This window comes from Rhinatrema bivittatum, chromosome 9 (genome assembly GCF_901001135.1).
Source record: "Rhinatrema bivittatum chromosome 9, aRhiBiv1.1, whole genome shotgun sequence".
Taxonomy (NCBI): domain Eukaryota; kingdom Metazoa; phylum Chordata; class Amphibia; order Gymnophiona; family Rhinatrematidae; genus Rhinatrema; species Rhinatrema bivittatum.
Genome location: NC_042623.1, coordinates 30,310,029 through 30,382,117, shown reverse-complemented (window position 1 = coordinate 30,382,117; position 72,089 = coordinate 30,310,029). Strand labels below are relative to the sequence as shown.

Sequence of the window (72,089 nt, the reverse complement as noted above, 5' to 3'; positions counted from 1 at the left end):
GTCCTAAAGTGACTGACTGGGTTAAAAAGCGACAAAGGGTAGTGCTAAATGGAGTTCACTCCAAGGAGAGGGATGTTACTAATAGCGTGCTGCAATGATCGGTCCTTGGGCCGATTCTTTTTAACATTTTCGTAAGCGGCATTGCAAAAGGTCTATTGTGGATGACACCAAAATCTCTATCAGGGTGGACAGCCAGGAAGGTGTGGAAAACATGAAGAGGGATCTAGTGAAGATTGAGGAATGCTCTAAGGTCTGGCAGCTAAGATTTAATGCTAAAAAAAAGCAGAGTCATGCATTTAGGATGCAAAAACCCAAGGGAGTGGTACAGTATGGGACGAAATTGTTCTGTGCATGAAACAAGAGCGGGATCTGGGAGTGATCATATCTGATGATTTCAAGGTGGCCAAATAGGTGGAAGAGGTGATAGCAAAAGTCAAAATCATTGTTGGACTGCGTAGGGAGAGGAATGGTCAACAGAAAAGGGAGGTGATATTGCCCCTGTGTAGGTCCCTGGTGAGACCTCACTTGGAATCCTGCGTACAATTCTGGAGACCGCACCTTCACCAGGATATAAACAGGATGGAGTCGGTCCAGAGGGAGGCTACTAAAATGGTCAGTGGTCTTCGTTCTAAAGCATATGGGGATAGACTTAAAGATCTAAACATGTACACCCTAGAGGAAAGGTGGCAAAGGAGAGATATGTTTGAGACATTTAAATACCTCCAAGGTTTCCATGCACAGGAGATGAGCCTCTTTCAAAGGAAAGGAGGCTCTAGAACGAGGGATCAGGGGACAAGGGTGAAAGCGGGTAGACTCGGGAGTAATCTAAGGAAATATTTCTTTACAGAGAGGGTAGTGGATGTGTGAAGCACTCTCCCGGTGGAGATGGTGAAGACAAGGACAGTCTCTGATTTCAAGAAAGCTTTGGACAAGCACAGGGGTCTCTTAAGCAGTGGTAGGGATTGCAGAGCTGAGCAGCTGGGTGGACGGGCCAGGTGGTCTTTTACTGCTGCCAGGTTTCTATGTTTTCTATATCTCTAAGTTACAGGAGGTAGAAGAGAGGGGCCCAGAATGGCTGCGTGGTCTGCTTCTGCCGTCCTGCTCCTGTACTTCCACATCGATTGATCAGAGCAACGGTCCACAGCAGTGCAGAGCTGTGCCTTACTCTGATCTGTGAGTAAACTGCTCACGGACACAAGTGGCCCATGAACTTTCTTGGGCGGGCTAAATTTGGCTGGGAAATAGCATGCGTGTAATTTGAAAATGCAATGAACGCGGGCTATGACCTAATCCTGCCCACAGCACGCACCCAGGAAAGTCTTCTCTTAACCTGGCTAAACGTGCACGTGCTGTACAACATCACACGTGCCCCTCGCAAGTCTACAGACATCGGTATTTACCCGGGCAAATGGCTTTCAACGATTGTCTTCAGACTGTTTGTGGTCTGGGTCTGGGGAAAGAGACAGGCAGTGACCTCAGGACTGTCCGTCCACTGAATACATTGGCTGCTTGTTACAGCTGGATTTCCAGACACCTAACGATAGCCAAAAGGAAGGAAATGTCTCCACGAAACGTGAAACAGTAAATAGTGCGGGCCCTGCCAACTGTGTGCAATTAGGACTGTGATATAAAAACCCATGAGACTCGCTAAAAGCTGTGGAAAGGTATCACAGCGAGGGGGCAGAAAGGAAACCTGAATGTGCCTTCTAATCCTCGGAGGCAGGTTAAAGTTGGTCAGGGATCGTTCCTCTTGGAGAAACGTGACCTTGGGAATCCCTCGGAGCTGCTCTGTATCTTCATCTTTATTTGAGGTGTATCTCCAACCACTTTGTGTCGTCTTGGCCTCCTGTAATGTTAATTTCAAGGTGTACGCCAATGACATTCAATTATGCTTTCTGGTCAGAGTCGGATTATCTTCTATTCTACGATTGTTTTGTCTTCCAAGCTGCTCAGTTAAAACAGGAGAATTTGGTTCTGAATCTTGCTAAGATTATGTGTAAGCAGATCCACTATCCCTGAATCATTATCTAATGTACAAATTGCTGGCGAGCCGCTGTCCTTTCCTAATACGGTAAGAGAGCTGGGGTTCCTCTTTTTTTTTTCAATTTTATTTTTCACACATTTATTTATTTTATTATTTTTATATACCAACATTTGATCTCAATCGAGATATCACATTAGTTTACATTCAGGTACTGAAGGTATTTCCCTATCCCCAGAAGGCTTACAATCTAAGTTTTGTACCTGAGGCAATGGAGGGTAAAGTGACTTGCTCTAACCATTAGGCTATTCCTCCTCCCTGTGTTTGTTTACAAATAAACACAAAAGTTTCTTGTACCAGAAAATATGACGCATGCAAGACAAAAAGTATGGCACAGATGCAAAAGTGTAAATAAGAAAAGAGATGCATCTATACATTCCTCAAATATAAGAAAAAAGAGGAGACCAAGGAGACAAAGAGCGAATATTACCATGACAATGAGAAAAAGGAGAATAAGAAGCCAAACAGCACATTATATCTAAATGGCCGATTCTGCAAAAGAGCATCTTCTAGGCGTGTGGATCTAGAACGTCCAGAGTTGTGAGGAGAAAAAAAAAAACCAACATTGTTTACATTAAGATGTTGTCCTGGACACTTGCAAGGGTATCGCAAAGTAAATTGAGCCCCTTTAGATAGATAACACCTCAGACCGCATGCGGAGAAATCTTTTCCTGCGAAGCTGGGTCGTTCTAGTGATATCAGGGTAAATCCACAATTTCTGACCATAGAAGAAAAGCAACCCGGCACGAAAGAAAAACCCAAGAATATTATTTCTATCAGACAAAAGGGCAGAAGATGCCAACAAAGCTCCTCTTTTGGAGATCCGAGTCTCTCCTGTGAAGATTCCTGAATGTCGGTTACATCGAGAGGAGGTCCTCGGGCTGGATCCCACCAGCTGCTTCTTCGTTTTGGGGTAGATGGTAAACCTTAGTAATTGCAGGCATTGCTGCTGCTGGGGTTTTGAGAACATGAGAAATATCGTTCTTAAGCAGATCTAAAGGAGAAATCAGTTTTATAAAGGGAACGTTTAGAATCCCGAGACGGAGGCTTCTCGAAGATTTCTCTGTGTTCTCAAGCTTTTTAGAAGGCATCAGGCCAGACTGAGCCAAGCCAGGTTGAACTTTCTCAATCCGTACAACCTGAGTGTCCACTGCTTCCATTTTGGTCCCATAAGAAGAAATCAATTTTTCATTTGCCAGGACACGGTGATCAGTGTCCAAAGTAGCCTTAGTTAAAGAAGAAATGGAGGCTTCTAGGGAGGCCACTGCCTTCCATACGGCATCCAGTATAATCCCAGGAGGTTTAAGAAGCAGCCTCTTCAAAGCCTGATCAATCCTGTGCCACACTTCCTCCGCTCGGTGCAGTGTCATCGCCCCAAATCGCCAAAAGGGGCCAGGAGGCCCCGCCGTGCCAAGTGCCCCAGAAACAGAGCACTCCTCTCCGACGAAGGCTAAAACTACAGTCGTGGCTGATGGAACCACAGGACCCCCGACCTCCTCCACAGCCGCTCCCTCCGAAACTGGAACCCCCTGTCTCACCTCAGAGGAGGCCGGTATAAGATCGGAGCGCTCCGACAATCCACGGAAAGGGGGAGATGGCGTAATTGGCACTCCAGGGACATGAAATCTAATGTGGACAAGTGCAAGGTGTTGCATATAGGGAAAAATATTCCTTGCTGTAGTTGCACAATGTTAGGTTCAATATTAGGAGCTACCACCCAGGAAAAAGATCTAGGCATCATAGTGGATAATACTTTAAAATCGTCGGCTCAGTTTGCTGCAGCAGTCAAAAAAGCAAACAGAATGTTAGGAATTATTAGGAAGGGAATGGTTAATAAAACGTAAAATGTCATAATGCCTCTGTATCGCTCCATGGTGAGACCACACCTTGAATACTGTGTACAATTCTGGTCACCGCATCTCAAAAAAGATATAATTGCGATGGAGAAGGTACAGAGAAGGGCAACCAAAATGATAAAGGGAATGGAACAGCTCCCCTATGAGGAAAGACTAAAGAGGTTAGGGCTGATCAGTTTGGAGAAGAGACAACTGAGGGGGATATGATAGAAGTCTACAAAATCATCAAAGGACTTGAACAGTTTAATGTAAATTGGTTATTTACTCTCTCAGATAATAGAAGGACTAGGGGGCAGCCCATGAAGTTAGCAAGTAGCACATTTAAAACAAATCGAAGAAAATTCTTCGTCACTCAGTGCACAGTTAATCTCTGGAATTTGTTGCCAGAGGATGTGGTTATAGCAATTAGTGTCAGTGGGTTTAAAAAAGGTTTGGATAAGATCCTAGAGGAAAAATCCATAAACTGCAATTAATTAATAAGCAATAGTAGCATGAGATCTATTTAATGTTTGGTTAATTGCCAGGTTCTTATGGCCTGGATTGGCCACTGCTGGAAACAGGATGCTGGGCTTGATGGACCCTTGGTCTGACCTAGTATGGCATCTCTTATGTTCTTATGTACTTGTCTCCAAGCCACTCGTCAACGTGCTTTTACTAAAACTGGGCCCATATTTTGGAATGATGTGCCTGTGGCTCTTCGCAGTGTTTTTCAATTCTTTTCGCAAAATGTTAAAGGCTCGCTTGATTCAGCAAGCATTACCTTGAATAACGTTTTTGTGTACATCTGCTGTAATTTTTTACTTTATACTGCATATGGTTTATTTTTTTCTGGGTTACATTTTAATTTATTGTTCGGTTTATATTGTGGTGCATCCCGTCTGCGCTAGGCCCGTGCTCGGGCCTGCTCACCTTGCTCCTGCGCTGTTGGGCCCCAGGCCGTCATATCCCACTGCCGCTGCCAGTGCCTCCCGTCCGCGGCGCTCCACGGCAGCATCTCCCAGGCCCTCCACTTTGGGCCTAGCTCCACACCGGGGCGCGGCGTCCTCTCCGGCGCCAACCCTGCCCCTAGGCACGCACTCGTGGACCGCCCGGCCCTTTAAAGGTCCAAGGGAGGGAGCCAGCTCCGCGGCGCAGCCCGATGACGTCACGTAGACTTCGTATAAAAGCGAGGCCCTGTCCCCCAGGACTTCGCCTTGGCAATCGGGTCAATACCATAGTTTTCTTAGTTTGCCTACTCCGTGTTCTAGTGTCTCCTTGTTCCAGCGTCTCCTCGTTCCAGCGACTCCCTGTTCCTGAGTCTCCGTGTGTTCCTGCATCCTTCCCAGGTAGTATCCCTACGGACTGATCTCTGGTACTGACCTCTGCCTGCTGACCATCCTCTTGCCTGCCGCATGGAACTGACCTCTGCCTGCCTGCTGCTGGCAGAGGTCAGTTCCATGCGGGTCAGTTCCAAGCAGCAGACAGGCAGACAGACCTCTGCCTGTCTGCTGCTTGGAACTGACCCTCGCTTGCCTTGACTACACTCGGACTGACCTTGGTATTGACCGCTGCTTTGGCTGACCACTTCTGGACTGATACTCTGGCTCTGACCCTTGTGCTTCATTCGGACACTCTCTTCTGGCCTACTGTGACTACCAGACCAACCTGCTGGGAAGCCACTCGCGGCTTCCACCCGACTAGACCCGCAGGCACTGCCTGTCTCGCCCGGAGAACCTTCCTGAAGTGTGACCTCCCCGAGGCCTCCGGAGCTTCCAGTTCGGGTCTAGTCCATCCTATCTGCGTCAGCCGCGCACCCTTGCTCATGGTGGGCACATCCCTCTGCTACCTCTCCGGGAGACCATCTGAGGCCCACCTAAGTCCAGGCAGTCCAGGGTACCCAAGGGCTCCACCTGAGGACTGTTATTGGTGAAGCTCCAGCTAGCCTATGTCTCCTCGTCTGATCCACTTCCTGGTGGCAGGCCCTTTCTGGGTCCGACCAGAGGGCCGTACCAATCCTGCACCAGGCCAAGGGTCCACCTCCAGCGCAACATATATTTATTTATTTATTTATTTATTTATTTTTGGCTTTTATATACCGATCTTCTTGCATTGGATACAAATCAAACCGGTTTACAGTGAAACAAACTGAATACTTGCCCTGGAGCAATTACATAGAACAAAAAAAAACCCAAAACATTCAAAAACAGAAAACTTTGGGTAACAAGGTATAAGAGTTAAATAATATCATAAACAAAACCATAACAAAGCGAAAAAATGAACATAGGCTTAAGATTGCACTAAACCGTTTGGGCCATGTTGCAAAAAGGGTGAACGGAATGATTAAGAGAGAAATTGCACAGAGCATGATAGAAAGAAGGCGACATGAAAAAGGCAGAACCAGAGGGGATCTATGGCCCTTGTCAAGGGATAAAGGGAGAAAAGAGACTATGAGAGCGAGTTAAAACATATATTAGAGAAGGAGAAATTAGAAAGGGAATGTTGAGGCTAAGGTGAATTTGGTTAACAAGTGGGTTCTGGAAATGCTAGGCTGAATAGCCATGTTTTGAGTTTTTTCTTGAAAGAGATTGGACAGGGATCTTGCCGGAGATCTGGTGGTAGAGAGTTCCATTGAGTAGGACCTGCTGTGGAAAGGGCCCTATTTCTTTGAGAAGATCTAGATTGTGGGACGAAAAGGGTGCCTTGGTATGCTCTTCTTCTCGGTCTGGAGAAGATGTTAAGGCGGAACTGGAAGGTGCTTTTCATTTTGTTTGTAACATTGGACTTTTGCGTAAAACATTTGTTTATGTGTATTGCTGTTGTTTATGTTTGTATGTACTCCACTAGCACAGATGTTATAATTTAGGTGGAATACAAATAATTTTAAATAAATAAGATAAATATTGTACAGAGAGGCAGTCTATAGTATATTACTAAAGTCTTTGATGTATTTATTTATATAATAAACAAATATAAGAAGATATAGGGTATATAAATATTGTATGTCAATATTTGTAGTTTCTTATAGGACTGAGGAAAAAACATTTCTAAAAGCTGTTCTATACTTTGCAAAAAAACGAAAGGTGTGCTACCTGGCAACGCCACAGGATGCCACTCTTGCACTACAATAGCAGATCAACAAACCAATGAACTCTTTAAAACAAGGAAAGTAGTCCGATACCAGTGACAGTAACGCAGCCCAGGGAGAATAAAGAAAGAAAAGGGAACTGGGATTACTGCAGCTAAAATTATGATGATTATCTGGCCCCACATCAGAGGTTCCAAACTTTTTTCCTCTTTCATTAATGCTGTGCCTAGTAAGTGATCTGCAGCAAGGCCTGGATCTCATGAGATAGAATGGGCTCTGCTGTAATACCTGGATCTCAGGAGAGAGAATGGGCTCTGCTGTAATACCTGGATCTCAGGAGAGAGAATGGGCTCTGCAGCAATGCCTGGATCTCATGAGATAGAATGGGCTCTGCTGTAATACCTGGATCTCAGGAGAGAGAATGGGCTCTGCTGTAATACCTGGATCTCAGGAGAGAGAATGGGCCCTGCAGTAATACCTGGATCTCAGGTTAGAGAATGGGCTCTGCTGTAATACCTGGATCTCAGGGGAGAGAACGGGCTCTGCAGTAATACCTGGATCTCAGGAGAGAGAACGGGCTCTGCTGTAATACCTGGATCTCAGGAGAGAGAACGGGCTCTGCTGTAATACCTGGATCTCAGGAGAGAGAACGGGCTCTGCTGTAATACCTGGATCTCAGGAGAGAGAATGGGCTCTGCAGTAATACCTGGATCTCAGGGGAGAGAATGGGCTCTGCTGTAATACCTGGATCTCAGGAGAGAGAATGGGCTCTGCAGTAATACCTGGATCTCAGGAGAGAGAATGGGCTCTGCTGTAATACCTGGATCTCAGGGGAGAGAATGGGCTCTGCTGTAATACCTGGATCTCAGGAGAGAGAATGGGCTCTGCAGTAATACCTGGATCTCAGGAGAGAGAATGGGCTCTGCAGTAATAACTGGATCTCAGGAGAGAGAATGGGCTCTGCAGTAATACCTGGATCTCAGGAGAGAGAATGGGCTCTGCTGTAATACCTGGATCTCAGGGGAGAGAATGGGCTCTGCAGTAATACCTGGATCTCAGGGGAGAAAATGGGCCCTGCAGTAATACCTGGATCTCAGGAGAGAGAACGGGCTCTGCAGTAATACCTGGATCTCAGGAGAGAGAATGGGCTCTGCTGTAATACCTGGATCTCAGGGGAGAGAATGGGCTCTGCAGTAATACCTGGATCTCAGGGGAGAGAATGGGCTCTGCTGTAATACCTGGATCTCAGGAGAGAGAACGGGCTCTGCAGTAATACCTGGATCTCAGGAGAGAGAACGGGCTCTGCAGTAATACCTGGATCTCAGGAGAGAGAATGGGCTCTGCAGTAATACCTGGATCTCAGGAGAGAGAATGGGCTCTGCAGTAATACCTGGATCTCAGGGGAGAAAATGGGCTCTGCTGTAATACCTGGATCTCAGGGGAGAGAATGGGCTCTGCAGTAATACCTGGATCTCAGGAGAGAGAATGGGCTCTGCTGTAATACCTGGATCTCGGGAGAGAGAATGGGCTCTGCTGTAATACCTGGATCTCGGGAGAGAGAATGGGCTCTGCAGTAATACCTGGATCTCGGGAGAGAGAATGGGCTCTGCTGTAATACCTGGATCTCGGGAGAGAGAATGGGCTCTGCTGTAATACCTGGATCTCAGGGGAGAGAATGGGCTCTGCAGTAATACCTGGATCTCAGGGGAGAGAACGGGCTCTGCTGTAATACCTGGATCTCAGGAGAGAGAATGGGCTCTGCAGTAATAACTGGATCTCAGGAGAGAGAATGGGCTCTGCAGTAATACCTGGATCTCAGGGGAGAGAACGGGCTCTGCAGTAATACCTGGATCTCAGGGGAGAAAATGGGCCCTGCAGTAATACCTGGATCTCAGGAGAGAGAACGGGCTCTGCAGTAATACCTGGATCTCAGGAGAGAGAATGGGCTCTGCTGTAATACCTGGATCTCAGGAGAGAGAATGGGCTCTGCAGTAATACCTGGATCTCAGGAGAGAGAATGGGCTCTGCAGTAATACCTGGATCTCAGGAGAGAGAATGGGCTCTGCAGTAATACCTGGATCTCAGGAGAGAGAATGGGCTCTGCAGTAATACCTGGATCTCAGGAAGGAGAATGGGCTCTGCTGTAATACCTGGATCTCAGGAGAGAGAATGGGCTCTGCAGTAATACCTGGATCTCAGGAGAGAGAATGGGCTCTGCAGTAATACCTGGATCTCAGGAAGGAGAATGGGCTCTGCTGTAATACCTGGATCTCAGGAGAGAGAATGGGCTCTGCAGTAATTCCTGAATTTCAGGGGAGATGGGACTGGCAGTTTCTTCTTTCAGCTTTGGGTTTCCATCTCAGTTGAAACTAGGGCTGAGATCTAGTGTCCTGAGCCTTTATTTGCAACCACTCAGGGTTTTTCCCCTCAATTTTTATATCCCCTCCTGACTCAGCCCACATCACTGCAACGACAGCCCTCAGCCAGGAGCCATGCACCAGGGCTCCTTCTTCAACCCTTCAGTTATGGGCCGTAAATTCGGCCAATAGATGTCACCATGTCACCAGGATATAAACAGGATGGAGTCGCTCCAGAGGGAGGCTACTAAAATTGTCAGTGGTAAATCATATGGGGATAGACTTAAAGATCTAAACCCGTATACCTTAGGGGAAAGGGGAGATAGGATAGAGACATTCAAATATCTCAAAGGTTTCCATGCACAGGTGGTGAGACTTTTTCACAGGGAAGAAGGCTCTGGAATGAGAGGGTCATGAGGTGAGGTTGAAAGAGGGTAGACTCGGGAGTAATCTTAGGAAATATTTCTTTACAGAGAGGCTGGTGAATGTGTGGAACGACCTCCCCGTGGAGGTGGTGGAGACAAAACCAGTATCTGAATTCAAGAAAGCCTGGGATAAATACAGGGGGTCTCTAGGGAAGTGATGGGAATGATGATGCTTAATTGGACAGATGGGCAGACTGGATGGGCCACATGGTCTTTTTCTGCCATCATGTTTCTATGTTTCTAGCGTTGCTTTGGCAGGAATGCTGGCAGTGTTGAGAGGAGGTTTTTGTCACCCCCTTCTCTCAGTTGGAGACTGAGCAGTGCGCCTGATCTCTGCCAGCAATAGGCCCTTTCCCTCTGGAGGGTCACAAAGAAGTGAGCTGGAGGAGAAAGGAAGGCGAACAGAAACTGGAGACCCACCCCAGGATCTCCCCCCCACAAGGCACAGACACAGGCCTGGAAGAAGTCAGGTAGGGCTGCTTCATGCTGTAAGGGGGATCCCGAGCAGAGCAGGATATTGCCCTGGCAGATGGGCTTTGCTGCGCACTCGGGAGTGTTAGGAAGCGCCCCAGGGACCTGGGTTATCACCCAGCACACACAGGAAGAGGACGCATCCAGTTGTAATCCCAGCTACTGGCAAGTTGGACATTGATTCATTTTTGAAAAGATGAGTGCATTTATCATGTGAACACCCAGGTCTGAGTCCCGCTTCCTCTGGCCCGGTGGGCAGCACGATGTCACGTCAACTGATTTTAAGGGCACACGTCGCCGACGAGCGCACCACTGCCTGGGCCATAAGCTACAGCTTCCGCCCACACCGTGGGGGAGTTACCAGAGGGGAGAGATGACAGTGAAGCTAGCCCCCGAGAATACAGATGGCTTTTGTGTGCCCTGAGGGATAAACCCCTTCATACACGAGGACTACAGTTTGATAGATTATTCCCTCTTCTCCTGGCTTGGGATCAGAATCGGGTGTGTGCAGTGGAGACCCCCCACGTGTGCAGGAGAAACACGTATGGTGAATCAGAAATAAGTCGGAGCTGTTCTCTGGCAGCGAGCAAGAAGTCTTTACTGGGGAAACTGGGATGCAAAACCAATAAATGTTATAAGCACAGTCATGTGATTTTTGTACAGGCAATTGGCAGAATAGGCAAGGAGGAAAATGCAGACCCACTAGTACAGGCTTCATCCCATCCAGGTGTAACCCCTGCTTTAGGAGTAGTAAATCCTTTCAGGGCACACAATTAATTTATATATTCTGGGGCTGCTCCGGCTAGCAAGTTACATCCCACACTGAGGCTGTACTAAATCAGACAGGACCAGGTCTGGGTGTTAAAGTTAAAAGTTTACTGATTGGTAATAAGTCCATTATCCAGAAGTGTGAGTTCACATCTGACTGACGGTGCATTACTTTTTCTCCTCTGTAGCTGGGTGTCCTTAATCCAGACCTATGAGTAGAGCCCATGGTGATTTTAAATGCGCATAACTCTCCCAGCAGCCGTGCAGGAATCCTATTGGAGGGGTCCCCAGCTTTACTGGAAAATCCTCCCTTTAGACCTCTTCTCCTTGGTCGCTCAGCCTGTCCTGATCCTTTGGGTGGAAATCTGGATGGGATCCCTTCATCTTGTTCTTCCTCCCTTTAGTTTGGTTGTTCTTTCATCCTTTATTCTCTGATGTCTCCGAGGGACTTCTCTTAAGGAAAAGTCAGTGGGATCTATGGAGGGGCCTATATCTTCCTGCACTGAGATCCCAATGGGGAGGGGGAATCCAAAAACATCCCCATAAGAACATAAGATATGCCATACTGGGTCACACCAAGGGTCCATCAAGCTCAGTATCCATTCTAACAGTGGCCAATCCAAGTCACAAGTACCTGGCAAGTATCCAAATAATAAATACATCTCAAGCTACTGTTGCTTATTAATTAATAGCAGTTTATGGATTTTTCCTCTAGGAACTTACCCAAACCTTTTTTAAACCCAGTTACATTAACTGCTGTAACCACATCCTCTGGCAATGAATTCCAGACTTTAACTGTGCATGAGTGAAAAAGAATTTTCTTTGATTTGTTTTAAATGAGCTACTTGCTAACTTCATGGAGTGCCCCCCCACCCCTAGTCCTTCTATTATCTGAAAGAGTAAATAACAGATTTACATTAACCTTTCCAAGTCCTTTCATGATCTTAAAGACCTCTATCATATCCCCCCTCAGTCTTCTCTTCTCCAAACTGAACAGCCCTAACTTCCTTAGCCTTACCTCACAGGGCAGCCGTTCCATGCCCCTTATCACTCTGCTAGACTCCAAAAAGATACTTTAAAGCTTATACTGGATATTTCTTTTGCCCTCACTGTCTCTCGCAGCAGGATCCATCACTGGTGCCTGCCTACCTAGGGTTTAGAGAAGGCTCACATGTCTTTGGTCCCCTGTAGAGAGAGCCCCTTCTCCCCAAAGGGACATCAGGCTTATAATCTGTCTCTCTGCTAAATAGGAGAAGGATCCTCAGGCAGGGAGTGCACTGGGAGGTGCCACTTCTAAAAGAAACTCCTTTGGGAGAAGCTGGGAGGCCCCACCAGAGTGTGGAAAAAATACATCTTTACTCTTCTCTTGCTTCCTCAAACTGAAGCCCCCGGACATTAGCATGGCTGGGCTAAATAGCATTGAGCAGGGGCGGATTGTGGGAAAATAGTGGCCAGGGGGATTTTTCTCCATACTGGCCCATGGGTACCCAATTACACATACAATTTGCTGAGTCACCAAATACAGAATAAAGGGACCATAAAATATGCACAGACAAACTGAACTGGAAATCGCGACAAGTTAGACTGTAAGTAATGCAGCAATGGAAAAACAGAAAATACCATCATTCCTCATAAAACATCAAACAATAAAATCAAGAACTATAAAACATCACAATAGGAAAATCATACTAAAAATATATATTTCAAAACTGCTGATGAATAGAACCTCCAGTAATTTAACTCAGGGAAATTTTCAAAAATGTGTATATATCACCAATAAAATATTTCAAAAAGAGCAGACAACAAATAATATTCAATAATTAAAACTAATAATAATTTTAAAAAGCCCCTGCTGTCCCCTTCTGTGGGAGCTCTTGATTTCCAGGCACCCTGATATTGTCGAGGATTAGGAGGTTATCCTCTCTCTCTCACACATACTCACATGTCCATTCTCTCTCACACATACACTGTCACATATATACACATTCATGCTCTTATACCCACCATAACTTCTCGCTCTCACAGACACTGACACACTCTCAGGCTCTAAGACACTCTCTTCCCCTCCACACACAAACTCTTACTCCCTTGGATTTTCTCATACACACTGACTCGTGCTCTCACACTCACTGGCTCCCTCACATACACAAGCACACACACCCAGGCAAGTTCCCAGTCATTCTCACACCACTCCCTCCCCATCCCCCAGGCAGGCACCCATGCATTCACACACATACAGCCCCAGGCAGAGTCCCATTCATACACATGCACACACTAAAGGCAGACCCCCCTCTCTTTTGCCAGCAACCTCAGAGCCTCTTTCATTCCTCTGCTGCCACTGTCACTGATGTCACATGGCTATTGGGGAGGTGCTGATTGCTGCTACTGACACTGAAGCCCATTCTGCTGCCTCCTCTGTGCAGGCCCCGTGGGCTTCCACTTTCTCCATGCTGATCTCGTACATTGTGAGATCCGCATAGAGAAAGTGCTATTTTGCACATTCCCAAAGATTACATGTGCCAATCAGTAAAAAGTAATTAATTTTTTTTTTTACTTTTGCTGTCTGATCTTAATTTTCTAATTGGTTGGTCACAGGCTTTTTTTTTCCACCTTCCCTTTCTTATTTTTTTTTTGCCAATTCCTTTTATATTGTCTTTTTTTCTGTTTCTTTTCTCTTCATCTTCTTCTCTCAAACACATAGTCAGATTCTCATTCTCACATGCATTTCTCTCTCTTACACACACACAGGCTCTCACTGTCACATGCTCTCTCATTTAAAATCATTCATACACACAGTTTCTCACTGGCACATGCTGTCTGACTCTCACACACCCAGGCTCTCTCTCACTCCCACATGCTGTCTTGCTCAAGCACAGGCTCTCACTCTCACATGCTCTCTCTCATACAACCATTCATACACAGTCTCTCACTGGCATGTGCTGTCTGAGTCTCACACACAGGCTCTCTCTCACTCCCACATGCTATCTTGCTCAAGCACAGGCTCTCACTGTCACATGCTCTCTCTCATACAATCATTCATTCACACAGTCTCTCACTGGCACGTGCTGTCTGAGTCTCACACACACAGGCTCTCTCTCACTCCCACATGCTGTCTTGCTCACTCCCACATGCTGTCTTGCTCAAGCACAGGCTCTCACTCTCACATGCTGTCTCTCTCTCACACACACAGGTTCTCACATGCTGTCTCTGCAAACATTCAGGTCTTCACTCTCACACACAATCTCTCAACTCATTTCATACACCCACTCTATGGCCACTTATCCTCTCTCTCACCTCTGGGTCTCCTCTTCGCGGGTCACCACAGGATGGGCTCTGCGGCGGCCCTGCTACCGGGCCTCTTCCTCTTCTCGGGCCGCGCTGCTTCTCTTCTGCACGCGCTGATGCTCCTCCTCCTTCTTGCCCATGTGGCTCCGTGCAACGTTTACTTCCAGGGCCGCACGGGCAGTAAGGAGGAGGAGCATCAGCGCATTTAAACGCGATCTTTTTCTTCGGGCCGTGGTGACATGAGCCTCACCACGGCCCTGCCGATCTGCCTGTCGCAACGCTGCATAAGCCTCCCTGCGCCTGGGGGCATTGGCTCCCCTCGGGATACCACTGCTCGCGGCGGCCCAGGCCTAGTGCTTCCACCGGCCCTGTCCGCAGGTTTCTCTTCGGGCCACATCGCCAGCAGACCCTCTTCTTGTCTTTGGCCAGGAAGTTTAAAAAAAAAAAAAAAAATCACGTGATGGGAGCAACCGGCCCACCGGGGGATGCCCAATTCCCCGATAGGCCAATCCGCTCCTGGCATTGAGGCATCCAGTCCAGAGCCTCCAGGTGGGAGGGACTGAGGGGGATGGATGGCTCCTTACTGTCGGGCCGATACAGTAAAAATCGCGGGAGAGCGGGCAAGTGCCCGCTCTCCTGTGAGCGCAATACAGTAAAGTAATTTATTTAAATTAGGGTCTGTGGCAAAAAGAGGCGCTAGGGACACTAGCGCGTCCCTAGCGCCTCTTTTTGGACAGGAGCGGCGGCTGTCAGCGGGTTTGACAGCCGATGCTGAATTTTGCTGGCGTCGGTTCTCAAACCCGCTGACAGCCATGGGTTCGGAAACCGGACGCCGGCAAAATTGAGCATCCGGTTTTCAACCCGCGAGCCGTGGGCCCATTTAAAAAATTTTTTAAATTATTTTTTACTTTTTTAACTTTTGGGGCCTCCGACTTAATATCGCCATGATATTAAGTCAGAGAGTGCACAGAAAGCAGTTTTTACTACTTTTCTGTGCACTTCCCCGGTACCAGCAGAAACTAATGCCTACCTTGGGTAGGCGCTAATTTCTTAAAATAAAATGTGCGGCTTGGCTGCACATTTTACTTAGGGGCGGATTTTAAAAAGCATTTACATGCGTAAATCTGGGTTTTACGCATGTAAATGCACTTTACTCGAGTAAGTGTGCTTTTGAAAATTGCTACAATATATGCCATTGAATTGTCCATAGGATTTATTTGCATAAGTGCACTTTACATGAGTAAATGGCTTTTGAAAATTGCTACAATAGTAGCTACATTTATGCGCGTAACTCCTTTGAAAATTACCCCCTTACTGAATTGCGCGGGAATACCTAATAGGGCCATCAACATGCATTTGCATGTTGCGGGCGCTATTAGGTTTGGGGGGGGGAGTTTGGACGCATGTTTTCGACGCGCTATTACCCCTTACTGAATAAGGGGTAAAGTTAGCGCATCAAAAACGCGCGTCCAATCACGGATTAGCAGTGCGCTCCGCTGGAGTGCACTGTACTGTATCGGCCTGTGTGTGTGTTCTAATGCAGAGACAGTGACATCTGATGGCCAGACCAGAAGGGTCTGCCACATAGGTAATCCTTACCATCACACCCCTTCCTTCACAGGATCATGTGACATAGCTGGGAAAAGTTAACCCCTTGCTGCCTGGGCTGGAGGATGATATTTTGCTATCAGTCCTCTAACAGGTTTTTAAAAAATTGGTCAACATTTAACCGACTATATTCTATGAATATAGCCAGACAAATTTTGAACCTAACCAACGATACTCAGACACAGCTGGCTAGTTTCAAAGTTATCTGACTACGAATAGCTGGATAACTTTAAGGGTATTCAGCGGGATGTTCATCCAGCTGAATATCAATTATTTTTTACTTTTAATTTTGTAAACCAATATGATGTATTCTCGAATACCGGTATATAAAACCAATTAAATAAATAAATAAATTATAATTTATTCAGCTAGCTTTAGCCAGATAAGTAATCTATTTTACTTTTTTTTTTTTCCCAATATTGACCACTCAGTGATTTACATGTGCAAAGGAAGTAGACGAATGGAGAATATCTGGGTGAGACAGGTTTTTTTTGTACTGTTTTCCTCAGAGACTACATTCTGATTTTTTTTATTTGCACTATTATAATTGCGGCGACACAAGTGTTACTGTGAGTTGGTTAATGTGAAACTTACATAATTTGTGAGTTTCAGGTCTGTGGGTAGATTTGTTACTGTGAAGTTTGATTATGGATGACAATTTAGCATATGTAACCCCCTACTAGGGTAGATGAAATGGGAGTCCTCATCTTTCACTGGTCACTCTGGTTCTTTGAAAATCTTTAAGCAGATGGTGTAGTGCACCTGCCTTTACTGGACACACAAACTTCTCTCTGTGGACGAATCCCCCATGTGTTTGTTTTCTTCTGACGAGTAACAGTTCAAACCCAAACTCTGGAATTAAATTCAGTCCACAACATCCGTTCCAATAATGCCAGATTTATTAAACACGAAAACAGGGTGCCCATAACAAGTTCTGCTTTCCATGGGCTTCCACCGTAAAAACAGGCAGACAGTAGCAAAACCAAATATCGGGGCTCATATAATAAGGTGCGCTCTGCAGAACGCACAGTTTAACCCGCAGTTGTGTGCAGACTTCACTGCCGATGCTGCAAGGAGTTACTACGTGCCCACAACAATGTGCATTCAGGTTAGCACCCTCTCATGCAAATCCTAAGTTAATGATGGCATTAGCAAATGGCAAATGACAATTGTATTTTTTATATGCTGTTTTCTTATATAACATCAAAATGGTGAACAATCAGAAAAAAACTAAATAATAACAATAAAAAAAAATGCAATCATCACAAAATTAAAAGGTTAGGGCCTGATTTTAAAAAGCATTTACTCGAGTAAAAACCAGGTTTACTGGAGTAAATTCACTTTACTTGAGTAAGTAGGTTTTTGAAAATTGCTACAATATATGCCATTGACTTGTCTATAGGATTTACTCACATAAGTGCACTTTACTTGAGTAAATGGCTTTTGAAAATTGCTACAATAGTAGCTACATTTACGCATGTAACTCCTTTTGAAAATTACCCCCTTAGAAATCAAATCAGGATAACTTCAGCACAGTAAATTCAAGCCACCTGAAAAAAAAACAAATTCCTATTACCTCTCCCCAGTGCAGAGAGGTCACACTGGCTCACCTCATGTTTTTCTTGGTGCTGGAAACTTATCTCCTAGTGTGAGGTGGAGTAAAGGTTTCAAATTTAGGGCCTGATTTACTAAGGGCTTTCTGCCGTTCTGTGTCATGCTTAGTAAATGAGGGCCTTAATGTTAGTGTATGGGTGGCAGCTGGAGTCAGGATTTTATGCTCAGAAAACATGGTTTATGCACATTTTCAGGTTTGTGTGGATTTTCTAACTTCCGATGCATTCACGAGCCATTAGCTCACCGAGCTGGACGTTGAAAAAATGTTTAGCGTGTGTGACAGTAAACTGTGTGCTGAATTTCAGGGCACGGTTTTGGTGCTCAGCTTATTACATCAGCCACATCCCTAGCGGCACAACAGAGCTCTCAGCATGGGGAGTTCATTTGAAGCAAAATCCTGCACGGGACCTCATTTTTTTTCAGTTGAGATGAATGATGAGACTTCCAACAACGGGATAGTCTTTCGTATTGTCCCCCATGATTCCTCCCAGAGGAGCTTTAAAAAAAAAAAAAAAAAGCTAGGCTTTAAGCCTAGGAGCAAATTTTGTTATTCCTCCATGGAAAATGATGTTGCCTTCCCTGGTTTCTGCATTAGGAAACAAAACACAGAGCAAAAGGGGTAGAAAATCACTGCAGGTCTCACCATTTATGCTACTAATTGTCACTGCACAACATCTTCAAGGCTTAAAGGTTTAAAAACAGTAAACACCCTCTACCACTTCAATCAATACAAGCTATTGCTTTCTATGGGTAGAGGTTAAGTTTGGGATAAGTAGAGGTTAAGTGGTTGCAATACAGGTGGAGGGACCAGCGAGACACGTATAAACAAAATGAAGACTTGTGGTGTCTCTTTGCAATGTGACAAAATCTTCCAGAGGTTTCCTGTGAAATGTTAATGGGCATGAGGACAATGCATTGTAGTAATTCAGGTCTATATGGAAATCTTGCGAATATTCACCATCATTTAATTTTAAATGTGAACTAATGAGTTTTACCAACAGTCTATTACGGCTTTAACAGAAAATATAGAGATTGCCTATGGGAGTATATATTTGCACTATAAGCAGTGTGGGAATGCATCCACTGACTTAAAAATGATAACGTTAATGGGTTGGATTTACACAGGAAAAGGAGGCAGTTGAAGAATTCTGGAGAGATGCAGTAATTGAGAAATCCTACCACATATGTGAATTTTATTGTAAATATGAGAAGAAATCCCAGCCGCTCTATTTGCATAGTGTAAAGGCTTCCACAGATTGCCTGAGAAATGCAGTGAACATGTGGAGTAGCAACTTATCAGGCAACACATCTCTTGACCATTATTAATGACCAAGACTTCAGAAGGGAATTTGGAGGAGAGGGCTTAAGAATGCAGTATAGGGATGTGCATTTGTTTGGAAAACAAATGGTAATCTGAACCAAAACAGGCATATTTTGTTTTGGTTTGTTTTACCCTGAAACAAATGCACAGTCCCCCAGAAAATCTCCAAATTTTGGGGGTTTATTCATTTCGGAAAAGAGCTCACACTGTTTGCAAATAGCACTTGCTAATTCCCCAGATGAATAAAAGCCCACAGGGCTGAAAACAAAAACTATGAACTGAAATGAAAAAAAAAAAACAAAACCCCAAAGTCAATGCACATCCCTAATGCAGTATTGTAAGAGGGATCATAGATGGGATTTGTGTTCTGCATTATAAGGATTGTAAAATGTACGGGTAGGGGGAATAGCTTTAGGAAGTTTTCAAGTTTAATCTGGGAGATTCTTGGAGATCCCTAATGAAATAGCATGAATGTCACTGGGAGTAAGTTGGATCCAGTAAGTTAGATACTGAAGACATGCCAAAATGGGACCTGAGTGTGGAGTTACAGTCCCAATATGAAGTGTGCAACAGATGTTTACATGTTTGCTGTGAAGAATGGCGCAGAATTTAACTGCACAACCAAACTCAGGCCATGCAAAAGGCTGTGCTGAATCTAACTGACAAATCTCGTGCAGTTAGATTTGGCCTATTACTCGGCAGAAAAACTAGCTGGCTCGTTTCCTCTGATTATCTCACCCAAGGTAGCCAAGTAAATGTACCCATCCGGCAGGGGTTTGAAAGTCAATCCCTATGAGGGGTTGCGGTCCAGGGCCATGCCCCGGTCCCTCCACCTACCTCGGGGATGGTCCGAGCCGCTGCGGCATCTTTTCCCGCCTCTACGGGCCTACCTGGCTCCTGCCCGCGATGCTCCCTCCTCGAGGGAGACGCCGCCGATGCTCCATGGCTGGCCCCGCTGCCTAGGCGCACGCGCGCGCAGGGGCTCTACATTTAAAGGGGCCAGCGCGGGAGAATGAAGCACTGCCCTGAGGCAACGTCAGATGCTCCCAGGGTATTTAAAGCCTGCAACTGGCTCCACTCCTTGCCTTGCAATGAGGTTCACTCTTCTTAGAGCTGCTAGTTGCTGTTCCTGACTTCGGCTTCGTCCACTGGCTTCTGACTTCAGCATTCATCCACAGGCTTCCGACTTCAGCTTCCGTCCTCTGATTCCTGATTTCAGCTTTCGTCCAGGAGGCTTCACCTAAGTCCAAGAGCCTTGGGTCCTCACAATCTCCTCTCGGAGGTCCGCGGGCTTCCAGTGGTGAAGATCGGATTGGCCTCCTGGCTCCAGCTCTCCTCTCCTCCTCCGACATCAGCCCACAGGAGACCGCTCGCAAGTCCAAGCGGCCCAGGTCTTCACGGGCTCCTCCTGGGGGGATCTCGGGTCTCCAGTGGTGAAAATCCTCCTGGTCTCCTGCCTATGCCACCTCACAACTTCAACCTCCACTGGGGGCCATCCCACAGTGCGTCATCATCTGTCTTAGTCGGCTCAAGGGTCCACGAATCCAACAGTTTGCAAGGCCATGGACATGGCGGGCTTAAAGGCCATTCCCGGAATCGCCCAGTGTCTACAGCAACAGCAAGTTTGCCTTGATGCACTGATGGTGACAGTAGAGAGACTGGCCAATCGTATGGATGGAGCACCTGCACTCGTACCGCCTGTGCCAGTTCCTGCGGCCGATTCTGGACTGGCACCAACCACACAAATGCTGGCAGCTTCACAGTATTCAGGGGAAGCGAAACAGTGCTGCGAATTCCTCAACCAGTGCTACATCCGTTTCACTCTGCTACCGTCCCAGTTTTTGACGGATCTGATAAAGACTAGTTTTATTATCTCTTTGCTAGATGGGAAGCCCCTGGCCTGGGCCCCTCCACTATGGGAGCATAAAGACCCCATTCTGGGGAACCTTGAACAGTTTGTCTCAGCCTTCCGACATGTCTTTGACGAACCTTCTCGCAGACCCACTGCTGCTGCCGAGTTACTCCAACTACGCCAAGGCATTTGGTCCCTTGCCGAGTATGCGGTGGAATGCCGTACTTTGGCCTCCGAGCTAGATTGGAGGGACGACAAACTTCACGGCATATTCTTAGAAGGCTTGTCTTCGCGTATCCAAGATGAGTTAGCTGCGAGGGACCTTCCGGATGACCTGAAAGAAAGGGAAGGGAAGGGAAGTCCGGTCGTAGACCCAATAACTCAGGGTCTACATTTCCTTGACCGGTACCCTCCTCCTCTGCCTCTCCCGGAGTCCAAGGGGTTGAGCCCATGCAATTGGGATGGGGGTCCGATCTCGCAGAGAGAAGACGTCGCCGCACTCAAGGCCTGTGCTTATATTGCGGCAACAAAGGGCATTTCCTAGCTCAATGTGGCGAGCAACCTGGAACCTAGGGATGGTAGCTGACCCTAGGTAATACCAACATCGCCTCCTCATGCACCGTACCGGTTACCCTCATCTACCCCGGGGGTACTTTTGATACGCTGGCTTTGGTCGACTCCGGAGCAGGAGGGAATTTCATTCTTGTGGACCTTGTCCGGCAGTTACAGCTTGAGGTCCAACCCCGATGCCCTCCACTCCAAGTATCCTCGATCCACAGCACCCCTCTCCTGGGGAGCATCTCCACCTGTACCAAGCCATTGATTCTACGAACCGGTCTCCTACATGCTGAGGAGATCTCGTTCCTTATTTTGGAGAGATCCATTCACCTTATCATCCTGGGCCTGCCCTGGCTTCAGAAGCGCTCCCCAGTTATCCACTGGGATACTCTTCAGATCGCATCTTGGAGTCCATCCTGCTTTAACTCTTGCCTGGCGACTATTCCTCGATCCAATGTGCCACTTCTGTCCACATCCGTAGCACTCCCGCCGCAATATCTGGATTTCTTGGATGTTTTCTCGAAGGAGAAGGCTGAACTCCTTCCAGAACATCGGCCCTTCGATTGTGCCATAAACTTGATCCCCGGTACCACTCCTCCCAAGGGGCAGGTTTACCCCTTGTTACTGCCTGAGACTTGTGCTATGTCTTCGTATATCCAGGAGAATTTGGACCAGGGCTTCATTCGGCCTTCCAATTCCTGTTGTAGTATATCTTGATGATGTACTAATTTACTCTAAGGACCTGGCTGCACATCAAACACACGTTCGACAAGTCCTGTAAAAGCTTCGAGACAATTGTCTCTTCACCAAGCTAGAGAAGTGTCAGTTCAAACAAGAATCTCTGCCCTTCCTCAGATATATCATCTCCTTCACGGGCTTCCACATGGATCCAGAGAAGGTAACGGCCATCGGGGATTGGCCTCAGCCGATGGGGGTCAAGGCACTGCAATGCTTCCTTGGCTTCACCAACTTTTATCGCCAGTTCATACCCCATTACTCCCGAATGGTGGCTCCTCTGACTGCCCTTACCAGGAAAGTTGCATAGTCTAAGAACTGGTCCTTGGCGGTGATAAGTGCCTTCCGGGAGCTGAAGAAAGCCTTTCTTCAAGAGGTCTGCCTCCACCATCCAGATCCTCAGCGTCAATTTATTGTAGAGGTAGATGCATCCGACCTTGCGGTAGGAGCCGTTCTGACCCAAATATCTCATAAGGGCAAATCCTTGCCATGTTCCTACTTCTCTCAGAAGTTCTCACCCGCTGAGAGAAATTATGGCATAGAGGACAAGGAGTTATTGGCCATAAAACTCGCGTTTGAGGAATGGCGCCAGTGGCCGGAGGGGGGCCCAACATCTGGTGATTGTTTACATGGACCACAAGAACCTGGAGTTCTATGCCAAGCCCACCGCCTTAATCCTCGATAGGCTCGCTGGTCACTATTTTTTAGCAGGTTCAACTTTGTCCTTCGATACAGGCCAGCTTCTAAGAATGTCCGGGTGGACGCCCTCTCTTGCACTGCAGAGACAGGGGATGACCCCAATCCACCTCAATATATCCTCGATCCGGCCAAAGTCCTCCTTATGGCATCAGATGTAGTCCCTATAGGCAAGACGGTTGTACCTGCTCGTCTACGCAAAAAAATCCTGTCGTGGGCCCACGACTCGCTGACCGCAAGTCATTTGGGAGTAGCCTGAACCTTAGGTCTGTTGACCGAATATTATTGGTGGCCTCAGGTCAAGAGGGATGTTCGTATCTATGTCAGTTCCTGTCCCACCTGTGCCCGACAGAAGCCTCTGACTGGCCATCCATGGGGACTCCTCCAACCGTTGCCCATTCCCACCGAGCCATGGACTCACTTGTCCACTGACTTCATAGTGGATTTACCTCCTTCTGAAGGGAAGACTGTGATATGGGTCACGATCGATAGATTTTCGAATATGGCCCATTTTGTGCACCTCACTAAGTTACCAACTGCGCCTGAACTCGCAAATCTCTTCACCCAACACATCTTTCGCCTACACGGGTTCCGTTCCATGTTGCCTCAGACCGAGGTCCGCAGTTCTCGGCTAAATATTGGAGAGCTCTCTGTAGGAAATTCGGGGTCCACCTGGACTTTACGATGGCTTTCCACCCCCAAGGCAATGGCCAAGCAGAGCACACTAATCGGACCTTAAAAGCCTTCCTCCGTGCCTTTGTGGGAGATCTCCAAGATGACTGGGTAGCCTTATTGCCGTGGGCAAAGTTCTCCTACAACCGCCATAGGTATTCTGCTACCAACATGTCTCCCTTCCAGTTGGTCTACGGGAAAAGCCTTAGACCTCCCTTGCCTTTGCCTCTGATGGTTCCGTCCCCTGCAGTGCAACTTATGGCATGTCAGTTACGTGATCTTTGGAGATCCACTCAGGAGAAACTTCGACAGACTGCTGCCACGGCGAAGAGATATGCCGACAGGCTACGACGCCCCGCTCCTGTCTTTCTCCCTGGGGATAAAGTGTGGTTGAGCACCAAGAACATCTGATTGTGGATTCCCTCTATGCGCCTGGCTCCCAAGTATATCGGCCCATTCGCTGTAGCGGAGCGGGTGGATACGGTTTTCTTCCGTCTTCGCCTTCCTTCTACCCTGAGAATCCACAACATCTTCCATGTATCTCTCCTCAAGCCTTTGATCCTGTCGGTGTTCCAGAACAAGCCCCCTGAACCCACCAAATCCGCAACTGAACAGGATGTCATCTATCAGGTGAAAGATGTGTTGGATGTGTGGTTCCACCATCGTAGATGGGAGTAGCTCCTCTCCTGAGGAGAATATGTGGGAGCCGGTGACTAACATCCTAGACAAAACCCTTCTTCGCCAGTTCCATTTGAACCACCCTGCGAAGCCCAAGCCCCCGGGAAGGGGGCATAGGAGAGGGGGTACTGTTGTGGTCCCGGGCCATGCCCCAATCCCTCCACCTATCTTGGGGATGGTCTGGGCCGCTGCAGCATCTTTTCCAGCCTCTACGGGCCTACCTGGCTCCTGCCTGCGACGCTCCCTCCTTGAGGGAGACACCGCCAATGCTCTGTGGCTGGCCCTGCCCCCTTGGCACGCACGCGCGCGTGTGCAGGGGCTCTACATTTAAAGGGGCCAGCGCGGGAGAATGAAGCACTGCCCTGAGGCGACATCAGACGCTTCCAGGGTATTTAAATCCTGCAACTGGCTCCACTCCTTGCCTTGCAATGAGGTTCACTCTTCCTAGAGTTGCTAGTTGCTGTTCCTGATTTCGGCATCATCCACTGGCTTCTGACTTCAGCTTCCGTCCAGGAGGCTTCACTTAAGTCCAAGCGGCTCGGGTCCTCATGAGCTCCTCTCGGGGGGGACTGCGGGCTTCCAGTGGTGAAGATCTGATTGGCCTCCTGGCTCCAGCTCTCCTCTCCTCCTCCGACACTGGCCCACAGGAGACCGCTCGTAAGTCCAAGCGGCCCAGGTCCTCACGGGCTCCTCCTGGGGGGGATCTCGGGTCTCCAGTGGTGAAGATCCTCCTGGTCTCCTGCCTGTGCCACCTCCCGGCTTCGACCTCCACTGGGGGCCATCATCTGTCTGTCTTAGTCGGCTCAAGGGTCCACGAATCCAACATGAGGGACCGCTCACAAGGGAACTGGCAAATACATGCCCAGGCTGCAGCAGTTTTCAGACCACATTTCTTTGCACACAAGTCTGCTTTGAAAAGAATCCCAGCAAAATGACCCATCTATTTGGTGGGCATAGTTTGGCCAACAGAATTTACATGCATACTTTGTAAAATCATAACGTATGTTGGTGAAGCCCCAACCCAACTCCATCCCTCGGGACACCTCTCTCCTGTGCACAGTGCTAAATTTTATGCACATATCAGTCATGCAAATTCCAGGAGCAAAGCACTGCTTTACCTGCAGAAGTCCCATTAAATATTACCCGCCCTATGTTTTCCCATCAGATACAGAGTAGACCAGACTTATGTTTATGTCTTTGGTAGTTCAGGCAGAGATTATAATATTATAATATTGATCATGCTGGGGGGAGGGGGAATAAGTCCTCCCAATCTGCTCAGGCACTTTAACCCTTGGCTCAGGCTTTGATAGATGCAGGTATCAAGGTAAATGTGGAATATTCTTCATTTCACGATTCATGCGAGGCTTTGCCCAATATAAAATGGGACACTCTGAAAGCGACTTTCAAGGGAGTGGCGATCAACTTTAGTGCTGGAAAAGATTAAGCTAAGGAAGCGGGAGCTGCACAATTTGGAAAGAGAAATCTAACCTACAGAGCTCCAATACATGGAAAAAAGAGCAGTTTACTGTTGCAACTCCGGGAGCTGAAAAGCAAATATAAAACCATTTGTAAAAGTGGGTAAATCAATGTACGCACAGAAAGCCTGGGCATTATTCAGAGACTAATAAGAGTGGTCACTTAGCACAATATTTAAAAGCTAGGGAGAGAATTCAGGTTGTACAATCATAACATGACAAGTTAATTTATAAGGCTAATGAGACTGCCCAGCAGTTTCTGGATCCCTGCTCCAACCTGTATTGATCAGAAAAAGTATGTAATATTAAGCATCGTAATGCGTTTCCTAACACATTACAACAGTCCCCGTTAAATCTAGAGGCACGAAAGTAAATTGGTCTCTACAATTAACAAAAAGCAAATTCAGGAAGCCACTAAATCTCAGACTCCTTGTACAGAGCCGAAGGGTTTATGGTGGAATTTTATCAAACCTTTGCAAGCAAGCTGGAGGAGGAGTTGCCTGCTGGCTAGAGCAGCGGGCTGTTTCACTTACAGATGTTCCTCGTGCCTCAGGTACGACTTAGAACAGGGATGGCAAACTCCAGTCCTCGAGGGCCACAAAACAGGCCAGGTTTTCAGGATACCCACCATGAATATGCATGAGCTAGATTTGCAAGCAATGGAGGCAGTGCATAGAAATCTTTCTCATGCATATTCATGGTGGATATCCCGAAAACCTGGCCTGTTTGTGGCAATTGAGGACCGGAGTTCACCATCCCTCAGATTGTAAATCCCTTGTGGGCAGGGAAATAACTGTAGCACTTTAATAGTTTGTGTTTGAGCATGGATTTGGAAAAGATGAGTAATTCAATCTAAAATCCAAACTTAAATGTATGAGATTTTGTTTCTTAGAGGCCAGGATGACAGTAGTGGAGAAGCCTGGTTGACGCCACTTGCTTTACTCAACACTGCAAGCCTATCTCATGAATTAACGTTAGCCCCCAAATTTAGCAAAGTCATGGGAGGATTAATCTGCCTGGGTTGCTGAGGTGTTTGAAAGGGCCATTACGCCACAGGATACTGCAAAGCCCGTCCTGTAGTATCCTGCACGGAGCTAAGCAAGTGTTGCAATTTCATTAGCTACTGAAAAGGCTTTCATTCGGGCAGAACGGGAATAATCCTTTCGGATTGCTTTGGTGTGGGAAAATCTTCTTTATAAGTGACTTGCACCCTTTATGGGGCTCCTGGAATGACATTTATATGTTCCATATTCCTTTGTGTTAAGTAGTGGTACTAGCCAGGGATGTTCTTTATCTCTACGTTTGTTTAATTCAGTAGATAAACTTCGGCAATCGTTCTTGGGCAAACTAAAGAAATTCGTGGGGGTCAGTGTTAACGACAATGAATGTAAATTATCTGCCTATGCGGCTGGATATATTAAACTGAGTTAGATGTTTCCTTTCCTAAACTGTTACACGCTATTGCCATGTTTTCAGATAGATCGGGTTAGAAAATCAATTGGTCCAAATCGGAAGCTCTCCTTCTGAATATTCTTTGTGCAAAGGTTATTTTTAGATCAGTGGCTCCCAAACCTGTCCTGGGGGCATCCCCAGCCAGTCGGGTTTTCAGGATATCCCCCATGAATATGCATGAGAGGAATGTTGCATGCTAGGGAGGCAGTGCATGCAAATTCTATCTCATGCATATTCATGGGGGATATCCTGAAAGCCTGACTGGCTAGGGGGTCCCCCCAGGATAGGTTAGGGAGCCACTGTTTTAGATCCTTACCTGTTTCAGTGAAAACAGGAATGGATAAAATACTCGGGAACGATGTAGCACAATAATCAGGAAAGACGAGTTTGATTACCGTGTGAAAAACTGAAGGTTAACATCACAAAGTTACTTTAAAGTGGTCATTTAGCGTGGGGGGAAATACTTGCAGCTATAAAAATGTTACAGATAAGGGATCTACTAAGTATCTTGCCCCATTCTTTCTCCAGGTACCTTTTGTAAGAAAGTGGACCACATGTGCTCTGATTTCCTCTGGAAAAAGAAGGCGCCACCGTACAATCTTCTGGAACTGAGCAAACAGGCAACGTGAACGTCCCAAACCTTCTTCTGAATCACCCTGCTCGTAGCTTTGCAGTTACGGAATTGGAGGGCCGAGAGTAATCTTCCCAGAGGACGGTGCCTGCAAATATTGTTTTAGGAAATCTGTGTTAATAGCAACCTGCAGAACATTTTAGAAACTGGCTGACTCCTGGAGAACGGCATGGGAAGGCACCACCCAAACGCTCCGAGGCCACAACGGAGCGTTTTTAATGATCAAGTCGTGCATGAATTGGTCTGAATGGCAAAGACACCTTTTTTTTTGTTTTTTTTGCTTTGTTTTGTTACCCATCTGCTCTGCCTTGCGCGCCCCCTCCCCCCCTTTCCACACCACGATTAAAAATGCACCCCGAAATGTCTCAAGAGCCCCTCTCTCCTGGCTTTCCCAGCATCCCTCCCATTCCCACGCCTTAAACTTACTCCATCGCTGCGGGGGTTCAAAGGGGACAGAAGCAAAATCTGCCAGGCCGTACTTCCAAATCCAAGAGCCTTTCCCGTAGGCGAACCTGCAAGAGAGAAGCGAGGGGATCCTGAGAGCAGATTCAGCCCCACGCAAATAGGAAGACCGCGTGATAAAGCTGCGGTTGGAACACCAGCCAGAGTGCTGAGCCTGTTTTATTTTATTTTAATTATTTATTTATAGGCTCTCACTATCTCGCAAAGAAATCGAGAAACCCCGATTTACAACAAAGAGTTGTGATTGCAATACCTGTAAATAAATTAAAGAACTGGAACCAGAAGAAAAAGAAAAAAGGATCATACACTTAAACAAATAAATCAAGTTTACTTCGGGAATAGCCACTGCTATTACTGGCATCAGTAGCATGGGATCTTCTTAGTGTTTGGGTACTTGCCAGGTTCTTATGGCTTGGATTGGCCACTGTTGGAAACAGGATGCTGGGCTTGATGGACCCTTGGTCTGACCCAGCATGGCAATTTCTTATGTTCTTATGTTCTAAAGGGGATGGAGTAAAAGGACAGAAAAATCTAACACTGGGGACAGAATTACAATGCAGCAGATTATAACATAAATTGACTAAAATGAAGTTTTACGTAACCTCGGCTGTCAAAGGGGAGGGATCAGCTAACTGTCCCTGTTAGGAAGGAAGCCCTCTAATTGATCAGGATCAGAGACTGTTTATTATAGCTCTGAAGGTCGCTATTCAAAGGAAGCTGAGCGCCTAAGAAGCCTTAGTTCTAGGCTCCTAAAAATAGATGAGTTTTTCAGCCGAAATTAGGGCAGAAAATTCCCTATAGACCCCTAAAATTGAGGTACCTAAATTTAGGACTGCTCTTTATTTGCTTACTTTTAAGCATCTATGGGGCAGATGCAATATCGGGTGCTGAGCTCAGCGCGCTGCTAAACGCACGGTTGTATGCACGTTTTGGACGCGCTAGACATACGTGCAATGCAATATCGGGATTAGCACGTCCAAAACACGTGTCCATACCGGCACGTAGCTAATAGCGCTCATCACATGCAAGTGCCACGTTGATGAGGCTATTAGCTAGCACCCCCGATGTAAAAAAAAAAAATGTGCGCCCGACGCACACATTTTAACTGTCAAAAATTAACACCAGCCTAGACCCGGCATGAAGTTTTGAGGGACCCCAAGCTATGCTCAGAAAAGCAAAAAATACAGCTTTGCTGCGGCTCCTCCTACTTAATATCATTACGATATTAAGCAGGAGGAACCACAAAAAGCTGCAACATGAAAAAAAAAAAATTCCTGACAGCGGACAGGTTAGGAAAATGGGCGCTCGGAAATTGAGTGTCTGTTTTCCTTAACCTGCACACAGCCACGTCTCCCGGGCGCTCGATGCCATGGATGCGTTAGGGACGTGCAATTAATCCATTTTGTGTCCCTTTCAGCACGCCAGCTCATTTGAGTATAACACTGAGCACCCAAGAGAGGGGATGTGCGTGCGTTCAAAAAATGTGCGTGCAGGTTGGATGCACGCGTTTTGCACACGTGATATTGCATCGGCCCCTAGGTTAAGCAGCTAATGCTGAAACTTGGTGCTAGTTCCCTGATCTGACCCCATCCCTGGTCCCGCACACTTCTTAGATGCCTAAAGTTAGGGATCTAGTAACAACAGGAGGCTAAAGGTAGTCACTCAGCCCTAGTCAGTTTTCAAAGGTGCTAGTTTAGCCACCTAACTACTCAAGTTAGGTGCCTAAACCCTTTGAAAATTGTTCTCCAAGAGTCTGAACTCTAAGGTTCCCGAAGCGTATCATCTCCTCTGCTCAGGAATCGACCTGCACCCCGCACCACTCTGCTCATTATGGTCACGGAGGGATTCAGATTTATTTATCAGCGCAGGAAACTAGGCATCCTGAAATATTTGCGCATTTCATTTTATGTTGTAGTGATTGGTGAGTAGCTCTTGCATAACCTTTTGGTCTAAAATGATCGTTGTGTGTGTGTGTGGGGGGGGGGGGGGGGGTGAGGGGGGAAGGGTTGTTCTCAGACTCTGGTATTTTTACAGTCTCTCTGATTTCCACTTCAGATGTTCCACAAGCAAAGGAGAAGAGGCACTAATCCAGAAGTTGTTTAATGCAGATAAGCTGGTTTATTTTACCCTTGAAACAGATCCTCATTAAGTCAAAACGCAAGGCGGTTTGGGTGAACTTGCAGATGTTTTTCGGGCCTTGTCTAACAAGTGTTTATGGCAAAAAAGGTGCACCTGCAGAAATCTGCAGACAGACTTGGGATTTAAAGTGGGAGTCCCTGGATTCTGGAGTGGGAACCTAAGCCTTTCAGCTTACCTGGGAGCTCTCCAAATTTGGCCTGGGGACTCCGGAATTCTAAAGAAATTGCCTGGGCTGTGCAGGGAAGGAAGGAGGAGGAGGAGGAGCATCAAACTCAGTCCATGTGGCCGAAAGGAAGAGGAGCTTCAGCCCCCATGTGGGGAAGAAGAAACAGGAGTAGCCTGGGCCCCATGGGGGGGGGGGGGGGGGAGGAAAGTGAAGGAGAACCATCGGCCCCCACAAGGTGGAAGATGCTGGAAAAAATCCATCGCAGGAGATCCGCGGGCCTGGAGGAGGAGGAGATCCGCGGGCCTGGGGAGGAGGATGTTGTCCCTGGTGGGTTTGGGTTGAGGAGAGAGCATGAGTGAGCATGTGTGAGAATGAGAGAGAGTAAATGTTTGTGTGTGGAAAAGGGAGAGAAGTGAGTCAGCATGTGTGAGAGGCTGTGTGTGTGTGTGTGTGAGAGAGAGAGAGAGAGAGAATGAGAGTATTGAGAGTGTGCATGTGTGAGAATAAGAGGAGTGAGAATGTGCACGTGGATTGTGTGTGTGTGTGAGGGAGAATGAGAGGATTGAGAGTGTGCATGTGTGAGAATGAGAGGAGTGAGAATGTGCATGTGGATTGTGTGTGTGTGTGAGGGAGAATGAGAGGATTGAGAGTGTGCATGTGTGAGAATGAGAGGAGTGAGAATGTGCATGTGGATTGAGAGTGTGTGTGTGTGAGAATGAGGATTGAGAGTGTGCATGTGTGAGAATGAGAGGAGTGAGAATGTGCATGTGGATTGAGAGTGTGTGTGTGTGAGAATGAGGATTGAGAGTGTGCATGTGTGAGAATGAGAGGAGTGAGAATGTGCATGTGGATTGAGAGTGTGTGTGTGAGAATGAGGATTGAGAGTGTGCATGTGTGAGAATGAGAGGAGTGAGAATGTGCATGTGGATTGAGAGAGAGTGTGTGTGTGAGAATGAGGGGAATGAGAGTATGTATGTGTGTGTGTGTGTGTGTGTGAGAATGAATATGTATGTATGTAAAAGGATAAGAGTGAACATGTGAGTGTGTTAGCGTGTGTATCTATGAGAGAAATTTTTTTTCATGCTGCTGTGGCCCCCGTCCTCTGTGATAATCTCAGGATCAGTGGAAATCAGAAGTCCCCAGTCATGCCCTTGAGCCACTTTGGTAAGGGTTTCCTGCCATGGGAGGTCCCTCGGGGGAGGGATGTCCAAATTAGATTTAGGCAGGGAGTCTTTCTATCAGGGGTGGGCAGCTCCAGTCCTCGAGAGCCACAAACATTCCAGATTTTCAGGATATCCACAATGAATGTGCATTGAGGTTCATTTGTTTTTTTGCTATAGAGAGACACTTTACTAATAGAAGTATCCTGTCATGTCTGTCTGTTGCCACCAGGAGGTGCCCTGAACAGTGGGAGGTGCACCAGGCAGAGACAATAAGCTCTGCCTGCGCAAAGCCCTGCCTCTCAGGCAGGCCCACATAGATACACACATAGACCCAACCACATAGGCTCCCCTACATACACACACACACAGTGTCCTCCTCAGGCACTGCGAGAGCCCCTCTTCAGCCGCCACAGGATGGGGTCCGCGGAAGCCCTCTCCTTCTTTGGCTGCCGCAGGATGGAGCCATGGGCCAGACAACCTGAGCAATGCGAGGCAGATTTTGCTAATTGTCGTTATATGTTCCATTCATTATTTATGATGAATCTTTTGTCCCATTAACCCTAGACACTGATGTTAGGAGCAAGGGCAACTGAGTGGACTATATTTATTCATCCACTGACTTCCGATGTGTCACTGTGTCCTCTTACCTATCCTTGACAGCTACAAGCCAACCATATCCTTCATGGCCAGGTTGCATTGTCGACAGTGGTTTTTTTTAATGATTACTGATTTAAACAGATTAACAATTTGAGTGCTGGTGTGTAGAATTTACTCTTCATGTCTCCTTTGCTGACCATTGCATGGAGAACATTTTGTATTTTGTGAGACACTTTGCCCTTTAATGGGACTTTTTGACATGTACAATATAACATTACATACCACTGGTCTTCTGTATTTATCTATTTTGTTTTCTGATCTGATAGCCCATGTTCCTTCTGTATTATTGGTGATGGGAGATTTAAGTGGGGTTTTTTTTTTAATGATCTGGCAGTTTCCTCCTGCTCCTGTGGCTTTTCATTACATTTGGAGCAAGCTTCTATTGAGCTACGATGCCACGAGCCTTCATTCACAACGACCTGAATATCCATTTGCCTTTTTTTTTTTTTTTGTTATCTACCCATTTAGCCCTGCTGTCCTTGGCCAGGTGCTCTCTCTGGGAATTTGGTGTGCATGCATTCTGAGTCTGGCCAGTAGATGTCACCATTGTGCAGAGCTGAGACTTCCCCCACCTCCCAGCGGGCTGGGAACGCTATCGTTGCAGCATCCCCGACCTTGACCGGCCCAGGTCTGGGGCAGGCGGCTGGCTGAGGGGGCTATTGACTGAGGAGGAGGGGATAGTAGATGATTGTGTGTGTGTGTGTGTGTGTGTGTGTGTTTGGGAAGGGAGAGGGGGCTGTTTTTCTTGTTTTTAGAAGGTGATTGTATTTGGTTGTTAGAGTTTTGTACACTGCTTTGGGCAGCTTTAACTCGGGAAGAGAGTAAATAAATAATAATTGAAATGAACTGAAGTTGGCTCTTCTGCAAGGCACTGCCACTGAGCTGCCGGGCTGAGCCAGACTTTTAATTGTTAAATCTTTCATTGCAGGCGAGCTAGCGGACTTACCTTTCTTCCGCATCACCTTTTCCCTTGAAACAGCGGCAAATGATGTTCCAGAAGCTTAGAGGACGTGTCCTGTTAGTCCTTCTCTCTTCTCTAGGTCCTGTATGTGTCACAGATACAATGCTCACAATCTGGTATTGTTGTGTACCGCTCTTACAATCTAAGGTCGATGTATTTGCCAGAAATTGTGAAAAATCTTTATCTGCGAACAATTACTGTGCTCGCCCTCCCCCCTACCCCTGGTATCCCCTGGTTCATTCATCTCCCTCCAGTAACCTAAACTTTAAAATCTGACATTCCTCTCTACCCAGGTCCTCTCCTCTGGCACCTATGGCTAGTGCAAGGGTGTTGGATGCTCTAGGAGAATTTTAAAGCCCCAGCCCTCTACACACACACACACACACACACACACACACACACACACATACACACACACACACATGTACACACACATACACACACACACACGTACACACACACACACATACACACACACACACATGTACACACACACACACGTACACACACACACACATACACACTTACTTCAAAATTATGCATTTACAATAACAGATTTTACATTCAGAGCACAGACTTCTAAGATAAAATATCCCTCACAGCAATCTGTATATTATGTTTACATGCACTGCTGTGGCACCAAGCAGAAAACTCTGCAAAAATACCCATATGGTATTAGGCCTAGTGTAACACATGTTGGATGTGGGCTTGACCCGCAGAAAGCCATGCGTAAATAATTACAATATAGTAAACCTCCTATACCAAATCAGCACTAACTGCCAGCATTCAAACAATAATAATCTTACCTATGAAAAAGTAATGCTGCGATTTATGGCACCAGGTCCTAAAATGCCAATACATCTCCTGTTAGGAAAACAGAGCAAGCTATAGATCCCTGCCGGGAAACTACTCACTAGCAGACTACCTCACCTTGATCACACCTGCAGAACATAGACAGACCCTCCTCAAATAAAGAATAAAGAGACCATAAGGTATAAACAGAAATGTGCAAAGAAAGAACTGGAAACCACAACAAGCCAGACTGAATACAGTGCAACAATGTAAAAACCATATTAATATTAAAAATAAATATTTCAAGACAGAAGAATAAAAATCCAATAATTAAAAATGCATATAATTGATTTTTTAATTTTCCAAACACCAGTAAAATATTTCAAAACAGCAGACACATCAAATAACACCAAATAATTTAAACTATTAAGGATTTTTAAAAAACCCTCCCACTCTCCTGGGAAATTTACATTTCCAGTCATCCTGAGATTGTTGTGGATTAGTGGGTGTGGGAAGGCACACAAACTTTCTCCTCTCTCTCATAAATTCACACACACTTTCTCTGATATATGTTCATGCTCACACACTCCTACGTCTCTCAGATGCACACAGTCCCTCTCTCCCACATGCATGTGCACAGACACATACATGCTCCTTCTTACACATATGCTCACACACACTGACACACGCTCTCTCTTGCTCCTTCTGTCTCACACACACACACACACACACATGCTCTCGCTCTCTCTCTCTCTCTCACACACACACACATACACACACATGCTCTCGCTCTCTCTCACACACACACACACACACTCACACACACACATGCCCTCTCTCTCACACACGCACACACACACATGCTCTCTCACACACACATGAGCCCCTACTTCTTTTCTTCCACATGCTCCCCCAGCAGCCTTGAGCCCACCTCTTCACTTTGGTCTCCATCGAGTCAGGACCGCAAGATGGTCTCCACTCCACTTTGGTTGCTGGTGGGATGGGGGCACCGGGCAGCCCACAGTCTCACTACCTCAGCTCTTGCTCCCCTTTCCTTCACTATCTTGGCTCTTTCCCCCACTTTCCCCCCTTCTTCCCTCTCTCCCTCTAGATGTTCTCCCTCTTCTCACACGGCCCCAGTTCTTTCCCCATCCCTGTCTCTCTAGAGATTCTTCTCCCTCTTCTCCCCCCCCTTAGGGAGTCACTCTCTCAGCTTTTTCTCCCTTCTCACCCTCTTTCCTCATTACCTTAGCTTTTCCCGCTCTCCCTTCCTCTAGAGGCTCTTCTTGCCCTCTCCTGCTCTTTCCTCCCCTCTTCTCACCCTTTGCTATGCTTTCCCCAATGTCTTATTTTTCCTACTTTCTTCCCCAGTCACTCCCCGCCTCTTCCCCTTCCCAGGCTCTTCTTCCTTGTCAAAATGGAGCGGAGGCCGCGGGGCTGCCTGGCAGAATCCAACCCACCGGCAGGCTTAGTAGAGAAAAAGCTCCAGGCTGCCCACGACACAGAAGAGCCTAAGGGAGGCTTGTCTGCTCAGATGTGGCATCGGATTGGGCAAGGGCAACCTAACTCCTGCCCGATCCAATGTAGCAACATGTGGATCCCCTGTGTGAGCCAGCAGCAGCATCTCCTGCTGCTGTGAGGCCAGGCTTGCTAGAGGAGCAGTGAGATTTTGCAGCTCCCACTGCAAGACCAGTCCCGCAACAGTAGAAGACGGCATCACTGAAATGCTGCTGCCAGCATGCACAGGGATCCACGTGTTGCTACATCAGTTCAGGTGGGGGTTTGGGTTACCCCCGCCCAATTCGATGCCTATATCTGAGCACGCAAGCCTCCTTAGGGTCTCCTGTGCTGTGGGCGGCCCAGAGTCTTTTCACTACTTTGGTTGCCAGCAGGGTGGATTCTGCCAGACAGCCCCACAGCCTCCGCTACATTTTGTATGCTGGTGTCCCCAGGCTGCCGCCCCCGAGGAGCTGCCACCCTGTGCAAGTGCACGGCTTGCACAGTGGGTTACGCCGGTCCTGGGATAGCTACAGGAACTCTCAGCAACAAATTACTGGATAAGAATAGAGGACAACTGACCGTGAAGGATCCAAACCCCAGGATCACTAAACAGGATCGTACAGATACAATACCTTTTATCTTTAAGTCTTCTTTTATAGAAATAAAATATTAAATTGAAATAAAACCATAGCATTGAGCATTTATTATAAGTGAATCTTCTATTTATATATTTACAAAGGGTGAATATTGCTATGGGTATTTGTATGTACATTTGTACATTTCAATATCTGATTCTTCATCCTGGAAAGGTGGGTGATGTTGTACCCCCACTGCTGCACTCTTCCCCATGACACATGGAATTTCTTTCCAAATATCCATAGAGATGCCACAGTGCACTTTGTTTCCTGCAGGACTTCTATCCTGCTTGTTTCTATGCCACCCTTAACATATAGTGCCACCCTTCCACCAGTTCGCTCTGTCCTCTGCCATATTAATATAATTTGTACCCTAGGATCACAGTGTCCCATTGGCTGTCCTCCTTCCATCAGGCAGTTCTTGTGTTTCAATATTCATTCCAACTCTCCAGTCTTAATTTTTAGACATATGGCATTTGTGTGCAGACAATTTAGAGTATGTTTTGTTTTTTTTTTTTATTCACAACCTGCTTATTAGTGGTTGATACAGGCAATCTTAAATCCCTCATATTTGTCAGTTCTTTATTTAATTCCACCTAGACTACAACTTCTTTATCAAGATATTCTAACTTTCCTGTTATTCCAGTATCCTTAGATATCTTTCTCTGAACTATGCATTCCTGAACAACTATTGGCTTTCCCATATCAAAATAGGCTCTTCTTTCCGCAAAATATTCTGCATTTCCTAACAAATCTAAAGCCCTCTTCCCTACACCATTGTCTCATCCACATTGAGACTCCGGAGCTCAACTTGATTTGGGGTCCTATACATGGAATGGGAAGCATGTCAGAAAATGCATCCCTGACGGTTTTAGATTTCAGTTGCCTACCTAAAGGTCTAAATTTTGCATCCAAAACTCCTATACCTTCCTAGGTTGCTGGCACCCACATACATCATCAGCTGGCTCCTCCCCAGCACTTTCTGCAGTCTTTTCTAGGTGACACTGGAGGTCTGCTACCAGGCAGGTAAACTATTTAGTGAGCCTCATGCCCACCAGCTACCCAACTATTTATATTCCTAATAATCAAATCACCAACTGTAATGGCAGTTCTAAGTATTTCCTCCTAGGCACGTGCCCCTAAGACACATTCTCAGTGCAAGAGATAATGCATTATCTGGAGAGCAGGTCCTAGCTATATCACCACACCAAGGTGATGCTTTCCTTCCAGGTGACCTTGATCCTCCAAAGAAGCACAGGGGCTGCCAAATTGGAAGAGGCACCACTCTACTATGCCCATGCAAGTCTTCTCTGTCTAGTCTGTCTGCCTCAGGTCCTCCCGATCTGCCATTCTAGCCCCTAGAGATCATACCCATTCTCTGAGAGCCAAGAGCTCTTTGTATCAGCTGTACACGAACAACCTTTCATCTACAGGTGCTGCAGATAATTATACATGTGGTACTCAAAGACAGGATAGCCTCCATCCCACTGCTGGACTGTTGTCCGCATCTTAATGTTGTTGAATTTTAAAGTTATTTAGCATTGTATAAGAAGTGTAGATGCTTAATCCAATTTAGAATACTGTAATAAATTTAAGGGATTTTATTTTAATCTGTTTGTCAGTGACTTGCAATAGGACTATTCAGTTTCAAAGGTCAGGGTTAACTTCTCACTTGTTAATGTAAATCCCTAATTGACTCTTGGGAAAAATTGAACACCATTGATTACTTCTCCAGAAAACAGCTCTCACACCTTCCGACATCAAAATAATTAATTTTCTCAGCTTGTTACACACAAAGAGTAACTTTAACCCTCTCCTTTTCTTAACTCACTTTATAGAAACGCAGAATAAACTTTAACCCTCTGTTACTTTTGCAACTTCAAACACACACTGTCCCTAGCAAACCAATACTCACAAGTCCTGCTGATAACACCAGTAGATGCTGCTTCTGATATTAGTATTCCCTCAGGGTTGAGAGGTTCCCCCTGTCAGTGATGGGCCCTGCTAATTTCACCCTATATGTCAGTATGTTGGAACACTAGATGGCGTGGGAAGCCCTCTGCAGAACTACGAGGGATTGTATCTCATCCTCATCGAACCAGGAAAGAGGGTTCAAACTTTATACCACAGATAAGATCAGCACTAGGACACTATTGGATCGATACTGTAAAACGCCCGCTCTCCCGGTGCACGCACCGGCCCTTTGCCAGTGCGAGCAATCCAGTATGCAAATTAGGCGACGCGGTGCAAACGAGGAAAAGGAGGCGCTAGGGACACTAGCGCGTCCCTAGCGCCTCCTTTTGGCCTGGAGCAGTGGCTGTCAGCGGGTTTGACAGCCGACGCTCAATTTTGCCGGCGTCGGTTCTCGAGCCCGCTGACAGCCACGGGCTCGGAAACCGGACGCCGGCAAAATTGAGCGTCCGGTTTTCGGCCCGACAGCCGCGGGCCGAATTCAAATTTTTTTATTTTTTTTTTTACTTTTTTTTACTTTTGGGGGCCTCCGACTTAATATCGCTATGATATTAAGTCGGAGGGTGCACAGAAAAGCAGTTTTTACTGCTGTTCTGTGCACTTTCCTGGCGCCGGAAGAAATTAGCACCGACCTTTGGGTCGGCGCTAATTTCTTACAGTAAAATGTGCGGCTTGGCTGCACATTTTACTTACTGGATCCCGCGCGCATACCTAATTGGGCCATCAACATGCATTTGCATGTTGAGGGCGCTATTAGGTAGAGATGTGAATCGTGTCCTCGATCGTCTTAACGATCGATTTCGGCTGGGAGGGGGAGGGAATCGTATTGTTGCCATTTGTGTGTGTAAAGTATCGTCATAATCGTTAAAATCGTGAGCCGGCACACTAAAACCCCCTAAAACCCACCCCCGACCCTTTAAATTAAATCCCCCACCCAAATGCATTAAATTACCTGGGAGTCCTCCCTAGCGGCGGTCCGTGGCTAAATCGGGGGAAGGGGGAGAGCACGAAAACCGGCACACTAGATCATGAGGTCTTCAGCCGGCGCCATTTTTCAAAATGGCCGCCGCAAAATGGCGGCGGCCATAGACGAAAATGATTCGACGCAAGAGGTCGTTCCGGACCCCCGCTGGACTTTTGGCAAGTCTTGTGGGGGTCAGGAGGCCCCCCCAAGCTGGCCAAAAGTTCCTGGGGGTCCAGCGGGGGTCAAGGAGCGATTTCCTGCCGCGAATCGTTTTCCGTACGGAAAATGGCGCCGGCAGGAGATCGACTGCAGGAGGTCGTTCAGCGAGGTCCGGAACCCTCTGAGGAGTGCTGACACACTACACCGGGCTCTGATACTGGGAATGGTGTGTTAGTGAGAGAGAAGCTCCCTGCCTCTGAGGAGTGCTGACACACTACACCGGGCTCTGATACTGGGATTGGCGTGTTAGTGAGAGAGAAGCTCCCTGCCTCTGAGGAGTGCTGACACACTACACCGGGCTCTGATACTGGGAATGATGTGTTAGTGAGAGAGAAGCTCCCTGCCTCTGAGGAGTGCTGACACACTACACCGGGCTCTGATACTGGGAATGATGTGTTAGTGAGAGAGAAGCTCCCTGCCTCTGAGGAGTGCTGACACTACACCGGGCTCTGACACTGGGAATGATGTGTTAGTGAGAGAGAAGCTCCCTGCCTCTGAGGAGTGCTGACACTACACCGGGCTCTGATACTGGGAATGATGTGTTAGTGAGAGAGAAGCTCCCTGCCTCTGAGGAGTGCTGACACTACATCGGGCTCTGATACTGGGAATGATGTGTTAGTGAGAGAGAAGCTCCCTGCCTCTGAGGAGTGCTGACACTACACCGGGCTCTGATACTGGGATTGGCGTGTTAGTGAGAGAAGCTCCCTGCCTCTGAGGAGTGCTGACACACTACACCGGGCTCTGACACTGGGAATGGTGTGTTAGTGAGAGAGAAGCTCCCTGCCTCTGAGGAGTGCTGACACACTACACCGGGCTCTGTTACTGGGAATGATGTGTTAGTGAGAGAGAAGCTCCCTGCCTCTGAGGAGTGCTGACACTACACCGGGCTCTGACACTGGGAATGATGTGTTAGTGAGAGAGAAGCTCCCTGCCTCTGAGGAGTGCTGACACACTACACCGGGCTCTGATACTGGGAATGGTGTGTTAGTGAGAGAGAAGCTCCCTGCCTCTGAGGAGTGCTGACACTACACCGGGCTCTGATACTGGGAATGGTGTGTTAGTGAGAGAGAAGCTCCCTGCCTCTGAGGAGTGCTGACACACTACACCGGGCTCTGATACTGGGAATGGCGTGTTAGTGAGAGAGAAGCTCCCTGCCTCTGAGGAGTGCTGACACACTACACCGGGCTCTGACACTGGGAATGATGTGTTAGTGAGAGAGAAGCTCCCTGCCTCTGAGGAGTGCTGACACACTACACCGGGCTCTGACACTGGGAATGGTGTGTTAGTGAGAGAGAAGCTCCCTGCCTCTGAGGAGTGCTGACACACTACACCGGGCTCTGACACTGGGAATGGTGTGTTAGTGAGAGAGAAGCTCCCTGCCTCTGAGGAGTGCTGACACACTACACCGGGCTCTGATACTGGGAATGATGTGTTAGTGAGAGAGAAGCTCCCTGCCTCTGAGGAGTGCTGACACACTACACCGGGCTCTGATACTGGGAATGGCGTGTTAGTGAGAGAGAAGCTCCCTGCCTCTGAGGAGTGCTGACACACTACACCGGGCTCTGACACTGGGAATGATGTGTTAGTGAGAGAGAAGCTCCCTGCCTCTGAGGAGTGCTGACACACTACACCGGGCTCTGACACTGGGAATGATGTGTTAGTGAGAGAGAAGCTCCCTGCCTCTGAGGAGTGCTGACACACTACACCGGGCTCTGATATTGGGAATGGTGGGTTAGTGAGAGAGAAGCTCCCTGCCTCTGAGGAGTGCTGACACACTACACCGGGCTCTGACACTGGGAATGGTGTGTTAGTGAGAGAGAAGCTCCCTGCCTCTGAGGAGTGCTGACTCACTACACCGGGCTCTGACACTGGGAATGATGTGTTAGTGAGAGAGAAGCTCCCTGCCTCTGAGGAGTGCTGACACACTACACCGGGCTCTGATACTGGGAATGGCGTGTTAGTGAGAGAGAAGCTCCCTGCCTCTGAGGAGTGCTGACACACTACACCGGGCTCTGACACTGGGAATGATGTGTTAGTGAGAGAGAAGCTCCCTGCCTCTGAGGAGTGCTGACACACTACACCGGGCTCTGACACTGGGAATGATGTGTTAGTGAGAGAGAAGCTCCCTGCCTCTGAGGAGTGCTGACACACTACACCAGGCTCTGACACTGGGAATGGTGTGTTAGTGAGAGAGAAGCTCCCTGCCTCTGAGGAGTGCTGACACACTACACCGGGCTCTGACACTGGGAATGATGTGTTAGTGAGAGAGAAGCTCCCTGCCTCTGAGGAGTGCTGACACACTACACCGGGCTCTGACACTGGGAATGATGTGTTAGTGAGAGAGAAGCTCCCTGCCTCTGAGGAGTGCTGACACACTACACCGGGCTCTGACACTGGGAATGGTGTGTTAGTGAGAGAGAAGCTCCCTGTCCTCTGAGGAGTGCTGACACACTACACCGGGCTCTGATACTGGGAATGGTTTGTTAGTGAGAGAGAAGCTCCCTGCCTCTGAGGAGTGCTGACACACTACACCGGGCTCTGATACTGGGAATGATGTGTTAGTGAGAGAGAAGCTCCCTGTCTCTGAGGAGTGCTGACACACTACACCGGGCTCTGATACTGGGAATGATGTGTTAGTGAGAGAAGAAGCTCCCTGTCCTCTGAGGAGTGCTGACACACTACACCGGGCTCTGACACTGGGAATGGCGTGTTAGTGAGAGAAGAAGCTCCCTGCCTCTGAGGAGTGCTGACACACTACACCGGGCTCTGACACTGAGAATGGCTGTGTTAGTGAGAGAGAAGCTCCCTGCCTCTGAGGAGTGCTGACACACTACACCGGGCTCTGACACTGAGAATGGATGTGTTAGTGAGAGAGAAGCTCCCTGCCTCTGAGGAGTGCTGACACTACACCGGGCTCTGATACTGGGAATGATGTGTTAGTGAGAGAGAAGCTCCCTGCCTCTGAGGAGTGCTGACACTACACCGGGCTCTGATACTGGGAATGATGTGTTAGTGAGAGAGAAGCTCCCTGCCTCTGAGGAGTGCTGAAACTACACCGGGCTCTGATACTGGGATTGGCATGTTAGTGAGAGAAGCTCCCTGCCTCTGAGGAGTGCTGAAACTACACCGGGCTCTGATACTGGGATTGGCTGTTAGTGAGAGAGAAGCTCCCTGCCTCTGAGGAGTGCTGACACACTACACCGGGCTCTGATACTGGGAATGGATGTGTTAGTGAGAGAGAAGCTCCCTGCCTCTGAGGAGTGCTGACACACTACAACCGGGCTCTGATACTGGGAATGATGTGTTAGTGAGAGAGAACCTCCCTGCCTCTGAGGAGTGCTGACACACTACACCGGGCTCTGATACTGGGAATGGCGTGTTAGTGAGAGAGAACCTCTCTGCCTCTGGGGTGTGTTGACTCACTACACCAGGCTATGATACTGGGAATAGCGTGTTAGTGAGAGAGAAACTCCCTGCCTCTGAGGAGTGCTGACACACTACACCGGGCTCTGATACTGGGAATGGCGTGTTAGTGAGAGAGAAGCTCCCTGCCTCTGAGGAGTGCTGACACACTACACCGGGCTCTGATACTGGGAATGATGTGTTAGTGAGAGAGAAGCTCCCTGCCTCTGAGGAGTGCTGACACACTACACCGGGCTCTGATACTGGGAATGATGTGTTAGTGAGAGAGAAGCTCCCTGCCTCTGAGGAGTGCTGACACACTACACCGGGCTCTGATACTGGGAATGGTGTGTTAGTGAGAGAGAAGATCCCTGCCTCTGAGGAGTGCTGACACACTACACCGGGCTCTGATACTGGGAATGGCGTGTTAATGAGAGAGAACCTCCCTGCCTCTGGGTGTGTTGACTCACTACACCAGGCTATGATACTGGGAATAGCGTCTTAGTGAGAGAGAATCTCCCTGCCTCTGAGGAGTGCTGACACACTACACCGGGCTCTGATACTGGGAATGGTGTGTTAGTGAGAGAGAAGCTCCCTGCCTCTGAGGAGTGCTGACACACTACACCGGGCTCTGACACTGGGAATGATGTGTTAGTGAGAGAGAAGCTCCCTGCCTCTGAGGAGTGCTGACACACTACACCGGGCTCTGACACTGGGAATGATGTGTTAGTGAGAGAGAAGCTCCCTGCCTCTGAGGAGTGCTGACACACTACACCGAGCTCTGACACTGGGAATGGTGTGTTAGTGAGAGAGAAGCTCCCTGTCTCTGAGGAGTGCTGACACACTACACCGGGCTCTGATACTGGGAATGGTTTGTTAGTGAGAGAGAAGCTCCCTGCCTCTGAGGAGTGCTGACACACTACACCGGGCTCTGATACTGGGAATGATGTGTTAGTGAGAGAGAAGCTCCCTGTCTCTGAGGAGTGCTGACACACTACACCGGGCTCTGATACTGGGAATGGCGTGTTAGTGAGAAAGAAGCTCCCTGCCTCTGAGGAGTGCTGACACACTACACCGGGCTCTGACACTGGGAATGGCGTGTTAGTGAGAGAGAAGCTCCCTGCCTCTGAGGAGTGCTGACACACTACACCGGGCTCTGACACTGGGAATGGTGTGTTAGTGAGAGAGAAGCTCCCTGCCTCTGAGGAGTGCTGACACACTACACCGGGCTCTGACACTGGGAATGATGTGTTAGTGAGAGAGAAGCTCCCTGCCTCTGAGGAGTGCTGACACACTACACCGGGCTCTGACACTGGGAATGGTGTGTTAGTGAGAGAGAAGCTCCCTGCCTCTGAGGAGTGCTGACACACTACACCGGGCTCTGATACTGGGAATGATGTGTTAGTGAGAGAGAAGCTCCCTGTCTCTGAGGAGTGCTGACACACTACACCGGGCTCTGATACTGGGAATGATGTGTTAGTGAGAGAGAAGCTCCCTGCCTCTGAGGAGTGCTGACACACACCGGGCTCTGACACTGGGAATGGCGTGTTAGTGAGAGAGAAGCTCCCTGCCTCTGAGGAGTGCTGACACACTACACCGGGCTCTGACACTGGGAATGGCGTGTTAGTGAGAGAGAAGCTCCCTGCCTCTGAGGAGTGCTGACACACTACACCGGGCTCTGACACTGGGAATGGCGTGTTAGTGAGAGAGAAGCTCCCTGCCTCTGAGGAGTGCTGACACACTACACCGGGCTCTGACACTGGGAATGGCGTGTTAGTGAGAGAGAAGCTCCCTGCCTCTCAGGAGTGCTGACACACTACACCGGGCTCTGACACTGGGAATGGCGTGTTAGTGAGAGAGAAGCTCCCTGCCTCTCAGGAGTGCTGACACACTACACCGGGCTCTGACACTGGGAATGGTGTGTTAGTGAGAGAGAAGCTCCCTGCCTCTGAGGAGTGCTGACACACTACACCGGGCTCTGACACTGGGAATGGTGTCTTAGTGAGAGAGAAGCTCCCTGCCTCTGAGGTGTGCTGACACACTACACCGGGCTCTGATACTGGGAATGGCGTGTTAGTGAGAGAGAACCTCTCTGCCTCTGGGTGTGTTGACTCACTACACCAGGCTATGATACTGGGAATAGCGTGTTAGTGAGAGAGAAACTCCCTGCCTCTGAGGAGTGCTGACACACTACACCGGGCTCTGATACTGGGAATGGCGTGTTAGTGAGAGAGAAGCTCCCTGCCTCTGAGGAGTGCTGACACACTACACCGGGCTCTGATACTGGGAATGATGTGTTAGTGAGAGAGAAGCTCCCTGCCTCTGAGGAGTGCTGACACACTACACCGGGCTCTGATACTGGGAATGATGTGTTAGTGAGAGAGAAGCTCCCTGCCTCTGAGGAGTGCTGACACACTACACCGGGCTCTGATACTGGGAATGGTGTGTTAGTGAGAGAGAAGATCCCTGCCTCTGAGGAGTGCTGACACACTACACCGGGCTCTGATACTGGGAATGGCGTGTTAATGAGAGAGAAGCTCCCTGCCTCTGAGGAGTGCTGACACACTACACCGGGCTCTGATACTGGGAATGATGTGTTAGTGAGAGAGAAGCTCCCTGCCTCTGAGGAGTGCTGACACACTACACCGGGCTCTGATACTGGGAATGATGTGTTAGTGAGAGAGAAGCTCCCTGCCTCTGAGGAGTGCTGACACACTACACCGGGCTCTGATACTGGGAATGATGTGTTAGTGAGAGAGAAGCTCCCTGCCTCTGAGGAGTGCTGACACACTACACCGGGCTCTGATACTGGGAATGATGTGTTAGTGAGAGAGAAGCTCCCTGCCTCTGAGGAGTGCTGACACACTACACCGGGCTCTGATACTGGGAATGGTGTGTTAGTGAGAGAGAAGCTCCCTGCCTCTGAGGAGTGCTGACACACTACACCGGGCTCTGATACTGGGAATGGTGTGTTAGTGAGAGAGAAGCTCCCTGCCTCTGAGGAGTGCTGACACACTACACCGGGCTCTGATACTGGGAATGGTGTGTTAGTGAGAGAGAAGCTCCCTGCCTCTGAGGAGTGCTGACACACTACACCGGGCTCTGTTACTGGGAATGGTGTGTTAGTGAGAGAGAAGCTCCCTGCCTCTGAGGAGTGCTGACACACTACACCGGGCTCTGCCACTGGGAATGGTGTGTTAGTGAGAGAAGCTCCCTGCCTCTGAGGAGTGCTGACACACTACACCGGGCTCTGACACTGGGAATGATGTGTTAGTGAGAGAGAAGCTCCCTGCCTCTGAGGAGTGCTGACACACTACACCGGGCTCTGACACTGGGAATGATGTGTTAGTGAGAGAGAAGCTCCCTGCCTCTGAGGAGTGCTGACACACTACACCGGGCTCTGATACTGGGAATGGTGTGTTAGTGAGAGAGAAGCTCCCTGCCTCTGAGGAGTGCTGACACACTACACCGGGCTCTGACACTGGGAATGGTGTGTTAGTGAGAGAGAAGCTCCCTGCCTCTGAGGAGTGCTGACACACTACACCGGGCTCTGACACTGGGAATGGTGTGTTAGTGAGAGAGAAGCTCCCTGCCTCTGAGGAGTGCTGACACTACACCGGGCTCTGTTACTGGGAATGATGTGTTAGTGAGAGAGAAGCTCCCTGCCTCTGAGGAGTGCTGACACACTACACTGGGCTCTGTTACTGGGAATGATGTGTTAGTGAGAGAGAAGCTCCCTGCCTCTGAGGAGTGCTGACACTACACCGGGCTCTGACACTGGGAATGATGTGTTAGTGAGAGAGAAGCTCCCTGCCTCTGAGGAGTGCTGACACACTACACCGGGCTCTGATACTGGGAATGGTGTGTTAGTGAGAGAGAAGCTCCCTGCCTCTGAGGAGTGCTGACACACTACACCGGGCTCTGACACTGGGAATGGTGTGTTAGTGAGAGAGAAGCTCCCTGCCTCTGAGGAGTGCTGACACTACACCGGGCTCTGTTACTGGGAATGATGTGTTAGTGAGAGAGAAGCTCCCTGCCTCTGAGGAGTGCTGACACACTACACCGGGCTCTGTTACTGGGAATGATGTGTTAGTGAGAGAGAAGCTCCCTGCCTCTGAGGAGTGCTGACACTACACCGGGCTCTGACACTGGGAATGATGTGTTAGTGAGAGAGAAGCTCCCTGCCTCTGAGGAGTGCTGACACACTACACCGGGCTCTGATACTGGGAATGGTGTGTTAGTGAGAGAGAAGCTCCCTGCCTCTGAGGAGTGCTGACACTACACCGGGCTCTGATACTGGGAATGGTGTGTTAGTGAGAGAGAAGCTCCCTGCCTCTGAGGAGTGCTGACACACTACACCGGGCTCTGATACTGGGAATGGCGTGTTAGTGAGAGAGAAGCTCCCTGCCTCTGAGGAGTGCTGACACACTACACCGGGCTCTGACACTGGGAATGATGTGTTAGTGAGAGAGAAGCTCCCTGCCTCTGAGGAGTGCTGACACACTACACCGGGCTCTGACACTGGGAATGGTGTGTTAGTGAGAGAGAAGCTCCCTGCCTCTGAGGAGTGCTGACACACTACACCGGGCTCTGACACTGGGAATGGTGTGTTAGTGAGAGAGAAGCTCCCTGCCTCTGAGGAGTGCTGACACACTACACCGGGCTCTGATACTGGGAATGATGTGTTAGTGAGAGAGAAGCTCCCTGCCTCTGAGGAGTGCTGACACACTACACCGGGCTCTGATACTGGGAATGATGTGTTAGTGAGAGAGAAGCTCCCTGCCTCTGAGGAGTGCTGACACACTACACCGGGCTCTGATACTGGGAATGGTGTGTTAGTGAGAGAGAAGCTCCCTGCCTCTGAGGAGTGCTGACACACTACACCGGGCTCTGACACTGGGAATGGTGTGTTAGTGAGAGAGAAGCTCCCTGCCTCTGAGGAGTGCTGACACACTACACCGGGCTCTGATACTGGGAATGGTGTGTTAGTGAGAGAGAAGCTCCCTGCCTCTGAGGAGTGCTGACACACTACACCGGGCTCTGTTACTGGGAATGGTGTGTTAGTGAGAGAGAAGCTCCCTGCCTCTGAGGAGTGCTGACACACTACACCGGGCTCTGCCACTGGGAATGGTGTGTTAGTGAGAGAAGCTCCCTGCCTCTGAGGAGTGCTGACACACTACACCGGGCTCTGACACTGGGAATGATGTGTTAGTGAGAGAGAAGCTCCCTGCCTCTGAGGAGTGCTGACACACTACACCGGGCTCTGACACTGGGAATGATGTGTTAGTGAGAGAGAAGCTCCCTGCCTCTGAGGAGTGCTGACACACTACACCGGGCTCTGATACTGGGAATGGTGTGTTAGTGAGAGAGAAGCTCCCTGCCTCTGAGGAGTGCTGACACACTACACCGGGCTCTGACACTGGGAATGGTGTGTTAGTGAGAGAGAAGCTCCCTGCCTCTGAGGAGTGCTGACACACTACACCGGGCTCTGACACTGGGAATGGTGTGTTAGTGAGAGAGAAGCTCCCTGCCTCTGAGGAGTGCTGACACTACACCGGGCTCTGTTACTGGGAATGATGTGTTAGTGAGAGAGAAGCTCCCTGCCTCTGAGGAGTGCTGACACACTACACTGGGCTCTGTTACTGGGAATGATGTGTTAGTGAGAGAGAAGCTCCCTGCCTCTGAGGAGTGCTGACACTACACCGGGCTCTGACACTGGGAATGATGTGTTAGTGAGAGAGAAGCTCCCTGCCTCTGAGGAGTGCTGACACACTACACCGGGCTCTGATACTGGGAATGGTGTGTTAGTGAGAGAGAAGCTCCCTGCCTCTGAGGAGTGCTGACACACTACACCGGGCTCTGACACTGGGAATGGTGTGTTAGTGAGAGAGAAGCTCCCTGCCTCTGAGGAGTGCTGACACTACACCGGGCTCTGTTACTGGGAATGATGTGTTAGTGAGAGAGAAGCTCCCTGCCTCTGAGGAGTGCTGACACACTACACCGGGCTCTGTTACTGGGAATGATGTGTTAGTGAGAGAGAAGCTCCCTGCCTCTGAGGAGTGCTGACACTACACCGGGCTCTGACACTGGGAATGATGTGTTAGTGAGAGAGAAGCTCCCTGCCTCTGAGGAGTGCTGACACACTACACCGGGCTCTGATACTGGGAATGGTGTGTTAGTGAGAGAGAAGCTCCCTGCCTCTGAGGAGTGCTGACACTACACCGGGCTCTGATACTGGGAATGGTGTGTTAGTGAGAGAGAAGCTCCCTGCCTCTGAGGAGTGCTGACACACTACACCGGGCTCTGATACTGGGAATGGCGTGTTAGTGAGAGAGAAGCTCCCTGCCTCTGAGGAGTGCTGACACACTACACCGGGCTCTGACACTGGGAATGATGTGTTAGTGAGAGAGAAGCTCCCTGCCTCTGAGGAGTGCTGACACACTACACCGGGCTCTGACACTGGGAATGGTGTGTTAGTGAGAGAGAAGCTCCCTGCCTCTGAGGAGTGCTGACACACTACACCGGGCTCTGACACTGGGAATGGTGTGTTAGTGAGAGAGAAGCTCCCTGCCTCTGAGGAGTGCTGACACACTACACCGGGCTCTGATACTGGGAATGATATGTTAGTGAGAGAGAAGCTCCCTGCCTCTGAGGAGTGCTGACACACTACACCGGGCTCTGATACTGGGAATGGCGTGTTAGTGAGAGAGAAGCTCCCTGCCTCTGAGGAGTGCTGACACACTACACCGGGCTCTGACACTGGGAATGATGTGTTAGTGAGAGAGAAGCTCCCTGCCTCTGAGGAGTGCTGACACACTACACCGGGCTCTGACACTGGGAATGATGTGTTAGTGAGAGAGAAGCTCCCTGCCTCTGAGGAGTGCTGACACACTACACCGGGCTCTGATATTGGGAATGGTGGGTTATTGAGAGAGAAGCTCCCTGCCTCTGAGGAGTGCTGACACACTACACCGGGCTCTGACACTGGGAATGGTGTGTTAGTGAGAGAGAAGCTCCCTGCCTCTGAGGAGTGCTGACACACTACACCGGGCTCTGATACTGGGAATGGCGTGTTAGTGAGAGAGAAGCTCCCTGCCTCTGAGGAGTGCTGACACACTACACCGGGCTCTGACACTGGGAATGGTGTGTTAGTGAGAGAGAAGCTCCCTGCCTCTGAGGAGTGCTGACACACTACACCGGGCTCTGACACTGGGAATGATGTGTTAGTGAGAGAGAAGCTCCCTGCCTCTGAGGAGTGCTGACACACTACACCGGGCTCTGACACTGGGAATGATGTGTTAGTGAGAGAGAAGCTCCCTGCCTCTGAGGAGTGCTGACACACTACACCGAGCTCTGACACTGGGAATGGTGTGTTAGTGAGAGAGAAGCTCCCTGTCTCTGAGGAGTGCTGACACACTACACCGGGCTCTGATACTGGGAATGGTTTGTTAGTGAGAGAGAAGCTCCCTGCCTCTGAGGAGTGCTGACACACTACACCGGGCTCTGATACTGGGAATGATGTGTTAGTGAGAGAGAAGCTCCCTGTCTCTGAGGAGTGCTGACACACTACACCGGGCTCTGATACTGGGAATGGCGTGTTAGTGAGAAAGAAGCTCCCTGCCTCTGAGGAGTGCTGACACACTACACCGGGCTCTGACACTGGGAATGGCGTGTTAGTGAGAGAGAAGCTCCCTGCCTCTGAGGAGTGCTGACACACTACACCGGGCTCTGACACTGGGAATGGCGTGTTAGTGAGACAGAAGCTCCCTGCCTCTGAGGAGTGCTGACACACTACACCGGGCTCTGACACTGGGAATGATGTGTTAGTGAGAGAGAAGCTCCCTGCCTCTGAGGAGTGCTGACACACTACACCGGGCTCTGACACTGGGAATGGTGTGTTAGTGAGAGAGAAGCTCCCTGCCTCTGAGGAGTGCTGACACACTACACCGGGCTCTGATACTGGGAATGATGTGTTAGTGAGAGAGAAGCTCCCTGTCTCTGAGGAGTGCTGACACACTACACCGGGCTCTGATACTGGGAATGATGTGTTAGTGAGAGAGAAGCTCCCTGCCTCTGAGGAGTGCTGACACACACCGGGCTCTGACACTGGGAATGGCGTGTTAGTGAGAGAGAAGCTCCCTGCCTCTGAGGAGTGCTGACACACTACACCGGGCTCTGACACTGGGAATGGCGTGTTAGTGAGAGAGAAGCTCCCTGCCTCTGAGGAGTGCTGACACACTACACCGGGCTCTGACACTGGGAATGATGTGTTAGTGAGAGAGAAGCTCCCTGCCTCTGAGGAGTGCTGACACACTACACCGGGCTCTGACACTGGGAATGGTGTGTTAGTGAGAGAGAAGCTCCCTGCCTCTGAGGAGTGCTGACACACTACACCGGGCTCTGATACTGGGAATGATGTGTTAGTGAGAGAGAAGCTCCCTGCCTCTGAGGAGTGCTGACACACTACACCGGGCTCTGATACTGGGAATGATGTGTTAGTGAGAGAGAAGCTCCCTGCCTCTGAGGAGTGCTGACACACACCGGGCTCTGACACTGGGAATGGCGTGTTAGTGAGAGAGAAGCTCCCTGCCTCTGAGGAGTGCTGACACACTACACCGGGCTCTGACACTGGGAATGGCGTGTTAGTGAGAGAGAAGCTCCCTGCCTCTGAGGAGTGCTGACACACTACACCGGGCTCTGACACTGGGAATGGCGTGTTAGTGAGAGAGAAGCTCCCTGCCTCTCAGGAGTGCTGACACACTACACCGGGCTCTGACACTGGGAATGGCGTGTTAGTGAGAGAGAAGCTCCCTGCCTCTCAGGAGTGCTGACACACTACACCGGCCTCTGACACTGGGAATGGTGTGTTAGTGAGAGAGAAGCTCCCTGCCTCTGAGGAGTGCTGACACACTACACCGGGCTCTGACACTGGGAATGGTGTCTTAGTGAGAGAGAAGCTCCCTGCCTCTGAGGTGTGCTGACACACTACACCGGGCTCTGATACTGGGAATGGCGTGTTAGTGAGAGAGAAGCTCCCTGCCTCTGAGGAGTGCTGACACACTACATCGGGCTCTGATACTGGGAATGATGTGTTAGTGAGAGAGAAGCTCCCTGCCTCTGAGGAGTGCTGACACACTACACCGGGCTCTGACACTGGGAATGGTGTGTTAGTGAGAGAGAAGCTCCCTGTCTTTCAGGTGTGCAGTTATACCACATCAGTCCTGAAAACTAGGACTAGAAGGCAAAGTCAGGACTGGACTAAAATCTCCTGTGATTTGGATGGTGTTAGTTTGGTAGCAGGAATATTTGTCGCATCTTACCTTAGGTATTAGGCTTCACTCAGTCTTCCTGCTGATTCTCCTTTTCCCCTCCTTCATCCTGCAGCCAGTGTCCCCCGCAAATACTTTTTGGGGTAAGGGCTTCCTGACTACTGATTTGAGGAACAGCAAGCCCAGACCGCAAAAAGATCTGAGAGAGAGAAAAGAGGCGAGAGAAGAAGAGCTGCTCGGTCACTGTGAGAGGGTTTTCCCAGAATCGGACGCCATGCCCCTGTGGAAGGAAGAGAGAGGGAAGGCCGTTCAGCATGGAGTTTAGTGCTGCTGGGTAGGGCTTCCTGTGATGGTCGCTCCCTCGATTTACCGACGGGGGAGAAGGAGGCAAATCAGGCGCAAACCCAAGGAGGGATCAGGCGGAGGCGCGGGCCAGCCAGCAGGGAAGGCCTTAAGCAGGGGTGAACCCAGATGAATTGCCCCCACCCCCCCCCCCCCCATTCCCGATGTTGTGCTCCCTCCCCCTCAGTCCTGTAGTTAGGATGGGGAGGGCGCATTGAGAGGAGGAGGGGGTTTCGGTGGAGGGATGCCGCAGTGTGGGGAGGCAGCTATCCAATATCCAAGCTATATAGTTAAGATCCTGAGCGAGGAGCGAGACGCTGACTCGCCCCCATTGCCTGAAGATCTGGCAGCGCTGGGGGTGCAGCTGCTGCCAGACAGTGTGCTAAGGCCAGTGGGGGAGGGGACGTTTTAAGTTCTTGGGACTGACTCGGGCTCAGGATGTCACTCGTGTACATGTGTAATAAAGCTGCAATCCCTGTCAGACCGCGAATGTGCGTGTTATTTGTTTATTTATTATATTCACATACCGTCAATCCGTGACCAATCATAACATAATAAATAAAAAGTAAATAAAATGATAATAAACAGGCAGAATTCAATAAAATGTAAAATTACATTAGAATCGTTAAATACATTAAAAACAGTTAAACATAAAAAAAAAAACAAAGAACAACTAAATAATTATAAAAGTAATCAAACAATTCTAATTCAAAAGAAGGTAACAAAAAGTCAAAAGCCTCGATTGTTCATAATTCCAGCTCCATCATAGTTCTTAATCTGATAGCGTTTAGGCTAGTGCCTTATTTACCTCTCTGCTCTCATATGCCTGTTTAAAAAGCTGGGATTTCAGGTTTGGTTTTTTTTTTAATACTGAAAAATCTTTTTGCAATCTTAATTCAGCCAGAAGTGAGTTCCATAATTTGGGTCCAGCAATGGATATAGCTCTTTCTCTGGAAAGATGGTGGTGGGATGGAAAGGGGAGGTCGGGGAGTGGGAAAGGGTGATAAACAGAGAAGCGGGAAGCATACAGGTGCCAGAGTTATTAGGGACGTGCAGTTGTTTAAAAACGGCACTGTATGATTTATCTCAATCTGTTGTATTCTGCTTCTAGTTGATTGTAAATCAGGAAAAGGGGCTATAGAATTCAAATTAAGTGAAAATATATTTGTTGTTTTGTTTTGAATTTGAAATGACACAAAAAAAAATCACATTTTTGTCTTGTTTCAGCATTTTAGCACATACTAAATTGTTTTACTGCGCTAAAACGCAGAACCGAAATATAAAAATACGTGCAAAAGAAAACTGAAATGAACTGCAAGTGAAATTTTTCCCTTGCAGACCCTTCCTGGGAAGCTATTTATAGCCTCAGCAATGCAACCACCTCTTGGACTCAAAAGGTTTTTCTGCCTGTTGGAGGCTTCAAATTGAAGGCCAGGGTTATCCCCTCCTGAGATCCTGAGGACCAGCAGCATTTCTCTACGAATCACAAAGGCAGTCTTGGAAGTTAGGTTTTTAAATTTCATTTTCCTTTTTCAATTTTTAGTCCAAAAACAGAAGAAGGGAATAAAAATGTCTTTGTTAGTAGCAGGCACCTAGCACAGCTTAGAGGTGGTAAAATGATTTTTAAGTATTACATATTTTAAAATTAACTGTACTAGAGTGAGATGCAATTTCTGCTTATTTAATTGTCAGAGCAAATTGCTTTTCTAGCTTTTACATATATAACATAGTAACCATTTTCTGATTAAAAAATTGTATTATATTTCTGAAACTTATCAGGTCATATCAGTTCTCCATAGTTACCTGCCAACCTCCATGATGACAGCAAGCCTCACCTTCATATCTCCATATGGATCATGAACCCTGTCCACTGATCTCCATAGTGAGCCCTGCCCACCAATCACCATGATAATTGTGATCCTTGCCAGCTGATCTCCCAATAACAACAAGCCCCACCTCCTGATCTCCATAATTACAACGAGCCTGATCCACAAATCTCCATAGTGATCATGATCCCTACCTGCTTATCTCCATAGTGACAGCGAGCCTGATCCACCATTCTCCATAGTGATCATGATCCCTGCCTGCTTATCTCCATAGTGACTGCGAGCTCTGTCTGCATATCTCCATAGTGACCACAAGCGCCGCTTGCTAATCTTCATTGAGACAGTAATCTCGGCCCAACAATCTCCATAGTGATAGTGAGCCATAATGACAGTGAGCCCCACTGGCTGATCTCCATGGCAATGGCATGCCTTGCCTGATGTCCATGGAGATCAGTAGATAGGACACACTGTTGCCATGGAGATTAGCACACAGGGTATGCTATTGCCATGGACTTCAGCAGACAGGTTATACTGTTGCCACGGAGATCAGCGGGTAGGATATACTATCACTACGGACATCAGCAGACAGGGTATGCTGTTGCCATGGAGATCAGCGGGTAGAATATGCTATCACTATGGACATCAGCAGACAGGGTATACTGTTGCCATGGAGATCAGCGGGTAGGATATGCTATCACTATGGACATCAGCAGACAGGGTATACTGTTGCCATGGAGATCAGCAGACAGGTCATGCTATTACCCTTGGGATGTTGCTGTTTACACAAAAAGGAAGATTGTTACTGGTTCTTGCTGCCTGACTGGTAAGTAGGGCTGAATAGTAATTTCCCAGAATAAATCTGCTTATATTCATTAGTCTACTGTTTCTATAACTGTATTCTATAAAATGTCATATCAGCACTGATGTCAACACTATGAAATGTCTAAATCCCCAAACTGAAGTTCATCATAACAAAGTCCCCATGTCACCTGCGCCTTGACCATCATAACATGGCATCTTCTTATCATGCTTCAGGAGAACCCAGGCTCCCGATCTGCAGGTGGGGACTCATGGGGGAGATGTAAGCAGTGCAGGTGAGAGGTTACAAAGAAGTTAAGCAAGATCGCTCATCATCTCCCAGCTTGGGAATGGTAGAGTTGGAAGTTTTGGGATAAGTTGGGCGTCAGGAGAGGAAAGGCATTGAGGTCTAAATAACATATCACAGCAGGGGTCAGGGTACCCAAGCCAGGAGGCAGTAGAGGGGGAATTTTCTTGCAGTGCTCCGAGGGGGAAAGGAGGGTCTTCCTGGGTCGTTCAACCTCCAAAGAGGGCAGTCCTCTATGAGATGGGAGACGCGGTGATTGTAGGCGGTGGGGAACACTTGTCAATGGTTGGTCATGGCATGGGCGTGACTGATTGGGGCAGTGGGGGATTGTCTCTAATTGCTGGCTAAGCCAGATGGCCAGAGGGGGGCAATTGCAGCTGTTTTCCACAGAAGGCCACCAGGTGGACTGTAGGCTGGGAACTGAATAGGCATTAGGACTTAAGAAGCATCGCTGGGAATTGCCCAAGTTTCACCCAGATACAGCAGGAGTTTATTCAGATTGCCAGGGTGCCAGAGACACAGCCAAAATACTTGGGTGCCCCGACTTCACTCAGCACTGCCCAGATCCTAATATCACTGCTATGCCTGGTGCTCACTTTCTGTATTTAATGAGCATGTGAAGTAGGGTCTTAGAGGCCAAGTCAGGTGGGAGGGGAAGTGGGAAGAGGCTGCTGATTCTCTAGCTTTCTGCTTTCCCTGCAGAGGGCTGACGGGAGCATTAGGTGGAAGGCCACTGTAAGTGAGCTCCGCATTTTTGAATGCAGGTACGAGGGGAAGAGACTCGGGTGAGGAATGGAGCTGGGCAGGTTTTTCTTGTGTGTTTCTGATTAATTTGGTGAAGGCAAGAACATGGGGATGTGCGTTGGCGCAGTAGGAGAGAGAGAGCCCTGGAGCATCAAGCAGGCAAGCTGTGAGTGACTTGAGGGGCGGGCAGGTGCCATGAGTGAGGTGAATGTCTGGGGAGGTGAAGATGGGAATGAATATTTGGGGGACAGATTGTATGACAGGATTAACAATTTGGGGAGATGGTGTGAGGAGGGGTAGAAGAGGAGGTGAATGTTGCAATCTACACTTATCTCAGAGTGAACAGACCTTAAAAATGTTCCCGCTATGGACAAAGGCAAGAGTAACTCGAAGTAGGGGTTTAGTATTTAGCTTTATTCAAAATTCTCAGAAAACAGATCTTAGTAATCTCAAGTTGAGGAAACACAAATAATTTTCATAAAAAAAATAAAATAAACTGTATATATGAATTGTTTAATAAAGCCGCGGCTGTGTTTATTTCCACTATCTATCTCTATGTAAAATTGTGTCTGTGTCATTATTTACAGTCATTTGACCAATGCTAGTGGGAAGGAACTAGGTTTGCCAACTGGATGTAGATTTTTCAGGACAGGTTGATCCAGTCCTGGTTTTACTTCATTGCATGCAGGGACTTGTAATTCTGGTGTCCCTATTGAAATCCCTAAGGAAAGCAGGATTTCAAGTCACTGCAGGTAATGGAGTGAAGCCAGGACTGGATGAGCCTTTCCTGAAAAAATCTGGAGCCAGTTGGTAACCCTAGTGAGAGCAGGAGGGATCACTAAGGCTGCCAGAGTTAACATGGTTTATAGTTATAGAAGCATTCACGTAATGCAAACCACAATCCATAATTACTTATCCCATAGGAAAAATGCCAGTCCACCACCCTTTTGTTTAAGATCCACATGTCTCCGGTCTGCAAATTATTGGCTGGACTCTCTATGGGAAACTGGTTGTATGCCAATGACATACAATTTTATATCCAGATGGGATGAAGCCTTAGCACTATTTTCTTGATATGTTTCGACCATGTGTCAATGGCTGACCTACAACAAGTTAGCCAGAAATGTCACTAAGACAGATATATTAGTCCTACAATGCAATATTCTACTCCACCTAATCAGTCCATTGTTACTGAGAACCTTAAAGTGCCAGTGGCTCCTGCTGTTAAATGTTTGGGCTTCCCTATTGATTCCGGTCTTACTTTTAAAAGTCAAATTAAATCAGTTGTCCGAGAAGGGTTTTTGAAATTACATGTCATACGTAATATTAAGCCACTACTATTTCCAGCTGATTTTCGGGTCATTGCACAAGCTTTGATATTGCCCCTACTCAACTACTGTAATGCAATGTGCATCAGTCTCTGTGCTTCATCCCTTAGAGCTTTCCAAATGTTGCAAAACACCACTGTCAGGTTGATTTCCGACCACTCAATGCGAGACCACATTTCTCCCGTGCTCAAGGAATTGTATTGGTTACCAGTTCACTCACGAGCCTTGTACAAGGTCCTATTGCCAGTCCACAATTTGCTTGCCCTGAATTCTTTTCTATGGGCCAATGTGCACCTGCAGGTTAACAACCCATGTTACGTTTTGCAATCTGCAGAGAGATTGTTACTGGATGTGCCCTCAATGCGTCAAGCCCGCTTAATGGACACTTGAGAGCGAGCCTATTCAGTACTTTCCCATGGGGCTGTGTCTTATAGATTGCATTAAGACGTTTAAAGGAATGCTTAAAACATACCTCTTCGAGCGTCCTTTTAATTGACAAATGTCAAGGCATCTGACGGGTTTCTGCTTATTATAAGGGATCCGCATAACATATCTGTTCGAGTGTGCTTTTAACTGATATGTTTCTTGCTATCTTATTGTTTATGATCTCAGTTTTGCTGATTTTATGTGCTTTTATGTTAATATTTATTGTTTTATCTGCTGTATTTTATTGCTCTTTATCGTTTTAATGTGTATGTTGCTTTGTTGTGAACTGCCTTGGGCCTAGGTATATGGTGGCATATAAATTTTAAATAAAGATAATGATTACCACCACATTCCAGACCTGACAATGATTGTATTTCAGCAGAAAAACTGCCCGCATCAGATGTCAAGTTAAAATCATCCCTCAGATGACAGAGATGTAAAGCTTTCAGCTATCCTTTCAACTCTCTGCCCCTCGATGTAGGCAGTTTTCCCCTCAAAACACAGCTGCAGTCGGATTTGGGTTGTGACCAAGCAAACTTTTCCAATTTCCTACAGCAAGCTTTTTGAAATAACCTTTTTGTCCCATGGGGTAATTTATTATTAATGTATTGATTTTATTGTTACATTTTTATTGTTTTTTATGTTTTGTTAATGTGACTTTTTTTTATCTCTAATTTATAATCTTCTTTTACAATTTTATTGCAAAAGGAGGAATAGAAACATATTACATAAAGAAATAAAATTATGAATTGTAAGCGCTACTGTGCATATGAGTAGCTTTTTTAGCAATTATGATACCCTTTTAATCTATGCTAAAATGAATTTCAGTTTGGGGGTATAACTGTTTATTTAAATTTCTAAATGTCTTGTTGTTCACTTTTTTAGAATTTGCCAGTGGGAGATCCTATTTTCACATCTCCTTTAATTGAATATTATGCAGTAAAAACAGAGTTTTCTCACTAGCAAAATGTAAATCCCAATAAGGGGTTATGAAAAAGTAATACATGGAGGTATTAAAAGTCCAGCCCCTGGTGTTAATCTTAAATTCTAGATACCACCATAATTACAGTGAAGAAATGTGAATATGAGAGATTAATAATTAAAGCACAGGACAGGGGACTATGGACAAGATGGTTCACAGCCAGCATAGAAAAGAACGACAGAACAGATAAATGCCGAGTCTGTAATGGCTACACATCTTGTCACTGGATGTCACATGCTGCTGTCAGAAGGACTTCATATGGAAAGGCATAATAAGGTGGCAGGGCTCATCCACTGGAAACCGTGTAAACATTAGAACGCCACAGTGCCAGAAAAGCACTGGGATCATGACCCTGAAAGAACTGGAGAGAATGAAGAAGCTTGCGATCAAGAGCTCCGTGCAGGAAAACAAGACATTGCAAATAAAGAAGAAAAGCACAGGGACAGCACTGCTCGCAGAAGCGTCTGTACCAAGCGAGAGAAAAGATCCTCAGGTACCAAATGATGGCAAATCAGAGGCCAAGGAAATGTGGCAGAAAGGTGGAGAGCTTGTCCCAAATGTGTTGGGCGCTACAGTCCCAACTAAGGACTTGCAAGCGCACCTTGATATGTTGCCTGTACAGATTACATCTTACGAGCTCCAGAAGGAAGATTTCATTGGCATCAACAGTGCATTTGAGGATTTGAGATCATATCCAGCACACCCTGACTTAGGGGTGAGATTCACGCCCGTCATGGCACGCGCGCTAGAAACTGACCCACTTGGAGACATGACCCCTCCCCGGGGAAAGAAATCTATTCTGATAATTGCGTGGGTACAGCATTATTTACCTGTCAGTTATCCTAAGCGAGGAGCAGCAGCGAAACCATGCAATACAGTACAGTGAAACGAGGAACCTTTCTTTCCACTTTTATGTTATTCTTCCCAGGATTTTATCAGTTATTACAACAAACAAAAACGGGAGAACTGCAGTGGAAAGAAACGAATCGTATTTTGCCACCGATTTTTCTCCCATTTTTCGGTCATTACAAAACACACTGATGAATTCCAAGGCAAAATAAAATGAAAGCTGAAAACAAAGATCCCTAAGTAAAACCACCGGCAAGAAATAAAAAGAATGAAAATATATAGGGTCAGGTGCTAACGTGCGCTGTTTTCTGCACACTGATGACTTTTTCGGGTGCTCTGTGTCTACCCATGCAAATGAGCTCTGTAGAAAAATAACGCCCAAAATGTTACTCTTAAAAATGTCCTAAAAAGGATCAACTACGGGCAAAATTCCATTTGCAGGCCTCATTTTGCAAAAACACCAGGAAAAAACCCAGAGTGAGGCGTAATTATCTATGCTGGAATAATTAACGAGCTGCTTTGCATTGCATCAACTCATTAACATTGGTTTAAATAAAATGTGCACAAGCTTAGACGTGAAATTGCACTATTTGCAACTGCGCAAAACTTCGCAATGGCGCTTTGTTTGCTGAAAGTCCAAATAGTTCTCAGTATTGCAAATAACACAGACTATTTTGGGATGCAGTGCACGCTGCGCCATTTGCAAAGTTTCTCACTTGTTAGCTCCTGGGCCTCATAATAAATAAATAAAATAAATACCAAACTAAGTATAAAAGCATTCCTGTTAAATATATGGTTCCCTCCTATCAAAGCCTAATGGATGTGGGACAGAGTTCTTTTTTCCCCATTTCTTTACATTTTTTTCTTTTTCCATTGTAGTTATGTAGAGCTCCTTTTTCATCTCTGATACCATAGATGTTTTTTTTGAAAGCATTGTTTTTGTTTTTGTAATCCAATCAAAATTAATAAATAAAATTAAAACAAATATATTTTCTGAAAGTCTCAGAGCAAAAGCTTGGGCCTAATTTAGTAGAAATTTGTTTTATTCATTATTATGAAGATGCAGCAAAGTCCAAAAGGAAACAACTCTAGCTGATGATGTAAGAAGCCATAAAATAACATTCCCCTCCCCTCTCCACTTCTGACCCAATCTTTCCATCCTTCTCCCAAAATACAGCAAAAGAGACAGAAGGAAATGTTTTGCAAAATAAGTAAGCTGGCACCCGCTTATATACTTCTGCCATAGTAATAATGCAGATCAACAACGTAAATAATACAACAATAAATCCTCATAACGAGAAATCATCAAGAACTTGACTTTTACTTCTATGAGGCAAATATAAGGAAGCCAAGTGTCCAAGAGTAATTTTCATCCTCTGGGATGCAAAGTCATCCGAGACATCTGTTCCATTTGTATTTTATTTCTCCCAAAGGTAATGGAAGGAGAGTCTGCCTGCCTCCAAAAGTGCAATATAACCACTTTGGCCATCAGCAGAACCTTTCGTATCCATATTCGTTGTGATAAAGAACGAAAGGAGTCCGACCTTACTTCTCCAAACAAAGCAGACACCTGGTTCCAGAAAACCTGAATTTTAGGACATGAACAAAAGGAATGCCCCAGACCTCCCATGCCCATGGATCATTTTATGCAAGTCTAAATATGCCTGTCTTTGAGAAATAAAGGCAGGATGTTATTAGAAAGTTTTGATATGCTGGTAAAGCAAGACATAAAGTCACTCGCCTACTTGGGCCTAATTTATAACACTTGTACATGTTGTAAATTAATTTATTTCTACCATTGTTTTCTAAGGACTTTTTCCTCATCTCTCTTTTCAATGTTCTCCAATTTCATTCTGTTTCTTCTGATTCCTAGTTCTGGTCCTCCATGCCAATTTTTCCATGCTGTATGCTTCCCTTCCATTTATCTCACAAATGTCCTCTCTCTCTCTCTCTCTCTCTCTCTCTCACACCTCTCATTTTATTCTCTGCCTCTTTTTCTTCCATCTTCATCTCTTCACGCCCCATCTCTCCTCTCACCCTCTCACCCTCTCACTCACCTCTACATCTCTCTCCTCTGCCATTGCTCATGCCCTTATCACTCCTCCATCTCTCCCTCCTCCTTCACTATTACTCTCACCTTACCTTCCTTCACAATCTCTCCTGCCAATGCTCACTTCTGCATCTCCTTCCTCCATCTGCCCTGCCATTGCTCACCCCTACGTCTCCCCTCACTGTTGACCACATCTCATCTTCCTTCACAGTCTCCTCTACCATTTCTCACCTCTGCATCTCCTTCTTCCATCTGCCCTGCCGTTGTTCACCCTTCCATTTCCCTCTACCTCCATGCCATCTATCGCCCCTCTACGGGGTCAGTGAAATGATATTAAGCACCCTAGGTGAACCTTCAGCTTTGCATCCACTCCATTAACTTTCAGACCCATAGGCCACTCCCTCCTGTGAGATCTTGATAATTAACAATCATGATGATCCTCCCAATCACTCCCAGAACAATCCTGTAAAAACACATAACTTATTTATCTATTTATTTCAAAATATTTATATGTTGCTCAATAACCGAAGCTCTGAGCAGCTTACAGGGAAAGCATTCATAAAAATGAAATGCACAAGTTACAACTGAGAACAAATCACAGCTCAAAGAAAAGACATAGTATGTCCTCGGAGCTCCGACTAACTCAGGTAGTATCAGAAAAAGCAAGCTGAAACAAACAACAGCTTTTAAATTATTTTACTCAAGTCGTTGGCCGCAAGGCCATTGGCAATGTGCTCCACAATTCGGGAGCAGCCACTGGACCTCTCATGGGTCTCTACAAGTCGCGCATTGCACGTTGAGGGAACCTCCAATAGTTGTCTTTGTGAGGACCTCAACGCTCTTGACGGATTGTGGATATGAAGCATGGAGTTCATCCATGGGAAAAAAAAGCCTCCATGCTAGTTATTTGGAAAACTAAGCAGGCCGCCTTATCTTGGACTCTCACATCGACAGGAAGCCAGTGCAGAACCCGTAACGTTGGCGAAATGTGTGCTCTCCTGTTAAGTCCTGTTATTAACCGGGCAGTGGACCTTTGGAGCGGCTGAAGGGTACGCAAAGCATATGCTGGCAGGCCAATGTGTAGAGCACTGCAATAGTCCAGGCAAGGGATAATCATAGCCTGGACCGCAAATTGAAAATCTTGAGCAGCTTTTTTCAAGGCCTTAACAGACGGATTAGATCACTGCAGCAATCTGAGATAACTGGACATAGGGCTAGCAATTTTCAAAAACCATTTACACAGGTAAATACTGATTTACCCAGGAAAAAGGTGTTTTTGAAAATTGCCCGCCTTAGAAGTACCTAAAACTACTTAGCATGCAAAGGGAAAGTATGAGCATGCCTTCCCTTTGAGAACTAGTGCAAAGCCCATGTACTCGAGATTTTGCACCAAATTTTACAATCTTGAGAATTGCCCCATACTTTTAAATATTAAATTTTGTTTTGTGTATATGTACTTAACATAAATATGTTGCTTCTATAAGCTGCATGTTCTAAAGCAACTAAGACCTCTCCTACACTTTCAAGATTATCGTTCTGTCCTCCAAGCCATACTATTTTCAAAATTGGACTACTGCAACACGCTACTGCTCGGCCTCCCCGCCTCCACAACTAAACCTCTACAGATGCTGCAAAATGCAGCAGCCAGGATCCTCACAAATTCTCGACACAAAGACCACATCACACCGATTCTAAAAAACCTACACTGGCTCCCCATCCACTATAGAATACAGTACAAGTCACTGACCATCATCCATAAAACCATCTATCATAATACCTCACTCCAACTAACAATCCCACTCGAACCCCATTCTTCTAACAGGCCGATTAGAGCTGCACACAAAGGAACTCTCCAGGCACCCCCGCATAAGTCAGTCATGCAGAAGTCTGTACAAAAACGAGCAATGTCCTCCGCGGGACCACAACTATGGAACACACTTCCCGCAGATCTTCGACAGGAACAATGCTTGCTCTCCTTTAGAAGGAAACTGAAAACCTGGCTATTCCCCAAGCCTACCCCTGATTGAAAAGAACTGTTTATGCTTGAACCACTTAGCCATCTATGCTAATCAATGGTGTATTATCTCGTTATACTCTTAGGAGAACTCTGTTTAACCTAATTTTTAACCTAATTCTTCCTCTTTCAATTGTCCTGTTGTGTAATCCCTGTTTATTGTAACTTTCTCTCTTCTGGTTATTGGTTTCCCTTGGTTATTCTGTAAACCGGTACGATAAGACATTGTCTTGAGCATCGGTATAGTAAAATAAATAAATAAATAAATAAATAAATAAATAAAATGTTTCCTCTTACTACTAACCACACAAAAACCTTCTTTTGTTACCTCACTAACAGTGACACAAACTCCTTCCATTACTAGGGCTAGGCCAGGCTTCCTGCTGCTCTTTGCCTCGGCAATGGATCGGTGAGTTTGCGATTCTTGCTGCTCTGCTCTAGTTGGTGCTGTTTTCTTGGTCCTCCCTGTTCTCCTCAGTTCCTGTTCCTGCCTTGTGTCCTTGTTGTGTGAGCCTTGTTATTGTCCTCTCTTTGTCTGGCCTTGACCCTCTGCCTGGTTCTGGCCTTGGATTCTGCTTAGTGCCTGCTCTGACCTCAGCTCCAAGGTAAGACTGTTAGTTTCTTCCACTAGAGGGTCACAAAAAAATCTAACACCCTAAGGATTACTTTGTTGGCAAGTCCAGTGCATGCAGCTGCTATTGGCCTAGCACAAGGTAGTTCAAGGAATTGAGGAAACCATAGAATGAGTGGATGAATAACATTGCATAAGAGGTCTGGAAGATTATTCCTTGGGAACCTGTCTATTCTCTCCATCTGCTAATGGCCATTGATATAGGAAGTCTGTATCTCCTACTCATTGCTGTGTCTCTCTACGTATCCAAGCCGGATTTTCTGTTTGACCTCTCTTCTACCCTCCAATCCCTTAGTCATGTAAAATCAGTATCAATGTGAAATAGCTACGGACAATCGCACATCCCATCAGCCTCCGGCTGCTAGACTACCTTTGTTAAATCCATTCCATTTTGAAGAGAGGTTGAGGGGTCTAGGACTGTGGATCAACAAGGAGTGAATGATTGATCTCCGCTGGGAGTTCTGGTGGCTGAGTGCGAGAGTAGCCCATCATCTTGGATGTCTTAGAAAACCGAGTCGTGGTTTTCCTACTGCCTGGGGTCCTATGAAGGGTAGGGTGCGCAGAGCTATGGTTTTGTTTAGTCAGTGAAGGGATTTCTACAGGATAGAGCTTGTGAGCATGGAGATGGGTAGGCAGGCTGCAGGCTATTAATCTGACATTGCATCTCTGTTGTAAGCAACATATTGCATGTATGTTCTATGGGACAAAGAGTGATTTTCTTATATATCTTGTACCCTAACACTTTCTTCACAGTCTGTACATACTCGATGAGCACAGGTAGCTGAAGAACTACTCGGGATTGAGAATGCAGGATCCCGGTAACAAAGAGGAGATGGCTGATAGAGACAATGGGGTACTCTCACTCCAACCCCCTCCTCCTCTTTGCCCTGTTAATCCTAAACCTCTATCACCAGTCCACCCCTTAATTCCACTGTGGTCCTGGTTACCCTTCACCCTATGTGTAGGGGAGAGGGCTATTGTAAAACTGAATTGGAAACCGCAAGAAGACAGACTCTGTATGTAGTGCAACAGTGGAAAAATAGAAACACCATCATCCCTAATAAAACAATAATAAAATCAAGAAATATAACCCAACAATCATAAAAGTAAAATTATACTAATAGAAAGAATATAGCTAGCTGACAAGCCAATAATTAAACTAGAATTTTTTTTAAGTTCTCTAAAACCAATAAAATATTTAAAAACAACAGATACATCAAAGCACAATCAACCATTAAAACTAATGGCTCCTATGTGTAAACCCCTAACCCTGGAGTGATTCTGGAGTCTTTCCTCTCCCAGCCACATAACTCTGTCCATTTACTTAGCTTCTCTCACTCTTTAGCCATTCAAGTACATGTCTCCTCCTCAAGTCGCAATCAGCACACTTACCTCTGCTTAGGGGGTGGGAACAGACCGGTGTGCATGGTCTCCAGGCCCATGGATGTGTTGCCTGGTGTTGTGCTGCATGGCCTTCTCTTGGCCTCCTTTGCTGTGGAATGAAGGGAGCAGCGCCAAATGCTGTCCGCACTCCTTTCTCTCTGCCTACCACATCCAAACCTGTCAGCGGCCCTCCATCATTTCCTATGAACACTTAACTCACAGACTGCCACCCAACCTCATGGTCTCTCTGACCCCATCGCTGGCACCTCATTGCACCTTTAATAGCCTGATTCTATTTTTCCTTCTCTCTCCCCTACACAACCCTTTGCCTCTCATATCCTTTCACGCACTTCCCCAACCCCTCCCCAACTCCCCAGATTCACTCTCCTGCCTTTTCCCTCTAACCAGACTGCTCACCAGCATCAGAGCCTGGAATGATAGGCCACACACCCAGGACTGGCAGAAGCTGTGTGTGTGTGTGTGTGTGTGTGTGTGTGTGTGGGGAGGGGGACAGGCAATCATCTGCTTACAAGTTTCATGCTAGTGCAGAATCATTGCCTTTGAGTGTCTGATTTAGTATCACCCTTCCCCTTCAGGTCCCAGCAATACAGGACGAGAGCCAGAGGAAGGGGAAGGGGGTGGGGCCTACAGAAGAACACCCTTTGTTTCTCTGCCTCTACAGCCTGAAAAGCGGGACTGGAATGGCATTCCTGCCCGTTCCCCCACAGAAGAAGCTTTGGTAGGAAGTAAGAAAAGGAGACGCACACACAAAATGGATAGAATAAGAATACATTTTTCAGTTACAAAGCACAAAAAGAACTATTTACAATAGCAAAAAAAAAAAAAATAGGACAGGGTGGGGCCAAACTAGGGATCAAAACTATTTACAAAAACGTAAAAAAGGGCCAAGGAAGTAGGGGGTCCAGGGACAGCAGGGGTCTGGTTGGTACATTCCCAGTCTCATAGCTATGAGCTGGACTGCCAAAATCAGGCACTGTAGTGCCTCACCCTGGCCGTCCATCACACCAACAAGACCCCCTCAGGATGCTTGCATCCCCCCTCATCCCCTCCACTATCATCTGCATCCCTGAGACATAGGCTCATCGCCTGGGGTGGATGCCTGGAGTGGATGCTCCAGGCGATGAGCCTGCTTCTGCAGCCAGGGCAGCAGGTGATGGTGGTGGAGGCAGAGGGTGATGCGGGCCTCTCTTGTCCAGCAATGGCTGGCAAGGCTCTGGTCCCAGCATCCCTACATTCCCAGGTCCGAAGAGGAAGGAGGTCCCACTGGGATGGGGAGAGGGTGCTGGGGCTCTAGTGGCCCGGGGTCTGCCCGGTGGAGGTGGAGCACCGCCACTCCTGGTGATTCTCCTGAAGGTGGGTGGGGTGGCGAAGAAGCATCCCGCTCCCCCCCCCCTAACAGTGCCTGCTGCACCGGGGTCAGGGGGGTGGGGTCTGGGCCTGGGTCCTCCTGCTGCTGCTGCTCCTCCTCCTCCAGCAATGATGTGTCATGTCATGTGCTCCCATTCTGTCAGAGGACATTCCTTTAGTTGGGGAGCTGTAAGGAAAAGCTCATAGTGTAGTAAATTTCAGGAATTCCACATTGAATTCATTTGGTAGCTATGGCGACAGCCATCATAAGGTCCAAGACTGCGCTAGGCAATATGGCAGAGAAACAGCTAAAGGCAAGAGAACCAAAGATGACGTACAGCTAGTGCAGCTAGGAAATATATAATCGTTAGATGCTAAAGTTTACTTTATGTAGTAATAAATAAAGTTGTTTACTGCTTAAATTTACCATTAGATCACTGAGGCAATACGTGAGCTCATGCACAGGTATTAGTTACAGGAATTTAATGAATATTGAAACAGAGAGGCAAATACTGACTGCTGATTTGTTAATTGCTTAATACAAATATCTTCTGATCATATATAATGTGTGAATTTTACCTGTGCCACTTCAGAAAAAGCTTAGGTTCTAGGTCTTTCACTGTAACCTGTTTCATCGGTTTCTATGCAATCTGATAGGAGTCATAAAAGAGGTAATTCCTAACTGCCTTCTGCCTTTCACTGGTTATCACAAATTGTACTTTTTACTTTTGCATAGAGTCTGGCAGAAATATATAAAGCCAATTTTGGGGCCTTCTGGGGAATTCCAAAAGGATTTTCCTTAGGGATTTTCCACAATAGCTATGGGGGCTATGACATCCTGTATGTGGTGGCTCATCCATAGAAAGATCCTTTGACATTCAAAAGACAAATTTCAGCTGGTTGTTGTTTGATGCTGCCTTATATGTGCAATGGGCACTAAGTTAATGACAGGGTTTGATGTGATGGGTGGTGATCTACATAGCAAAGCATCTAGGGCCAGGAAGCTGTACCTAATTGTGTTGGATAGGGCCCATGGAATTTGCATGTGAAGATATGTTAGAGTGGTTGGGAAGAGCCTGAAGGGTTACCAGCTAGGCCAGAGAGTACCTTCCAATGAACACCTCATGACATCGCTGCCTGTGACCCAGAGAACTTTCTAGATGTAAGTATGTGTGAATGATGATTTTTTTGAAGCTGAAAGCAGAAACAGGGCCATGTAGAGCAGTAGGGCCATAGTGGAAACAGGACCTATATGGACCATGTGAATATGGCCCTGATGGATAGAGAAAGAACTTACCCTGTCCTGCTGAGCCAGTAGCCGGTCCATCCACTTTGCTTGCGAAGACGCAACCACCAAGCTTTCTTCTTCAGGACCTTGATCTATAGAGAGGAATAGGATGACAAAGTTGAATGTGCAATATAACTGTTATTGTGACCTCCATAATGGTATGTCATCATGTATCCTGTTGATGTATGAAGTGAGTAGCATGGCTCTTTGAACTCCAATAATGTACATTGAAGTGATATGATGCAACCTGCACAGGAGGCCTCCATGAAGTGCCATAATACCCCAGGTCAGTATTAAGGTTGCTGTGCAGTGCAGCCAGTGGGAATAGCTGTTTCCATAGAGGAGCAGCTTTGTGGAGTACCAAGAACCATGCGACAAGCCCTAATCTGCGCCTTCTAAAAGGAAGCCCTTGGTTTGCAGACTGTAGGTCGCACCATGAAATAGATGTAATGTCCATGAGAAAGTGGTATCTCTTCATGACACCATTGTAATACTTGTAAATTATAGGTTTCTGTCCTTCCTTGTACATCTTGCCTACTCTTCCTGTAACAATGCATGACATCAGCAATAAGTACATTCATGCCATTAATGAAATGTACAACACTTACAGTATTCAGGAATAAATATATACTCTGGTGCTACATGTTGGCCATTTCTGGCACCTCTAGTGTCCATCCATGCACTATCGTACCTACCCCGACTACACACATTAGACTTACCCCATGTAGGTAGGAGTCAACCCTGTCAAGGGCCTGACGCACCGCGAGCCAGACCAGCTTGCTCCTCCTCAGGTTGCGCGACACTCCTGCAATGGGGAATAAGTCCCTCTCATATTCAACCACCAGGGATACCAAACGGGCAAGGTCCCTGTTGGTGAAGTTGGATTGCTGTGCTGGTGACGGCATCGTATAGTGTCCATGCCTAAGAAGAATAGGAAGTATCGCCCTCACGGAAGCTTGCACACATATGTACGCACATGTGCGTGAGCAAACAGCAAAGTAGAGTTGCACGTATTTTGTAAGGTGTGCGCACATTTGGGCACATGACACAAAATAGGCCCAACTACATGTGCGTGCCCATCTATGAGCACTCATCGGCGTGCTGTCGCATGTTTTAAAGTTACTGTCCCTGTGCGCATAAAGCTCAGCAAACATGGGCCTTTAACGTTTTCATTGAGCGATGGCTGAGACTCTCTTCCCAGGGACTATAAGGACTGCCTCCTCAGCATCCCCAGCTCCTGTCAGTCTGGCAGTTGATCCCAAGTCTTGCAAGAATTTACTGGGCTGGCCCCAAGTCAGATTTTTCAATTAGTTTTTTAGGCAAGGATATTACATGTAATGATAATGGGCACTGATATACCATTGTCTTTACAGTTCTGTCTTGGTGGGTATGGCTACAAAAGACTCCACCTTATGTGAGTTATGTCCCCTTCTTTCCCAAGAAATGGGCACCAAGATCTATCATACAAAAACAGAATACAAAAAGCTATACATTTTTATCTGAGGATGGAAACAGATTATTATAGGCAATGCCCCAAGGCTCCTACAATTCTGATTCTGTAGCTGCAGGAGAAGCCACATAGTTAGCCTGTTGCCACATCATTTACAACCTGCCACAAAATCAACAAACTTGTTCCCCCCTTGCTAATTCAGTCATCTGAAGGAAGCTACAGTGCTAGCAGGGATGATTCAACAGCCTTCTGTCTCAGCCCTGTAAGTAATCGCACTGTTTCATGCTCCAGCCTCTTCCCTCACCTCTCAGCAAGGGCGGAGCTATCATGAGACAGGATGAGGCAGCTGCCTTAGGCTGCAAAATTTGGGGAGCGGCAAAAAGTGCTCCCCCAAAGCACTCCTGCAGCAGTTGCCTCACTTTGCCATACATTTGATGCCTACATGCCCGTGGCTTGAAAAGCAGCATGGCAGTGGCCAAAAGAGAGGCCCAGTAGGCTAAAAGAGTGGCATGGCCACACCTAGAAGAGAGACTCAGTGAGCTCGTAGAGTGGCGTGGTTGCGGCGGAGCCTATTCCACCACAGCCAGAGGAGAGTCCCGGCCTGGCCATGGCTGAGTCCATTTCACTATGGCCAGAAGAGAGATCTAGCAGGGCCTGAAGAGCAAACTGGCTGTAGCAAAGCCTATCCTGCCATGGCTGGAAATGAGGCCCAGCAGGGCCTGAAGACGGAGTGGCCGTGGCCTGAGAAAGAGAAGGGGAGGCCCTGAGAACTTGTATGCACATGTTTGTGTGTGTGAGGGAGAGGGTATGAGTGAGAGCCTGTGTGCATATGTGTCGGTATGTAAGAGATGATACCTGGGTCTGTGTGAAAGAGAATGTATGGTGAAAGAGCTTGAATGAATGCATGTGTGAGTATGTGCATATGAGAGAGAGGGATTGTGTGAGACCCTATATACATGTATTTGAGAGAACCTGTATGCATGTGTGGGTATGTGAGAGAGCTGGTATGCATATATGTGTGTGAGAGAGAGAGAGTGCGAGCGAGAGCCTGTGTATGTGTGTGTATGTGAGAGAGAGGGTTTGAGTACCTGTGTCCATGTGAGACAGTGTGTGAATCTGTGTGCATGTGAGAGAGATGGTTTGTTTGAGAGCCTATGTGAATGTGATTGAGAGAGAGCTAGTGTACATGGGTGTATATGTGTGTGTGTGTGTGAGTGTGAGAGAGAGAAAGAGAGAGGGCAAGAGTGAGTGCCTGTATGAGAGTGTGCAAGTGAGGGAGCCTGTATCCATGTGTGAGAGCCTATGTGCATGTGTGTTGAGAAAGAGGGTATATGTGAGAGCCTGTGTGAATGTGTGTGTGTGTGAGGGAGAGAACCTGCGTATGTGAAAGAGAGGATGTGTGTGAATGAGAGAGGTAATTGTGTGTGTGTGTGTGTATGTGTGTCTGAAAGAAAAAGGATAAAGTTTGTACAGCCCCCCTCCACCAATCCACAGTATCTCAGGAAATAAAAAGATCCCAGGTATGGAGAGAGGGGAATGTATAAATTCTTATTAGTTTTAATGGTTGATTGTGCTTTGATGTGACCGTTGTTTTGAAATATTTTATTGGTTTTTGAGAACTATAAAAAAATGTAGTTTAATTATTGGTTTGCCAGTTGTTTTGAAAGATTTATTCTTTCTATTAGTATAATTTTACTAATATGATTGTGTTATATTTCTTGATTTTATCATTGTTTTAGTAGGGATGATGGTGTTTCTATTTTTCCATTGTTGCACTACATACAGAATCTGGCTTCTTGCAGTTTCCAATTCAGTTTTTGTCTGTATGTTTCTATTTATACTTTATGGTGTCATTATTCTGTATTTGATGAGGGTCCGCCTGGTTCTGCATGTGTGACTGAGGTGAGGTATCCTGCTAGCTCGTAATTTCTGTGTGGGGATCTATAGCAACCTGGCTTGTTCTGTTTTTCTAATAGGAGGAGCATTGGTGTTTTAAGGCCTGGGGTAATATTTGCAGTGTTGCGTTTTCATAGAAAGAATTGTTACTGTGTGAGTTCTGGCAGTTAATGCCATTTTTGTGTGGGAAATTTACAATATTCTAATTGTAATTCAGTTTACTTATGGCTTCTGAGGGCCAAGCCCCCGTTGAATGCCCTTTACAATAGGCTTCATACCATATGGGTTCCAAGTGTCTTTTTTGCCGGGTTTTCTGGTTGGCACCAAAGCAGTGTACGTAAAAATAATATATATGTTGTGATAGTTTTACCTCAGAACACATCAACATTTTTCATGTAAAAGCTGTTATTTGTTTTACTTAATTTTTATTAGATTTTATATTATTATATGAAATAAAACCAAGGCAAAGAAACATAAAAAGATAACAATAAATTGTCAAACACAAGTTTTAACAAGACAAATGAAACACAAGTCCCCATAAAGGAAAA

The 72,089-nt window shown here is 47.2% G+C and overlaps 1 long non-coding RNA gene across 1 annotated transcript; it reads right to left on the bottom strand.

The window, feature by feature from the left end:
• Positions 1 to 17,319: 17,319 nt before the first annotated feature.
• Positions 17,320 to 51,979, bottom strand: LOC115099067. Its single transcript, XR_003858677.1, has 5 exons — positions 51,911 to 51,979; positions 33,093 to 33,189; positions 27,986 to 28,071; positions 27,461 to 27,647; positions 17,320 to 18,075 (listed from the first exon to the last, which is right to left on the bottom strand). It is a non-coding gene; the product is annotated as an uncharacterized LOC115099067 (long non-coding RNA).
• Positions 51,980 to 72,089: the final 20,110 nt, after the last annotated feature.